The sequence below is a fragment of the Brienomyrus brachyistius genome, chromosome 9 (genome assembly GCF_023856365.1).
Source record: "Brienomyrus brachyistius isolate T26 chromosome 9, BBRACH_0.4, whole genome shotgun sequence".
Taxonomy (NCBI): domain Eukaryota; kingdom Metazoa; phylum Chordata; class Actinopteri; order Osteoglossiformes; family Mormyridae; genus Brienomyrus; species Brienomyrus brachyistius.
Genome location: NC_064541.1, coordinates 18,084,247 through 18,139,469, shown reverse-complemented (window position 1 = coordinate 18,139,469; position 55,223 = coordinate 18,084,247). Strand labels below are relative to the sequence as shown.

General features: G+C 43.1%; 5 protein-coding genes across 8 annotated transcripts; 2 read left to right on the top strand and 3 right to left on the bottom strand.

The window, feature by feature from the left end:
- The first annotated feature begins 1,716 nt into the window (after positions 1-1,716).
- On the top strand, positions 1,717-6,721 carry tspan13a (tetraspanin 13a). Its single transcript, XM_049027024.1, has 6 exons — positions 1,717-1,887; positions 2,981-3,148; positions 3,969-4,049; positions 4,219-4,332; positions 4,550-4,660; positions 5,793-6,721. Exons 1-6 carry the CDS (start codon positions 1,825-1,827, stop codon positions 5,865-5,867), a joined length of 612 nt encoding a protein of 203 aa, XP_048882981.1. The 5' UTR covers positions 1,717-1,824; the 3' UTR covers positions 5,868-6,721.
- A 1,877-nt stretch (positions 6,722-8,598) lies between these two features.
- On the bottom strand, positions 8,599-10,905 carry LOC125749604 (anterior gradient protein 2 homolog). Its single transcript, XM_049027031.1, has 8 exons — positions 10,828-10,905; positions 10,430-10,559; positions 10,220-10,283; positions 10,080-10,132; positions 9,618-9,694; positions 9,343-9,406; positions 9,078-9,161; positions 8,599-8,909 (listed from the first exon to the last, which is right to left on the bottom strand). The coding sequence occupies exons 2-8, from the start codon at positions 10,545-10,547 to the stop codon at positions 8,860-8,862; spliced, it is 510 nt and encodes a 169-aa protein (XP_048882988.1). The 5' UTR covers positions 10,548-10,559; positions 10,828-10,905; the 3' UTR covers positions 8,599-8,859.
- A 3,830-nt stretch (positions 10,906-14,735) lies between these two features.
- Positions 14,736-27,800, bottom strand: LOC125749572 (serine/threonine-protein phosphatase 1 regulatory subunit 10-like). The gene is made up of 19 exons (XM_049026980.1): positions 27,681-27,800; positions 27,167-27,483; positions 23,633-23,735; positions 23,319-23,405; positions 22,193-22,328; positions 21,924-21,975; positions 21,737-21,829; positions 21,458-21,595; positions 21,153-21,258; positions 20,827-20,930; positions 19,980-20,080; positions 19,699-19,855; positions 19,137-19,280; positions 18,702-18,948; positions 17,982-18,057; positions 17,711-17,905; positions 17,382-17,508; positions 16,611-17,093; positions 14,736-16,513 (listed from the first exon to the last, which is right to left on the bottom strand). The coding sequence occupies exons 3-19, from the start codon at positions 23,731-23,733 to the stop codon at positions 16,404-16,406; spliced, it is 2,457 nt and encodes an 818-aa protein (XP_048882937.1). The 5' UTR covers positions 23,734-23,735; positions 27,167-27,483; positions 27,681-27,800; the 3' UTR covers positions 14,736-16,403.
- Positions 27,801-31,426: 3,626 nt separating this feature from the next.
- Positions 31,427-46,510, bottom strand: bag6 (BCL2 associated athanogene 6). Of its 4 annotated transcripts, XM_049026958.1 has the most exons (26): positions 46,335-46,510; positions 43,169-43,256; positions 42,641-42,758; positions 41,496-41,722; positions 41,209-41,280; positions 41,006-41,128; positions 40,670-40,842; positions 40,427-40,556; positions 39,567-39,770; positions 39,202-39,433; positions 39,051-39,107; positions 38,702-38,835; positions 38,543-38,620; positions 37,578-37,623; positions 37,083-37,378; positions 35,940-36,255; positions 35,514-35,683; positions 34,779-34,832; positions 34,562-34,664; positions 33,989-34,113; positions 33,528-33,662; positions 33,341-33,397; positions 33,069-33,263; positions 32,774-32,881; positions 32,545-32,691; positions 31,427-32,465 (listed from the first exon to the last, which is right to left on the bottom strand). In XM_049026958.1, exons 2-26 carry the CDS (start codon positions 43,244-43,246, stop codon positions 32,370-32,372), a joined length of 3,474 nt encoding a protein of 1,157 aa, XP_048882915.1. In that variant the 5' UTR covers positions 43,247-43,256; positions 46,335-46,510; the 3' UTR covers positions 31,427-32,369. The 4 variants fall into 4 exon arrangements, with proteins under 4 accessions (XP_048882915.1, XP_048882914.1, XP_048882916.1 ...); XM_049026957.1 differs by having other exon boundaries at positions 38,543-38,835; XM_049026959.1 differs by lacking the exon at positions 38,543-38,620 and having other exon boundaries at positions 38,660-38,835; positions 46,335-46,509.
- Positions 46,511-48,235: 1,725 nt separating this feature from the next.
- apom (apolipoprotein M) lies at positions 48,236-52,107 on the top strand. The gene is made up of 7 exons (XM_049027030.1): positions 48,236-48,414; positions 49,282-49,424; positions 49,837-49,907; positions 50,377-50,490; positions 51,521-51,619; positions 51,778-51,832; positions 52,008-52,107. The coding sequence occupies exons 1-6, from the start codon at positions 48,301-48,303 to the stop codon at positions 51,804-51,806; spliced, it is 570 nt and encodes a 189-aa protein (XP_048882987.1). The 5' UTR covers positions 48,236-48,300; the 3' UTR covers positions 51,807-51,832; positions 52,008-52,107.
- The last annotated feature ends 3,116 nt before the right edge of the window (positions 52,108-55,223 follow it).

The window sequence follows — 55,223 nt, the reverse complement described above, 5'->3', positions numbered from 1 at the left end:
ATTTTGCTAATTGGAGTTTTACTTACACAAAAATGTTCTGAGGACAGAACAAAAAAATAGAATATTAAAAATATTATAATAATGAATGAATTCAAGTGCAAAGTTCCCACTGGCAGTTCTGCATTCCATGAACATGTAACGTGTGATATGAACATATGATGCAGCCTGAATCAGACCCATGCATGGGAATCTGCCTGGACCTGGACCCGGGCGTTGGACAATATAGATGATTGCAAACTGCAAACCGGCTTTCTGAAGTAAAATTTGTCATCTGCTTGTTGTGGTGTATTGCACATGACATTTATATACTTAAATTCATCCATCCATCCATTTTCCAAACCGCTTATCCTACTGGGTTCGGAGCCGATCCCGGAAGCAATGGGCACGAGGCAGGGAACAACCCAGGATGGGGGGCCAGCCCATCGCAGGGCACACTCACACACCATTCACTCTCACATGCACACCTACGGGCAATTTAGCAATTCCAATTAGCCTCAGCATGTTTTTGGACTGTGGGGGGAAACCAGAGAACCTGGAGGAAACCCCATGACGACATGGGGAGAACATGCAAACTCCACACACATGTGACCCAGGCGGAGACTCGAACCTGGGTCCCAGAGGTGTGAGGCAACAGTGCTAACCACTGCACCACCATACCACCCCTACTTTAATTCAATTATGAAATAATGGTTAATGTCACCCATCAATCTTTCATAGCGTTTCCTCAGTGCTATTCTTGTTGTGGTGGTGCTGAGCCTGGGAGCTTCTCTTGTAACCCCAGGGCACAAAGCTGAGATTACCCTGGGCAATCAGGGCGTACAGTCACACATAAAGGGAAATTACAAAAATAAATTCACCCTTCTGCGTGCTTTTAGACTTTGAGAGGAAACCTGTTCAAAGACAGAATGGATATACAAACTCTGAACCCTGAAGGTATGAGGCTATAATGTTACTGCATGGGCCACCCTGCTGACTAAATATTATTACTTTATAACTGCATGTTAAAATGTCATGAACGACTCTATAGGCACGGAGCTGCGAGTCAACTAGTTTACCGACTGCGCCACTATCCTCCCATTTTCAAATCCAAAATCCTAAATAAGTCTAGAAATTTCTTAGAATTTTGTAAAAAAAAAAAAAAAAATTGCCACTAGAGGTCACCCTCCCGCTAAAAAAATCCATATGGCTTGCCATTAATTTAAGACATACTTTATTATGCCTTGCCGTTGATCATTGTGATGATCATTAATAATGCGATTTGCTATTTTCCATGTGATGTTTAATCGATATTGGTTTGATTGAAATTAGATGTCATTCCTAAAAACCACAACAAACCAAAATGTCCGCAAGTTCTGTTTTACATGTCACATGTCTACAGTTATAAATGGTTGAAAAATGCCAGTACGTTCGTATGGGGACAATGTGGGGCGCTGTGGGTTAGGATTCTGTCCCCGGATTCGGAAGGTATCTGGTTCAAATCCCAGCGGTAGAAATGTGATTTTTAGGGTTGGGTCCCTGAGCGACACCCTTAACCCCAATTGTTCTAGAGACCGTCGGACCCTGTTTATCAAATATGTACGTCATGTGGCTCAAAGCGTCTGCTCAAAAAAAATAAAATGTAAATACTAGTCCTTGAATACCGAGGAGGTGCAGATTTAGCGGACCAATCAGCGGTGCCTCTCAACTTCCCTGCTGGTGTTAAGCGCTCTTCCCGTTTCCTATAGCTGTTCCTAAACCAGTTATCCGGTGGCGAATTGGAGCGTCTTTTTTTCTGAAGTTTGCTGTTGATTTCTAATAATTTGAAAATATTTCCATATTTACGCAATGGTGTGTGGAGGTTTTACTTGTGCTAAAAATGCGCTCTCCGCTCTCAACATTCTTTACGTGGTAAGTATGCTGTGTAAATTACCATATGGAGTGATAAATAATGGAATTCGGTACATATTTCTCTATCGTGAAAGTTGTTCTTTTGCTTACAGGAATACGTGGAGTAAATTGTGCTTTAAAGCCTTGTTTTTGCGATTTCACCTTTTTAAATCTCTCGCACCTGACTGATTAAATATGAAAAATTTACAAAATGCAGCTTTTCTTACAAAGGAGATATGTCTTTTTCTAGATACTGACTTTTGTTCAGTTTTGTTTAAGTGACATCAATATTTACTGTTTTATGAAAATATTTATAAATAAATATTATAATTTTAGTTTCCTTGAAGCTGAACATGAGTAGACGATGTTTGCACGTTGACTCATTGCTCGTGTCAGCGATACTACGATAGGTGTATTTCCTTGAAGCAAGTCCGAATCATGGGTACTTAAAGGAAAAAAAAAAAACGATAATGATGATTTGCACCCTTCCCACTTCAGGCCAGGTCCAGCCATGGGCCTGTAAACCCACTGTTCAGAGTCAGTATATCTAATAAACTAAATATCATACTACATTTATTATCAATCTGCACCTATAATGGGTTCTCGGGCCCTTGGCTGGATTTCTTGTGTATACATTACATTATATGTTGTATAATATTTTATACAACGGTAATTGACAGATATGCTCTTTCAGATTAAACTTCAGTAGTATTCTTAAGCAGGTCATTAAAGTATATAAATTTTTTTTTCCTAACGCAGAAACTCAATGTAGTTTCTGTAAGTTGTTGCTGAATTAATGCAATATTTACTTTTGCATGTATAATTAAATTACCCCTTAAAGTGCAAAAACTTCATCTCTGCTTAAAGGTACTGCTTTAGTCTGTCCACGGTCTCCTATTTCTGCATTTCCTCTCATTCTGTTCCCTCTCTCCTTTCCTTTTTCCATCCACATAATGCCCCCATCCCCCCCCCCCCCCCCCTTGTGTTTTTTTACCTAACCCTTGCCGCCATTCTTGTCACACATTTTTAAACGCAGTAGTTCATTTCCTCGTCAAGTCGCCACGCAGCGATTTTGCAAGGTGAATTACGGGTCCAATGCTGCGTCTGTCCTCAGATGGTGAGCGTCCTCGTGATCGGGGTCGCTGCCTGGGGAAAGTGGTTCGGCCTGGTCTCCAGCTTCCAAGTGGTGGGCGGCATGATCGGAGTGGGCTCCTTCCTCTTCGTCGTGGCGCTGGTCGGGCTCATCGGGGCTGTAAAGCACCATCAGGTCCTGCTCTTCTTCGTATCCTTTGCGCTGGAGCTGAAGACTTTAGCCACAAAGACGTCATTGCCACTCAGATGCATAACAGCAAAAGATACTCAGAGAAGTTATTCTGTACTATAATTTATAAAGATTGGCGCAGTGGTGGTCTCTTCTCAGTTAATTATCTGTTAGAAAAATCAGAAATTCTACTCTGCATTAATGTAATGAGACAATTAATTCTTACCTGGAAAAATATCATTTATTTACTTATTCAGACATCACTAAAGGCCTTTCGTGTCTATCTGAATCATATCAGTGCTTAAAAAATATTTTCTAGTCTTTATTAATATAAATGTATGTTTGAGGTTAATTTCTGACCATCAAGAATGGAACTTTCAGTAATGTTTTCCTGAGATTGTCCAGTCTAACATTTCACTTTCTCGTTAAAGGAAAAGAACTTATTTCTCTTTATATTGTACTTGTAATTCTCCTTGTACGTTTGTGGACTGGGGGCAGAGTTGACATGTTCCCTAGTTGTGGACAAACCTTCATTACATGCATGAGAGGGAACTTCTTTTGCCCTTGTGGGGTAGCTAGTGCTAGATGGAGTTGACCTTAATGCAGCTTCTGATCCCAAAATAAGAACTGTTATTGTACCTTTGAGTACACTAAGCAATTACATTACACCGTTCACACCTACAGGCGATTTCGTAACTCCAGTTCAATTCGGTTCAATCTGAAGCAATTAGAATAGCTTCAGATCTCAATAACATGTTTACTTGGGGCAGCACAGCAATGCTGACTGTATTGTGTGTTTTTCATTATGCTGCCTGTGGAGCTTCCTTGACTCCGGACCCAGTATATGATCGTCCTTTTCCTGGTGTTTGTGGTGCAGATGTCGGTGTCTTGTGCCTGCCTAGCAATCAATAAAGACCAACAGGTACATCTGCAGTGTATTTGACCAGCCTATCTCGGTAAAATGGTACATCTGTGACAAGGAGCTTCCTTACGTACGGGCTCTTCAGGATGATTTATTCCGTATTTCACATTATTTGTTAACTTAACTAGTGCGTTATTAATGTGTGGAAGAACCTCTCCCTGCGTTGTAGGAGCAGCTGCTGGAGGTGGGCTGGAACAACTCTGAAAGCATGCAGAGAGATGTGGAGAAAACTCTCGACTGCTGTGGCTTCTCGTCGGTCGACTACGACGGGACTTGTGACGCGGTAAGAGATATCCGCACCTCTCTGCAACGCGCATAGCACGGTGTGGAGACGAGATGCCATTTGCATGCCGGCTTGCATTTTTAGTCCGTAAATTACGCTGGAGCATCAGCTTGGGAAATGTTCGCTTGCAGCCCCACTTGGCCGAACAGCCTCTTCCGCATTGACGTACGATTTCAGGCTCATGCTTATCTGCCTGCTGCGTGATCCCTCTCCGCAGGCCTGTTCCCACGACTTCCAATGCAGCCCGTGCAAGGCCAAGATCGAAGAGCATGCCGAAGAGGTGCTGCGCTTCGTCGGAGGAGTTGGCCTCTTCTTCAGCTTCACTGAGGTGGGTGTCACTCCCTGCTTCACCAGCTCATATCTTGCTACCAGTAAGAGGGACCCAACAAGTAATACAGTTGTCGCCATATAAGCATCAACATGGATAACTGGTAATCCACAGGAGACTTAATGTATCTTTAATATTTATCCTCTTTTATCACTTAATTGAATGATTTAGCAAATTTGAATTTAATGTAGCAGCGCAGTCATTAGCACTCTGGGACCCGGGTTTGAGTCTTTGCCATGACTGTGTGTAGAGTTAGGGTTAGCGGGTTGCATGTTCTCCCCATGACATTGCAGGGTTTCCTCTAGATACTCTGGTTAAATCCCCATGGTCAGAAAACATGCTGAGGTGAATTGGAGTTACCAGATTGCCCGTGGGTGTGCGTGTGATGGATTGGCACCTCATCCTGGGCTGTTCCCTGCTTTGCGCTTGTGGCTTCTGGGATAGGCTCCAGGCTGCCCCCCCCCCGTGATCCTGAATTAGACAAGCGGCTACAGAACATGGGTGGATGGATTTTAATGAGCCACATGTTAATCATGAATCTATTCAATGAAATCTGAATGAAAATCTATTCAGTTTAATAGTGATAGGAAGTCCAGCCGATGTTGCTGTCAAAATGCAAATGTGTATTATGCTGATTGGAAACATAAATTAGGACAAAACACAAACAAGTTACGTATAGGAAAAAACCTTGGAAGTGCAAGGGTCTCAAGCACCCCCCTATAGCCAAACCCGGCCATGTATATAATATATACTGCATGGCCAACTGCCTATTTGCCTGTGCTTGGATCTGCTGTCTGTGCTAAGAATGAAGTGAAAATGCAGGCCTGCTGTCTGTGCTAAGAACGAAGTGAAAATGCAGGCCTGCTGTCTGCTAAGAATGAAGTGAAAATGCAGCCTTGCTGTCTGTGCTAAGAACGAAGTGAAAATGCAGGCCTGCTGTCTGCTAAGAACGAAGTGAAAATGCAGGCCTGCTGTCTGTGCTAAGAACGAAGTGAAAATGCAGGCCTGCTGTCTGTGTTAAATACGAAGTGAAAATGCAGGCCTACTGTCTGTGCTAAGAACGAAGTGAAAATGCAGACCTGCTGTCTGTGCTAAGAATGAAGTGAAAATGCAGGCCTGCTTTCTGTTTCAGATTTTGGGCGTGTGGCTGACGCACAGGTATCGAAATGAGAGAGACCCTCGAGCAAATCCAAGTGCCTTCCTCTGAATAGACTTTTTACGATTTTAAAAACAACTCTGCCATTCAGGGACCTTTGGGTATTATTTGTGGGAAAAAAAATCTCCTTTGCAGTTGATAGGTCAAATCATATGGAGAAAGTGGACATTTCTCTGCGTTTTGTATTGTATTGACTGAAGCAATTGTAATGCTCCTCATTTGTTTCCAAGTTTTTCCGTCATAGTTAATTATCCAAATTCACTTCTGTATTTTTAATCATTGTGATCTCCATGATGCTGTTTAAGTGCATTACTGACGTTAAGATGTCCTGTGTCGTGGATGTCTATTTTACTCATTTCCCTGATTTTACGCTGCCAGTACACACTCCAGCATACATGCACAGGTCTTGACTGTAGGGTTATATTTTAATGTAGTGACGTTTTTGTGTTACAGCTGCATTTCACCTAGAATTCTATAGCAATACTGAATATACATTTCATTTCCTTTTGAATCTCCTTTGTGTTTAACACTGAATGCTACACTGGAAATTATAGCTCCTTGATGTCCTTAAATATATCACTCCTATGAGTATGCTGCTTGCTCATATGAGTATTAGGGTGTTATAATCTTATGACATTAATTAATGTACTGAAGTACCTGCTGTATATGTGTACTAAAGCGGAAGGTATGTGAGTTCTCCTACTTAAATGACCAGTTAGTCAATTGGTATAGCTGCAGTAACTGGCGAACACTTGCAGTGGCCATGTTTAATATGGGGGAAGGGGGTAATCTCTTCGCTTCACTTTTTTGGAGGGGGTCCTTCTCATGCCTCCCCCCTGCCAAATGCGTGTGCTCATGTCAGCTGTGAACCCTTGTATTTTGGAATAAAACTAACTGGAAACTTTCTTTTGCACGTGTACTGTAGGTTATTACTCCCTCACTGCTCACTGTAGCAGTGAAATTTGCTCTGGATAAATGATTAATTTATTTGTATTTATAAATAATTGTGTCAATTGGTGAATCGTGGTTGATTTTCTTCTCTTCTTAATGACCCAGTTTATGAGGCGTGAAGTGATCGTCCTTTACGGAAACATTCATATCACCGTGACCTCAGATGCAGGTTGCGGCAGAGTAATCAGTCTCCCTGTCCCCGTCGTAAAAGATCGATGCCCAGGTGTTAGGGGTAAAGGCAGCCCTACTCTTAAGTGACGCCATCGTACAGCTCGGCGCACCTTCCTCAAACACAGAACTCCCTGGGCATCACGCCTTGCGGTCACAGAGACCTGAGGTAATGAGCAGTCACCAGACAAAGACCAGGCACCGGTTTGCACAGTATGACAGCCCCATGTTAAATACATTACAATGACCTGCAATTCATGACCCAGATATGGGAATTTGACGCTGACGTTGTCGTGGCGCAGTGGTTAGTGCTGCTGCCTCACAGCAAGAAGGTCCTGGGTTTTATGCACGAGTCAGGCGTAGGTCCTTTCTGTGTGGGGTTTGCGTGGGTTTCCTGCCTCAGTCCGAAAGCGTGTCCTGTAGGTTAATTGGCAAGTTGGCCCTGTAATTGTGTACCCTTGTGGTGTGTTGGCATCTGCCCAGAGTTGATCCCTTAAAATCAGGATGCAATGGGGGCAGCGTGTTGCTCAGTAGGCTAAGCCTGTGTCCTTGTAATCAGAAGGTCACAGGTTCGAACCCAGCCTCAGCACGTCTGCGGGTCCTTGAGCAAGACCCTTAACCCCCAGCTCCCTGGGCGCCGCTACGGGTGGCAGCCCTTCGCGGTCAACTTACTCCACAAAGAGCAAGTTGAGGGAGGCGTAAAGATAATTTCCCTACAGGGGATCAATAAAGTGTCAATTATTATTATGGCATGCCATTTTGTTTTCAATACCATTAATACTACACAGCAAGTGAATTGTGAGAGATTGTGGGAGATTGTACAACAGGTATCCAGTATCTTTAGGTGCTTTTGAAGAGATAGAGGTACGATTAATTAGTTTGTTCTGTTCCGCTGAAGTTAGGGCACAAAAATTCCGTTTGGAAGAGATTGACTCTTAGGCAACTTCGTAAACAAGGAAAATGCCCGCATTCCTCCAGGCGCAACAGGATGTGAAACAGTGCTCCACTCCCTACTGTTTGGAGTCCGTTTATCTAGACCGCTCCGTCAACTGGCTGTCCCACCAGTCAGCCCCACACCGCTTCCTCATAAGCCTCAGATGCAACACAAGGCAGCAGCCTCTAAACTGGACTTAAGGAGGAACCCAGGACACAGGACAAGATTAAACAAGGAACTCTCTCTGCCACAGTGGCTCATGTCCTTTCAGAAACATTAAAAGTTATCACTATCCTGACTCTCCCTTGTAACACATTTGCTTACAGCAGTGTCAATAAAATGAAAGACAAAGCACAGCCATGTACTTCTTAAACGAAGCACAATAATTATATCACTTTAATGCAGTACTTCATTAAACTGGTTCTTTAAAGTCACAGATTACTCAAAGCACAGGACTCTACACTAAAGCAGTGGTCTAGAGCAACGTTTACTGAACCCACTTTTCAGGGACCCCCAGACAATCCGCATTTTTCCTAAAACAGTCTGGCATGGAGCTGGGAGAGAGCTGGGGGGGGGAGCAAAAACGTGGGTCGTCCGGGATCCCCAAGGACCAGGTTGAGAAGCACTGATGAAGCACAAACGGTAGCACAGAACAATCTGATTGTGATCTGCATTCTTCCACCACAGAACATAAAACCCCATAAAAGGCTCATTTAAAAGGACAAGCAGTTTTTCCGAAGAGTATCATTTATTAAACAGACAAAAACAAGAGGAAGAGCTGATTACATAAGACTCTTAACTGAAGAAATAACAATAATAAGATCATCCTTTAATGGAAATATCCTTTGACTCTAAAGAAAGACTTTCAGTGCTTTATTTTACTTCGGTAAACAAACATTTCATACAGTGCAGGACACTGAAGTTCCTTTTCTAAGACACGACAAAGTCAGAGAGGTCATGGGTCAAAGGTCATGAAGAGAACCCCACAAGTCATAGCTCAGACTTCAGCAGTTTCTTGGCCTTCTTCATGTTGCTGAGCACTAATTAAGAAGATGAGAGGAAAACAAAAAAAAAAGCATAAAATATCTGCTACATGTTTCATTTATCTTTTGTTGTCTTTAAATGGCATTAAATGGTGTTTTTACAGTCACGTTCAGAATTGTAGGTCTGTGTATAAACAGAAAGGAAATCATTCTGGTGATACTTACACAGCTCCAAATCAGACGGCTCGTATGCGTACATGCGATTCGAGTATCTGCCGGTGATATCAGCCCTGACGGTAAGGGTTGGGTCTGCACAAGACAGAAATCATTTTAGAAAAGGAATTCTGATATGTCATGGTTATTTGAAATGCATCCTGCCTTTAACAAGTTGGCAAAATCATTTTGCCACCATTTCTCATAACCCAAAATGGTTTACAATACAGGTTCATTGGACATTGTCATGGCGACAAAAGACAGATTTACTGCTTACCCACGAAAAGGACTCTAGGAACATACTGGCCATCAGGAGAGAGGTGCTTGTCGGTAGTTTCATACTGAAATAAGAGTGAAAATCCTTATTAATGAAACCGTTTCATGTATAATTCTATGAACGCTAAAAACAGGAAGCAGTTCATTCCATGTGTGTACTGAATTTGTTATATACGTTTTCATTTTTGAAACACTAAAACTTCCAGTAAGTCTCATTCATAAGTATTTGTTACATATTTTTCATACTTTTCATGAACTGTATGCATTTTAACATACCATGAGGTTCAACAAGATGAAATCCTCGTCGGCTATCTTCTGGATCTCCTGGTTATTCGCAAAGACCTTCTTCAAAGCTACATGCAAATGAACAACATGAAACATTTAATTTAATAACAACATTCAAAAATTCACAGGCTATAAAATGATGAACCTGCGTAAAGTCATAATTTTCATGATGATTTACATCCTGGAAATATTATAACTCCATCCAACAATTTTCTGTTATAAGCAATTAAGCCTGCTGGGGCTTGGATTGCAATGATAATAACACTCTCTGCTTGCTTGCATGTTCAATCAGATTGCTACTGGAAAAACATTTGTTGCTGTATTTGCCTTTTGACAGAAGGGCCCATCTCTGTGGACTATAGACAACACTGACAAGACAATGCTGTACTACATTAGCAAAATAGCTAACGGGACTCATTCAATATGCTATAAGGGTTTGTTAAGGTACCTCACCCTGGCTATGAGGGCAATCTTCTAGATGAAGGATGACCATCAAGGGCTTGTTGCTTCAATGACAAAGGCACGTATGGTTAATTAGAGTATGGTCATAAAAGTGTCTCACATTCCGTTAGCTGTATAAAAAAAACGTTTACCTTGATTTGGCTCTGTACAAGGCCTCCTCATAAGTCTGAGTCCAAATAAGTTCATCACCCCACCCTGGAGAGAAATGAGAGAGAGCACATCACTGCATGGTGGAAGATCAAGCCAGAATTTCAGCTTGCTGGACTCCATTGTGTAATTGGAGTGGCAGCAACCTGGCCGCAGTGTCATTGATGGGGGTCAGTGGTGGGGGAGACTCGTACCCCTGGACAGGGTCTGGGGGACCCGCTTTGGCTTCTTGGTTACGGGCTTCTCTGGTTTTCCCAGTGAGGCGGAGATGGTCACCAGGACCAGGAGCACAGACAGCAGCATCCGAATCATTCTTGCAACTTTCTAAAACAAAGAAACAATCAAATGCATTGATAGCTGTCACATACAGTATATGCATGGCTTCTTAAAGCGGCCCAAGACGTCCTCTGCGATGGGAAGAGTACATGACACGCTGATATCATGAATAACACATACATGAAATCCACACAGAAAGAGTAAATGCAAAATAAATGATGAAAAGGGAAAAATCAGAGAAGGTGAGGAACAGAGAATGAGTGAGACTTGATATTGTATTATGAAAGCTTCCGGATTTCTCTCCTGCGCCAGTTACCTTGTTCTTTATTCAGGTGCTTGCTCCAAGTCGCAGTGAACTCTCCTCCACTACTCATCTTGTGCCTCATTTATACACCTCCTGGCCACACCCCCCTCTCATACTGGAATGTGAGAGTAAAAACCATTCTGCCCCTTTAAATTTCTAAGCACAGACCACCAGAGAAAACAATGGGGCTAAATTTGTGTTTGACCCATGTACATCAACCTATTTACAGTAGTGTCATATTAATAAACTGGAGGATCTGATATCGTCTTTTGAAAATAACTCTTGATAAGATTTAATTTGTGTGCTGTCTTGGCCCCAGTCCAAGGACAGGTAAGCATAAAGCGAGCTTCTGATTCGTCACAAAGGTGATTAGTCTTTTTATCATTGGTTGACCTCAGATCCATAAATTCGATTTTATTTTCCCCATTTGCAGGTGTTTCAAACATGATCGTAGTTCAATATTCAACAAGGAAACAGAATAATGATGTCAGACCAACAAAGAAAAACCTTAAACGAATTAATATAAAAAGACAGAATGAGACATGATCCTTGTTTATTTTTTTACAGTGATCCACAAAGGTACATATAAGTGCAAGCAAATATACTGCCATGAATAATCTCATCACCACATGCATGTCAGAGAATGGGCAGCTCTCTCACTGGGACGGGCGGTCAGTGTAAATGCAGAGGCACGGAGAAAAGGGGCAACCTAGGGGCCGAAGAGCTGCTGTGTGACTCATTGAAGCACAAAAAATGATTCTCACAGTCACACATGTCACGAAACTCACTTCGGTCCCAAGCCGAACAGTGTGGTGATTAGTATGGTTTTGCACAAACTGATTTCCAGTTACTGGCCACCTACTTCTTTTATCATACATCTATTCAAATCAATTAATATTCATTCTAAATCTATTCAAATTCGTTCATATCTGTACAGGCAATTTATGAAGGCCCAGTTCTTGGACATAGTGAATAGCATTCAGTAAAGCAATTTACAAATGTATGAACTTAAAGATAATTTTTAATCACATGTTGATAAAAGCTAAAATATTTGGTCCATTGGAAGCATTTTATTTCTGCTTGTTTAGGTGTGACTTGAGTCAATATGCCGAAAGCTTCTAGCGATCCAAAAAACGGTTATAGCAGCTCACTTAACAGCCAGAGCCCCGCGGGCTTCCTGTCCCGTCACCATGGAGATGTGAGTAAACATTCCGCTAGCTCATTTTCACTTACTTGGGGTGATCTGGTTAGTACATGGGTGGATTTATTTACAGAGCCATGAACAAGGTCAACACCCTTTTTACTATGCTGCTGGCGTCCCTGTTAACCCAGGAAACAATAACACTTGCAATGCAAATGAATGCAGCCTGAACTGGGAGTTTTTCAAAAAAGAAGCTTCTAAAAAAAGGAAAAAAAAAACTATGGTTTTGTATCTCTTAACATAAGTTTAATGAATGTATCCTTTGTTTTTTGACCGGATTACTTTTTGCGCGCTGGATAACAAATGGCAAGATTTGTACCTTTGACAGTTGAATGCAAAGCTACAGCTGAATTTGTATCTTTGGCTCAGAGATACAGTGGGAAGCCATGCGATGGATGAATTTAAGACCATCGAGGAGCTCCTGCAGAAGGGGCACTTGACTCTGTAGCCCACCGTCTGTTTTAACATTGCAGCACATGCTGGATTCTGTGTCCCCCCCCTCCCCCCGACCTGGGAGAAGGAATAATATTGTAATTCAGACCAAACAAAGACCTTGTCAATCCCAAAGTATCAGGCAGAGGGATGGAGAGACCAGAACCGAGTGCTTGTGTTGTTTTGGGCTCAGTAACTGCGTTTTTTTGCATTTGTTGCAAGTTGTAAATTGTATAAATCCATTTAAAAGTTTGCTTTATTATTTTTATTTTTAATAATAATACAAATTTTATTGTTATTATTATTATTATTATTATTATTATTATCTGGGACTCAATAAAGTGCAAGACTCATGTTTTAAATTATTTACAATAAAATCATACACTTCTGACTCCATACTTCTGAAATACTACTTTATCAGAAAAACCGAATAAAATTGCAGCCAAGCTAATACAAATATTCCCAATCACTGGGGTCCCTGGCCGGTGAGATGTATAGGAAGGTGGGGGTGGGGTGTGCAGCCAGATTATTCCCATGGGGGATCATCCATCATATCCTGCTAGAAGTCCCTGGGTTCCTGGGAGGTGACAGTGGAGTCAGCATTGCCGGAACGCTGAGGTGTCCTTGGCATCGGTCTTCATTCTCAGGGTTGAGCTGGCCAAGAACAAGGTCAATATTTGCTTCTGCGGTAAAAAAGACGTCGCGAAGGGCCCCTCCCATTTGTGTGCAAGAGAGGCCACCAGGGTCAGGGCCCCTCCCTGGGCAACAGGATCTTAGGGTGAGGATCCTGTACAGCAGGTTCCTGGGGTTCCAGGAACTTCTGTACATCCACCCACATTATTAACTGGTCATCAAACACTGTGAGGGCTTCCCGATTGGCTGAAAGTTGGATCAGAACTTCAAGAAGGACCTGAAACATAAGCACTTCCCCAAGTTTCCTGTGAAAATCAGACCTCGTTTCGTTTGCACCTGACCAGCGTCCAGCTTTTGAATCCCACTCATACCCTGGTGTGGAGTTTGCATGTTTCCCCCCAGTGTTCTGTCAATTTCCTGCCACAAACCAAACACATGCATTTAGGTAAACAGGTGCCTCTAAGTTGCCCACATTGTGTGATCGTGCGTGGGTTTCTGCATGAGTGTGCGTTCCCCTGTCTTGTATGATAAGCTACCTGGGCTCCAAGCTCCTACACAACCGACAGCAGCTTAAGCATTTGAAAGGCGAATGGATGAGACTCTCTAATATGTAATTCCACCTCAGACATGACAGGGAAACTGCTGGTCCCTGGGGACTCCATACAATCCACATTTTCGCTCCCTCCCAGAACCTGGTGCTGCTGAATAGAGCGAGAACCATGAGGAAAGGAGGCAGACGAAACTACAAGTGTGTTCAACATCATATATATTGGCTCAGATGATATCAGCATTCTTGTACTTTCATTCTTCATCGTGTAAAAGTAACAGTATGACGTGTTTAAGGGAAATGCTTTGAGTAAAATGCCAAGTATAGTACTCAACGTACACTTAGTGGGCTGCTTATAAGGTAGACCTGCTGCTCAAAGAGCCTGCTCTACCAGATAGTGTGGTTACAACTAAATGCATACAGCACTCAGACTGGGTTACTGTTTGGCTAAGCATCAGAATGTCTAATATATGTGATCTAAGTGATTCTGAAAACGGTTTGGGGCCAGATATGATGGCTGCAGCCTCTCAGAAACTGCCGTATTCCTGGGGTTTTCATCACACATTTGCTCACTACCATCACAATATAGTCATGAAAAAGAATCTATGGATATGATATGCGCTTCTCCTCAGTTTGAATTCGTCTATCCCCTTACCAATGCAATGAGCCAACAATATCTTTTCCCCAACAAATTCCAATGTTCCCTCATCTCTGCTCAGTCATCGGCAACAAGAGGTACTGTATATTCTATAGACATATTGAAGTCTTTTAAAAATTCTGTTTGCTGAGAATATGATCTCATTTCAAAACAACATTTGTCATATTATAGTTGAAATTAGTTCTCTAGCTAAAACTCATAAAGCGACAACGTGCAGCTAAGAACAGGACATCCAGAGTATCTCCCACAGGTTGAGCATAACCCTCAATGAGAGTTTAGAGTTCGAAGTAACTAGATTCACATGCACTCAGGTTGTACTGGAGACCTTTCTTGCATTTCTAAAGGAGTAAACTGACATTTCACACGGTGCTTTGGTATTGTTTAACAGTACAGATGGAGAACACGCATCAAAATTGAATTATAATGTAAAAGGACAAACAGATCAGACACAAGATTTAAAAATAGTCTTTAATCGATCAACATTTATTGACATAAAAAACCTGCAGGCCAACAAAGAGTTGCATGTAAATGGGTGTCTATGCTGCAGTGTACAACCCACAACTTGATACAAATCAAACGGCATGTGTGTGACATCAAAATCCTACTAGCAGATACATACAAAAAAAGGAATCTGGGAAAAATTAAATACAGTCCCACATGAGACAGGAATGCTGATGTTTTCACAGAAAACAATTGACTAGTTTCCCAGACAGGCCTGGATACCTGGGCATAACTAGGTAAACACTGCCTGGTTCCACAAAGCCATACTGAAGTGTTACATGCTTGCATCAAAGCTGGCCTATTTAAAAAATAAAATACTAAGCATCATCTGATATACAAAACTGTTAAAACTGACACATATTTACCATTTAAAAACTTTAAGTAGGCAGAACAGTGGTTTCAATACACTATTGGTCTTTCCACCCCATTGCAATACTAGCTTCTTAGCGTTCAGTGTTTTTAGCTTATACTTTGGGTCTATACCTTAAGGACATTATCGCTTATCTCTAACAGAAATGAGAGCTTAATTTGAATCTGTACAGTTTTTTTCTGTTCTGTGCTGATGACAGATTAACACCTAGAATGTTCCATAAAAGGAATTATGGATGGAATGACAGTGGTGTCTTAAATGATGCGCCAACGATCGCATACCGACGGACAGAATTTCCCCTTGTATTTCCCCGCAATTCATTTGGCACATTTACGCATCACCGAACAGAAAAGAACAGATCTTACATATCACCGTCATGTCGGCAAGCTAGCTGAAAACCTCTCGGACCGCACCTCGAAATCCTAAAGCCGCATCAGTGCTGCATGCTGAACTTCAGCGCAGACTGCAGTACTGATGTCCACATTTGAAGTACGCAGCTGACTTTGTCCCAAACTGATCATCCACCTGTCTTGTTCAAATACACGGACAGGATGAGAACGAGATGAGAGTGTGTCTTCTTTAAATACATTGTTTTCAACATGAGGAAGAGCCCCTCAGGTCCAAAGCAGCTTGACACTGAAGCCTGCTCTGCTGGTCCCACACCCTCCCAGCCCCCCTGGCCTTCACAACCCGGAAGGTTTGGTATCACAACCAGGACCTCTCATTTTCTTAACCCCTAGTAAAGAAATAAATCAGAATATTATAGAAATAATGGTCACCATTATACAAACATCTAAAATCGAGGCTGCTGTGCTCGATCAGGATCAAAAATTGTGGGACAGTGACACTTTAAAAATAAGATACAGATGGACATCGCTCCATTCTGCATTAGTGGTTAGCAAGTATAGCAATCTTTAACCAGATATTTTTGCTGTAATCAACTCAAATTTCAGGCTTTAGGTCATTTTTCCTTAGGCAGGGCCTGGAAAAACGACAAAATAAAGATCATGCCACTACACTCCAAGAAATCGGAAGGGAAACCCAGTAAAATGAGACGTTTTTTCCCGATGGTTTGAAATGTTTAAATGCGTCGATTGACGCACGTCTGGAGTGGCGTTTGTCCATCATCTTCTCTCCCGAAAAAAATAAAATGTAAAACAGGAGAAAGGGGCCCGGAACGAGCTAAATAAGTTCTTTCCCCTCGTGGAGATGCCTGCAGCCATGCTGGCTATGTGTGGAGGGACCTTCAGGGCAGCGGTGGGCCGTTCACTCCTGGGTGGTAGAAGGCGCAGTTGCTCTCATATCGACAGCTTCCTTTCATCATGAAGTGCCGGCAGACGGGCCTCTTGGACATGTCTGCCAGAAAGGGTTAGATTAGTATCACACCTGCAGCAATGCAACTTCTCTGAGGGCTGAACAGACCAACATGCATCGTTTTAAAGATTAATAATACCTCCTCCCCGTCCTCCTCGCCCCCGGAAGCCGGAGTCTTGCTGAGGACCACCCCCTCGTCCGCCTTGGCCTCTGAACCCCGAGTCCTGCTGGGGGCCGCCGCCGCGTCCACCTCGCCCGCGGAACCCGGAGTCGCCTCCCCGGCCCCCCCTGCCACGATGGAAATGGCTCCCTCCGCCTCCTCGGTGGGGGCCTCCCCTCATTGGCTCCTCCCCCCAGTAGCCTCCACCATCTCCGCCGCGCCCCTGAGGAGGTGGCGGGCCCATCGACCTGGGGCCCCCACCGCCGGGGGGGAAGGGGGGCCCGTGGCCGTGTGGAGGCGGCGGCGGCGGGTGGGGGAACCGGCCGCCGGCTGGTGGGTTATTTGGGGGGTAGCCTCCGTTCATGGGCGCCGACATATTCCTGTTCATGTTCATGTTGGCATTCATGTTCATGCCCATGTTCATGCCCATGCCAGGGCCATGACCAAGCAAGCCTGTGCTCACTGGCAACGGCGAGGAGCAACACAGACAAAACACATACAGAGGTGGGGGGGGGGGAGAAACATGCATCACATTAATGTACCACAATATACCAGCATTAGATGGTTCTTCCTGAACTTCTATGAAGCATCAATCAAACAGCAATAAAAGCCTCAATATGTTATTTATTCAGAGCAGAAATTTTGCCTCCCTTTAAGAGAAAAAACACTGGCAAAAAATACTGTCAGAGTTGATGAGTCTGATGGGCATTTTTTCAAACATTTTATTAGACAGGGCATGGGGGCGCGTACCTGGGGGGGGCGCAGCGGCAGGGGCCTGGGGCTGGCTCTGCTGCAGGGAGCTGAGAAGCTGCTTTATCTTGTCCGAGAAGTCAGGCTGTTTGATCAGGTCCTCGGCCGACTGGTTGCTTGGCGCGCCCTGAAAGTGGGGAGAGGCACAGTCAGCCAGAGCACGCTGTCAGCCCGACTACACGACCCACAAACTGCATCTCGGGATAAAAGCGTTCACCAAACTGGGCAAAAAAACACACCCAGCCTTCAGTGCATTTGGGTTTAATATCTTGACCATCACAATAAATGACAATAGTGCTTCTCCGATATACAGGAGCCCCCTGCCTCACCATGATGGACGTGAGCAGCTCCTGCACAGCCGATGGCCCCTGCTGTTGGGAGCCCAGCGCCCCGCTCCCCAGGTTGCCCATGAGGTTGGCCAAGACGGGCGGCAGCTTGGCGCCCTCGGCAGCCCCGGCAGCGTAGTTGCCCGACCCTGACGCGTCTGTGGCCTCCAGGAAGGGCTCCTCCACCGAGCCAGAGTCCTGTGTGAAGGGATGCCGGTGAAAAACTGCACTCAGACAAAGGAAGACTACAAGCCAGCGTGGCTTATGCACCAACCTCGTCCAGGGGTATGATGCGGGGGGGCACAGGCTCGTACGGCTCTGGGTCTGGCTCCTGTGGACTGTCTGGGACGCTGGGGACATTGGCAGGGAAACATTTACAATACAGCGACATACTCGATTATACAGCCTTGACACATTGTCATAGACATTTCAGAGTTACTGTCTGCTCACTGCCTACCTATACATACAGGAGGATACAAACCCATTGAGACAGATCAGAGGTATAATTAGCAGCTGATGAAATTTCGGCCAGTATCGATGACCGATATATTTTTGCTTAATATCAGAAGGGAAACTGATGGGGGGGGTGATGATTACCTCGATGATTATGTCGTGAATGTGTGCAACAAACACGTCACATAATTCAGGCAGTGAGACATCAGTAGCGACTTTGGAGACTATAGTGAGTGGTAAATTACCTGACAAAACCCATAGTCCTCAACTTTGGAAAACGACTGACTGCCCAATTATCTCCATCAATTTTTGTGCTGCTACCTCTGAATAAAGACTGAAGTGTAAATATCCAGTAGGAATATCAACCAAGACTGACCGATCGGTCCCATGCTGACGTCTTGATTTTTAGTAAACTCCAGGCAATACTGATACGCTAACCGATATATCACGCGTCCCTAGTATTAACCATCATGTAACGTGGATGTTGTGTGAGTGGTAGCAGGCCGCCTACGGCCAGGCCGCGCAGATCAGATGGGGTTACCTCTCTTTACTCAGGAAGATCTCCTGCAGAATGCCCATCTCACGGTCCTTTTGGGTGTGCCTCTCGCTGCTGCTCGTGCCGGGGGTGACCAGGCAGCCGGAGTAGGTGAGAGGCCTAGGGGGCGTCCACGCTACCATCTCTTCCATGGCGTCGTGCGAGAGGCGCCGGGCGGCTTCGAACGCGTGCCTGTCCATCATCAGCTCCCTCCGCGCCGCCTCTCCGAAGTCCTTCACCTTATTGACGTTCACTGACGGGCACAGGAGAGAGCGGCCGGGCAACAGCTAAGTGTTATGCTTACGCAGACCAATCACAGTGTCCAGAGCAGGTCACCCTAAAGCCCCAGTTACGCAGCCCTCAGGAGAACCAATAAGCAAACTTTAAACATTTTCTTTGACGGCCTCGGACGTTTGCGTTTCCGCCTTCTCTTCTGCTCACCTCTCTCAGTCTCATCAAGGTCAAAGTAGAAGTACTCCTTCAGATGCGGCTCCTCCACCCAGCGGACGCTCTTCCTCTTCTTCCCTTTCTTGGTCAGCACCTCCTCCTCTCCACGAGGCTCAGACAGAGCATTAGGCTTCTCCTCTGCGAAGGTTCAGAAGCTTAAGTGAGCAGAACAATATTCCAGAAAGCGTGCTTGTAGCTACATCATTTCTTTAAGCGAGACAGTCTCTATGAATGAAGATGCAGTGTCTCTCTAAGGGCATGCACAGCTCTTACTAAGCATTTATTCAAACTCCCTGCGGATAAACAACACATACATTTTTTTATTAGGTACATAAATTATCCCTCAATAAAACACCAATTTACTTAAACTGCCAGTCCCTACAGAACTACCAATCTTTTCTTTTAAATGTGCCGGACAGGAGAGCACCTGTTCGGATGACACACGTACAGATGCACAGTGCAGTGACAGATGGCACTCTGAAGTATTAAAATGCGATGTGAGCGCAAAGTCCCGCTGCGAGGACATGCCACAGAGGAGCGATGCTGGCAAGCTCACCGGCGTCCATGACCTCAGTGTCGTCGCAGGGCACCGGCGTTCCTGGCTGCTCCAGGTCCGGAGGCTCATGAGGGGGGGTCTGGGAGGCGGGCCGGTCAGGCGATGACTGCTTGTTCTGGGATGATGGACACAGGGCCTTGCTCTCCAGTGGACAGGACTGTTACACAAACAGAACCCAGAGATATTAGTAGATAGAAAGATGTAGTAGATATTAAGACTTGATCCTGCTACATTTACATTGTACTATGAGGGGGCTGATTCACGGGTGGGGGGGGAGACACCTTGTTAGATGTTGGAGAGAGAACCTTCTTCTTCTTTTTGATCTTAAAACCAGGTACCGGGGCAGAGTTGAGAGCGTCCAGGAAGCCTGTACACTCCATAGCTGAAGAAAGATGATTGTAATACACATTTAATGAGTTACACAATAAAGTGCAAACCTGATCAAACTCAACTAATCTCATCTACATATATCTACAGCAAAACACACGGTAATATTTAATCGCTGGCCAATGAGAAAGAAGTACCTCCAAAAATCAGTTATTTTAGGAGGGTGAAACAAATGCATTTTCTCAGAAACCTCTTACAAAATAACCCAAAACAACATAATGAGACACCCGTAGCACCATAAAAACAAACCTGTCTTTACACAGCCGTCGGTGAATGGCTTTTGGTTTTAAACGAATATACATATTACTTAAATAGATGACTTCATAAAAATTCTTTTCATTTGTCAAACACTATCAGTAGACTGAAGACAATGGGCAAATTCCAACTCATGTAAAAAATCACAGTCATCAAACAGTGGACATACGCAAAGATATAAACAAGCACATTTGAAAGATCAGTACCACACATTCATAATGCCTTTATAATGCATTTGTAGAGTGCATGTAAGTATAGCTCAACATCCTAACATACCATAAGTAATACCAAACATTACATGATTATACAATTATAATGGTCGTTATTAATGTATATTACAGCTGTCCTGTCTTGTTCATTGAAAATATGAATGCAATAATTACATGTTGCTTATGAATGTTCTGTGAATGCATAATAAATGCATTATGAAGGCACAGTTAAGCATTACCAAAGGATCAGTGAATTTGAGTAACACATGATTCTCACGTTGTGCTGGGATGATCTTGACTTTGATCTCTTTAGTGGAGTTGGGCATAGTGTTGAGCGGTTTGTACTTCTTCTCCGCTAGGGGGACATCTGCCTGTGAGGTGCTGCGGACGACAGATTTTGAAAGTCACTAATGCTGCATGGCCACTAGGTGGCACCTAAAACTGAATTACAGTGAAATACAAACGCTTAGAGAAGAGCTCCATAACTGGAAGTCTATACTGATGTAAGAATTTCATACACATATCTTTCTTAAGCAGATTTTTATTCTTGTTTATTGCCAATAACATTTTTCCAGGCGATTATACAAATAAGAGGCTACTTACCTAGGCCTCTTGAGCACAACAGGTTTAATGCTGTACTTGTCTCCTAGCTGGAGCACAGGTGGGGGTTTTTTGGCCGGTAATGGGCCTGGGGTGTCAACTTCCAAGCCTGATGGTAACAGACAGAGATTATAGCCAGCGCCCCCAGAACAGCAGAGCAATGGAAGAGAAAACTTCTATTTCTGACACAACAAAATCTAAAAACATTAACTATGATAATTTGAAAACTACTCCTTGTGCATTTCTATTGGTTGTGAGATCCTGGATAGGTGTATTTGTGAGGGACTTGGCAGAAGCCCAGCACAGACCTGTAGATCGGAACTTGGCATGACTGGGGGCGTGCGCTTTGGGCTTCTCCCTCTTCTTCTCTTCTTCTGGAACCTTCCCTGTATCAGCCTTCGCCTCTCCCCCTCGGGATTTCCCCTCCTCTTTCTTCTTCTTTTTATCTAAGAGCAGTAAAGCTTCCGTTATTCACCATCACCCACACAGCGCCACCTTAAAACGAGACCTCAAGCCGCAAGCAGCCCATGACCAAAAAAATATAGTAGGATGACTCGGAGGGTGAGAGGTCGAGATACTGTATGTACCTGATGGGGAAGTTCCACTGGAAGCTCCCACACTCTGGGAGCGGATTACTGCCATCCATCCGTCCACCAAAACCGTGGCCAGCTTCCTGAGCTCTGAAGGAGATGAGTCACTCACCATTAGTGCACTCTGCCCACACTGTCGCACCTCGCTTAATCGGAGGAGGCTTCACACACGCGCCTGACTCACCTTCCGTTTCGCCGGTCTTGCTCAGCTGCTTGACCAGTTTCGCTGTGTTGTTCTGTAAGAGACGCCGGAAACCGCACGCCTTAACAGTGGTGCGGGCGAACTGGGCGGCTTATAGAAACCCAATTTGCGTGCCATCTGGGACATTTTTACTTTTCTTAATCACGGCCTTCTGCTCTTAGCGCGAAAATGAAAAACTATGTGAGCTGTACCGAAGGGCCGGGATCGCTCTGTAAGCGCCCAAGGTCACGTTTGGGTCACGAGGAGAGTACCTGTTTGAGATGGTCGACTGTGAGAGGCAGCTTTTGTAAAGTAAGCAGGATCGACTGCAGCAAGGGGGTGTTGGTAGTTGATTTCGAGTAGGTCAGCCACCCATTCAGAAGCTTGTACCCCCCCACTCGGATAAACCTGAGATGACATGAAGGAAATGCAAGTGTGTAACGGGTACGAGGGGCAATGCAAACACCACAAAGCTCGTGCAAAACAAATCAGATCACTTTGTATATTGTTTGACACCTAGTACACACAAATGAACAAAAAACTTGTGTGCAAAGTCTCGCAATAGCAGTGATTAAGTAAACATAACAAAGATGAGACAACAGTGTATACAGAAAGCGGAAATACACAGCACTGGATTCATAAAGTGAATACAACAAACAACCCTATGACTGTGAGTATGGATGGTGGATAAGAATGGCAGGTTCATTGAACCTAATCAAATCTCACTATGCCTGGAGAGCTATGTGTAATCTACATTAGGTTACACGGATGTTCTAGGACTTTATGAAAACCGACAGAACAATCTATACAAATCTGTAGCTGATCTAACCTGTGTTTGAAAATGTACTTAAATATAATGTACGACCGGGAACAAGGGCATTAAGTCACCCATGAGCTGCCCCTGACCTAAAGCCCATAGCGCTGGATCGGATCAAAAAGCCAGAGCAAGGCAGTCCGGAGCTTGTGGAAACTCCTTCAGGACTGTGGGAGAAGCATCCCAGGAAAGCTGGGTGGGAAAAACACTAAGGATCTGCAACGGTGTCGTAAAACCAAATGGGGGCTATTGTGAAGAGTCTAAAATGAGACGATTTTGAGATGCTGAACACTTCCCTTGGTTGTCGCACCATTTGATATGCATTACTTCATTGCTTCAAGGCAAATTCAATAAAAGCAGGTGTGTCCAGGCTTTTGTTTGGTACTGTATATGTCTCATAGGAGAACAATAATGGGATTTCTGAAAACTAAAGAATTCCTATGTACTTGTACTCATATTGTTATACAAAGGACAAATAAAGTATCATGTCATCATTTCTTTTCACTATAACACGTACAACATGTTTGCTTAGATAATAAAGACACTTTCAATGAGAGAGAAGACAGAGGAAAATGTTAACTCACCTGTTAAGGATATCATGAGATTTAGTCTGCAGTAAGATATTTAGGTACATACATCGACAGACCATCTTCTGGGATGCCTTCATCAAGCTGCAAATGAATAATTTCAATACTCTTACATATGCATGTTTTATGTAGACAAAGGCAGAATCACACCTGAAAAATAATCCCTTAATTTCTTTGGGCCTTTCTATAACTCTCATTGGCTTTGCTGTGTACTACACTACCCAGAAGCCATCGCAGCACAGCTGTCAGGGTTACCCACAGGAAAGTAAAACAACTACGGGGTGGCGGGGGAGTTCAGAGGCCTGCCCTACCCAAATATCTTGGCGACTCCTTCCAGGCTGCGTAACTCCCCATCTTTCCCCAAGAAATTCTCCACCTCCTTTAATACTTCTCTGGGATCCACAGGGGCCATTCCTGAGAAACATGGAGACAGGGGAAGAATTACACAACAGCTACAAAATTGATACTCTCAGTATTGATACTGTGATGTAAAAGCACCTTATAGAACAGGGCATCAGCTCTGGACAATTACACAAAATCTCAGAATAGTCAGTGTTTGACTTATGCGGGTTAGTATTCATACCATGAAATTACACGGAATTTCAGAGGATTATCAAAAATAAATGGGCACAGCCAGAAATGTTTGTCGTGGCTTCCTAGCTAGCAGTTATCACATGATACACGGTAATTTCTCTTTTGATCTTTAGGTTCCTTCTATCGACCTTCATGTGTTCCATGACTGAGCAGAACCGTATTATATATATCAAAAGAACTTAGTTAGTTAGATAGTGGAATCCAACTTAAAAGCAAACGCCAGAATAAGTTTTATGTACTTTACGAGACACATTTTTCTTTATTTTTCAGGACACTTTCAGTTACAGAGATGATTCTGAATTAGTGCTCCAGGATAACAGCATCTATTTTGCACCATAATTTTAACAACCATTATCTTTTTCTGGAGATGTCACACTTCATATAATTTCCATTTAGATTTCACTTGCATCAGTTTCTTCACCAACTGGGTTAGATGCAAGGAAAAATATGTTACTCTGAAAACATCCAGTACTTGGCTACGGAAAATAAAGCGGGCTAATATCAATAATTAGCTCGTGTTTGGAAAGTAGATGAATATCTACAACGGGATGAATTGGAATTAACCAGTTTCCATACATATTATACATATAAATGCTATTTCAAAAAGAGTTATGGTACTGAACACGTGAAAATCTTACTTGTGAAAAGCTGCAAAAAAGAAAGCAAGTTATATATGTATTATATATGTATATATAACTTGCATACAGATTTAATTTTCTCCAATTAGCAATGGAAATGAAGTAAACTGCATTCCAAAAAGGATGAAATATCTCTGACATCCTGCTGACAAGTATGCTATACATACCTGTATAATGAAAACAATTTAAAACACCCCAGTAACTACTTCAAGAGAATCACAAATCAATAAATTAACGGAAGTAGCTTAAATAAACAAACGTGTAATTTGTCTTGATATTGCAAATAGTTTCATAAATTTTATTTGTACAAAGGCGCTGCAATGTTCTTAAACTCGATACTGCCCTCTACAGGAACAGACCACATTTCAGAAATGAAAGCGTTTTTTGTCATCTTGTTCAGTTCAGTGAAATGTACGATTAATTCTAGGATTTTGTTGAAGCTTTTTCTATTACATTGAAATTAAGTGGAACATTTTTTCTTAATTATTCACATCCTCATCTAAATTACATGGCAATAGCAAATCGCATATATATTGTGGATACTTACAGTGGATTTGACTGATCTAAGAGAATTGGGTTAACTGTAATGATTTAATTATTGGTGTACTCACTACTATAAGTGAAACTCATTATTTGCTTCTTTGTATACACCACTAATATTGATTTCTGAAGACAGGGCATATTTGATTTCAACAGAGGCATTCATTGGCCACCATCATAGAAAAAAAAGGTAATTAACCACAGATATGTAACAACATTCTTGTCAAGAATCTGTAATTCATCTTTGACTGTGTATCTATTTATCACTTATTCTTTCAAATTAATCATAAAATTTTAACTAATAAAAAAGATTTACTAAAGAATCGTGTATACAAACTGTCACTCCCAATGTTTATCACATTACACTTATATCAGTATATACTCTAGATACTTTATTTTTCATTATATTTTTTTACCAGTAAAGTAATGAAACTTGCATAACATGTCCAAAAAACAACAATGTCAAAAAGGGAGCATTAACCATTCTGACTCTTAAGGTGGTTCCCATTCTCCCAGAATGACATTTTAACCACAATACAGTACAAAATTAAATTATTAATCATGTTCAAACTGAGATATTTATAGTGTGAGACAATGAACAATACTGTACAGATCTATCAATAGATTATTTCCATTTACACACATAGGCAAAACTATGTCTGCAAATTTTTACCCAGCCGCCAGAATGCCTATAAAGCTGAATGTATACATTCAACCTTTCTGGGTTGTCTGTCATGACCTTTAGTCGTGGATGTCTGGTAGTCTGATGTATAAACTACCTTATAAATTATTTCTAAAGCTTTGTTAAGTTTTACTTCACTAATAAGCGCACTGCACAACTTTTTGTGTAATACACATTATTTTTGTCAAGTTCTAACCTAAAGCTTCACATTAATGCGCACAATCGCGATTCCTCTGGAAAAAAAACGTGCCTGGGTAAAGTAGTTTAAAACGAGGGGGAAAAGTCTGTAGACCAAAAAAAAAAAAAAAAAAAAAGAAAAACATCAGCGTAAATCTGCTGATTATAACCGAGGCGCAATGGCCTCATTTGGTTTCCTGAGTGAGAAGGAAAGTCTTCGCCATTGTCACCGAAGCGCCTTGGTAAACATTCATAAATATTAGCTACGCTGCTTGCTAATATCCAGCGTTATATAATCACAAGTGCGTAAATCTTAATCTTCTTTTTTGCAAATCGGCCGATTTTCAGAGTTTTCTCTTCAGCGCCGAGCACAGATGGTGCCGCTATCCGCTCGTCATCTTTGTCTCCGCGCGGCCTCCTCCTTCTCTCTCGCCCGAGATAAAACAACAGCTCGGCCGCCATCTTGTCTCCGTCTCACGCTTCCGAACAAATAAAACTACCGTCCCGTAATGAAAATCCCACATTTTATCCGCGGCGCTACGAGTTTGCAATCTTTATCACCAGATTGCAATTCCTGCCGTACGGCTAAGCTTTAAGTTTATTCGCTTTCGGCTGGCGACGACACGGCTAACGCCGGCTAGCCGGCGGGACTGCGTGCAGATAAATAATAGCTGGCATTCCACCCCCACTTCTCTATTCGCTATAGAGGAATCCATAGGCTCGTCGGTAAAAGTAGCATTTTATATTTATATTGTACTGTCCATGGATCTGGCGGGGGAAAGATTCAGAGATTTGACGAAAAAATATATATTATGCCAAGTCCTACCTTAATGTGAGGCAATCTTTATGGGGAGATTGCTTATATTTTTTATATATTCACACACTCAGACACACATATATATAGCCAGGATGCTAGTTAATGCCTATTTACTGTTTGGTAACTCGTCTCACACACAAAGACGCCGAGGTTTTTTACATGCCAAGCGACTAGCCCCCCGACGTCTTTATCGTGTGAGCTCATAAATAACTTTAACCGATGGCCACAATAGCCCTTATTAATCGAGACTGCAAAATGCACAGCGACTGGCTAGCTAGCTACACTTATCAAAACCAATTTTGCAGGTTAGCTAGCTCGCTATGTTTCATAGCAATTCCATTTTAAACAAACTGTGGCCGGTGCATAATTTAAATGTCTTTGAAAAATCGACACTTACTATCAGTATCTCCTTTCAGCGCCTCTGGTAAAATGGTTTGTGCTTAAAAGCAACAAATCAGTTGATACAACAGCCTAATTAAATAAGCTCATGATTAGTTAACCAGCTAGCTCAAATATATAGGACTTCAAATTGGCGTTTTGGCCATTTATGGGCGGGCTTTTGATAGAGGCAAAGCTTTTCCCCTCGGGAACAAAAGGTGGAGACAAAAAAACATCAATCGTCCATTAATTGATAGAGCAAAAAAAAAATCAGGTCGTTTTTGGCATTTCTCTTCAAAATCCTCGACGATCAATCTTCACAGGAAGGGATGAGACCTGCAATCGAGTGGGGAAAGATAAGTACAAATTAGCGACTAATGCACTGATAATACATACAAACCGGCAGAATGTCATGTGGGTATGTTTCTTTGATGGGTAGGATTATTATTTTCAAATGCGCAATGATGTTTTTTTTTTTTTTTTTTTTTTTTTTTTCCTGCAGTACTGAGGATGGACTCCAGCACCATACTCACCTCTACACAAATCCTGGAATGAGGCTGCGAAGGAGGGTGACCTGCTTATATAGTCCGTGACGCGTTTGACGTCCCTCACGTGGGATTTCTGGGACTTGCGGAGTAACTGTTCCTGCTGCGCTCCTATTTAATGGCGCCCGGAACTAATGGCGTCCTCTTTGTATTCACAGTCGTTCATTTTTCACAGTCTGTCGTAGGGTCCACGTTATTGTTATATACACTATTTATATTTTACTTTAATATATTCACCCATCCACCAGCCTTCTCACCATTTATACTGGATAGGATCACGAGTCAATGTATTTATTACTTCAATAAACGTTAAACTAATGCTTATCATCAGTGGCATAATGTATGCGAATAGTAATTAGTATGTTTTTGTCACGGTTTGTTGTACCATTGGGTGTGTTCTACTGTTAATTCGTATCTCGAGCCATCTTCATTAAATTTACTACTTCGGCGTTGGTCAGTTGAGTCCACCTTAAATGCGGTTGTTAATTACGCGTGTTGCATGACATGATTGGTCAAAAGCAGTGCATTCGCGCTGTTCTGAAAAAATCCAATAAGACTAATGCAAACTTTACATATGACTGAGAACAGAATTCAAGAAAATAAAACCACTGCAATGCAGGAGGCATTGGAGTGTCAATTTCTGAACATCATAAATGTTCACCTGGTTGGAAGATACCTGGAAAAATTATTGTACCATAATTATACCCCTATTGTTAATTGCTGAAGGTCGAACTTTCGGAAACGAATATGAAACTGACATATTTGAAGTTGTTGTCATAGTCAGAACTGTCAATAATTTGTTGAAGGTGCTTTTAATTATTATATATTTTTTTTTGAAGTTGTTGATGTTGTTGAAAAAGCCCTGAATCCTTACCACATTTTCATTTCTCAAAATATAAGAAAAGTGAAAACAGCTGAGGTGCAGTCTATTATAAATGTTACTGTCTGTAGGAGTTCTTTGTTTTTGTGGTCGAAATAACCCATGGTTTCCCCCTGCCTTAAATTATTTTGCGTATGTCCCCCTGAGGTGAACTAATGGCTATCTAAAATGAAAAGTGAAGTCAGCATTAACTCAAACAGGGTGTGTGGTTTTAGACCAGTGTAATCTCGATTAAACAACTCTGAATTAATTCAAAATGAGTTCAAGCATACAAGTATGGTTTTGTTCCCTTGGTTTGAGTGGGTTATAAATAGAGATGCAATTAAAAAAGTCAATGATACTACACAATAAAGTACATTTTCATTATCTGAGCAACAGTGAATTTGATTTTTTAATTATTGTTACATAATACTCTAGTTGGGAAGGCACAGTCATGAAGTGGATAACATCATCGCTTCTCATCTTTCTGGGTAAGAGCTCATATCTTGTACTGAATGTATATTAAATTTGCATGTTCTTGTGCATATGTTGGTTGCACAGAGGTGAACATACTGTATGAACTGGTGAATCTAGATTGTCCAAAACTTGAGAGTGGGGACTAACATCCCACCCAGGGTGTCCCCTACCTTGTGTTTTTCTTGGGAAACCCCAAAACTCACTATGGCCCTGTTCTAAATAAGAGCAATATGGACAACATGAAGAGTAAGTAATAGCCTAGTACTTTTCCTATATTTCCACACTGAATGTTGTATATACAAAAAATCATTGTGAATATACACTCACTGGCCACTTTATTAGGTACACCTTGCTAGCCCCTTTGTTGCATCCAGAACTGCCTTATTTATCCATGGCATAGCTTCAGCAAGTAGTTTGGAGTATTCCTTAGAAAACTCTGGTCCATGCTGACATAACAGCATCACACAGGTGCTTCAGATTTGTCAGCTGCTCCTTCATGATGCAAATCTCCTGCTCCACCACATCCCATAGATGCTCTATTGAATTGAGATCTGGTGACTGTGGAGGCCTTTTGAGTACAGTGAACTCATTGTCATGTTCAAGAAACCAGTTTGACATGAGTGTTGTGCGTAATCCTGCTGGGAGTAGCCACTAGAAGCTGGTCATAAAGGGATGGACATGGCCGGAAACAATTTTAGCAAACATCCATCCATCCATCCATCCATTTTCCAAACCACTTATCCTACTGGGTTGCGGGGGGTCCGGAGCCTATCCCGGAAGCAATGGGCACGTGGCAGGGAACAATCCAGGATGGGGGGCCAGTCCATCGCAGGGCACACTCACACAACATTCACGCACACATGCACACCTACGGGCAATTTAGGAACTCCAATTAGCCTCAGCATGTTTTTGGACTGTGGGGTTTAGCAAACATCCATCCATCCATCCATTTTCCAAACCGCTTATCCTATTGGGTCGCGGGGGGTCCGGAGCCTATCCCGGAAGCAATGGGCACGAGGCAGGGAACAACCCAGGATGGGGGGCCAGCCCATCGCAGGGCACACTCACACACCATTCACTCACACACCATTCACTCACACATGCACACCTACGGGCAATTTAGGAACTCCAATTAGCCTCAGCATGTTTTTGGACTGTGGGGTTTAGCAAACATATTTTAGCAAAATTAAGTTATAACTGTCTCTCTTAGGCTCCGTTTTATCTTGTGAAAAATGTGTTAGTTCAGCTATGCTCAGTTTTGAAGAGAACACTATCCTTTACCTAAGTACTACCCCTACTGTAAACAAAATTGAAGCCCTTTTTCTCAGCATGAGCATAGTTACTCTGTTTAGCCTTTGTGGGGCAGTATAGTCACAGGCAGTATTCTCATTACATAATAGAATCTACATCAAGTTTGAAAATATTACTCTATCATCGTATTTATGTCTATGATTATTGTGTATTTTTGATCATGAATAAACTTTACACATTCTACTAGCATGTTTAAAAATCGTTAACACTTTTAAAACTTGTAATCGTTGTTAACCTAGTATAGAGTATACTACCTTATCCATACCCATAATTTTGAACTGTTTGAAATGTATTTATTAAGGCTATTTTCAGTAATACTTCATGAATAATTCTATAAGGACTGCATATATTATGGTTTGAATATTTCATGAATTTGTTGGTCATCATGAAACCAGCTCAACACAATATTATTTATAAAATTAATAATAAACAAAACCAGCGTTCAGGATCATTTTTTACTGGTATGAATAACAATCAACTGTTTTTGGTATAAATACGGATGGTGGGAAATCCATAGCCAATTCTTGAAAGCAGTGTAATAAAGCCACTCATCGATTTGATTTCCTCTCAGTATAATGTTTTCAGATTTTTCGGTTCCACTCCTTTGTGGGGCGAGACCACCTGCCCTCAAACCCTGAACACTTGCATATAGTTTTTCCCTAGTCTCCTGTAAACTGGTTTACTTGCCACTTTCACTTATGTGTAAGTCCTGTAATCCACCCACATGCATCACGGAAATGTCTTGACAATTGTTTGCTTACAACATACGGACAGAAGACATTCTGCGATAAGAGCCTTCATTTTTAAAACCTGTTCAAAACTTGCTTACTTCATGAATAAGCCTTACTTCTAGCATGTTAGATTCTTCACGTTGTACTGCAGTATGACAAGCACCAAGGTGTATTTAGGTTAGCTAGTAATGCCGATACATTCAATACATACTCCAATCCCTGAATTCTGTCTCCATTTACAAATTATATTATATATTGTTAACAAGGTACTTGAAAGAAATCACAAGAATAGATTTATACTGCACTTGATTCATGTAGGTTTCATGTATTTCCATGGATAAGCAGCAAGGGCAGAATAAATGCTAAATATATTTATTTACCTTACAACACAACTTTCTTAAGGCGCCTTTTAGTTATAAGCTCTAGGTAACTTATTTGGACATGCTGCTGGGATACATCTAAACGGTTACTGACATAGTACTCTGCAAGTAAGGGTGCATATATAATCTGTTAAATGGGACTTAATAATCAAATTTCAGTGCATTCATTGGCAAACGTTTTAATTTTAAACAACCACTGGACAAAAACACAAAGGATGATTTGGGATGTAAATGTTTCTAAATCAAAATCGTTCAACACCATATAGCTGCATAATCACTCTAACCTCAACAAAAAATAAATACTTAACACAGCTTGTCATTTCACCAACCCCGATATCCGAGTTAGGACACATAAAAGGCTTACAGCCAGAAAGCCAAGGTGACAGGGCAAGAATGTGATATCATTACTGGTGTTGTCTCCATGTGTATCACTATTGCCATTGCCACAACCTTTTATTGCCTCGTCGCTCTTCGAATGTTCATACAAACATAAAATAAATCACAAAATAGAGCATTTGCGAAGAAGCTGAAAGCATACAGAAATGCCTAGAAAGAATGGGTCATTTGCAGATCAAGCATGATGTCTTAGGAAGGTAACTTTTCAAGGTTCCTGTATTCAGTTAATAAAAGAAGAAGGGACCGTGGATGGACTTTTCAATATATCCACAGGTTCATGGAAAAGCTAAAGCTTATCAGTTTAACTGGGATCATTGGGTCAAACTGCAGGGCTTGTAGGCTTCATTTCCTGCCAACCAAAAATGCTGCATGGATAACTGACAGCATTCTCCATATAACCTGGGTTTAGTTTCTCATACTTCAAATCCAATGAAAGCAGGAGGAAAAAACTTGCAAGGTACGTTTGCTCAACAGCAAAATGTCATTGTTCAAGCACCACTCCCATGTGTGCCAACCAATGACATTAAGAGTCCAGTGAAAAAGCCCTTTGTGTGTTGGGGAATCGCTGCGCGCTGTACTCTGGGTCCTCCCTTACTCGTTTATTCATATCACGTTTCACCTGAGAGAGAAGCAAAAGTCTATTAGGAAAATTCCACAGCATAATATTGGAAAACCTGGACACTGTCATCGGACATTACCTGTTCCATATATATGTCTTGAAGGTCAGAACTTTCTAGGTCTTCCTGAAGGCTCTCTGGGGCAGTGACTGGCTTGGCTCCCACTGACTTTGCTGCCTGACTTACGGCCTCAGTGAGAGAGACGTGGACACCGTCGCCCTGTGCCGTCTCGGAAAAAAGGAGCGCCAGCTATCAAACGACCCAGTACGACACCTTGGAAACACTAACTTCTTTGACAAGCGAGTGTTACCTTCCTACGTTTGGCTGGCATCCCGTGTAAATAGGCATCTGAGAGGGGGGGCTGGGCTTTTATCTTCCTCTGGGACACTATGTCCTGTCGGATAATGGGCACCCACTCCTAAAAGAGCCGGCAAGAGACAGAGGTATACCAGGTGTGGCGGGGTGACATGGTATGGAAAAGGGGCGTCTCGGTGAAAGGGAGGAGAAGCTGGAAGGAGGATTGTGAACTTGCAGAGCAGAGACGCTGCCAGACGGTCAGCGGACAGGGAGGAGTCGTACGACGACAGCAAAGCTCCGGTCCTTACAGGAGGAACCGCTGTAGCCCAGGCCTCTCCCTCTTCTGTCATCTCGCTGACCTCTCCACCAGCCACTCCCGGAAAAGCACCTTCCATCCCAATGGCCCCCCCGGGCCGGACGGGCGCCTCGGTCCTGCAGTCCCGCGGGGACGCCATGGCTTCCTCAGCAGTGGTGGCTGGGGTGGGGGAGCGACCCTCCTCCATCTAGTCCGATGGAAGTTGCATAAGCTACAGAGGGGAATTTACACCTAAAGCAGACGCAGCGGAAGGCGTGCACTCACTTCCACAGGCCTGGATGCTTGCTGCATCTCGGATTCTTCCCTGTCCTCTGACATATCCTGTGGAGAAGAACAAATCAGCGTGACTCGCTCGAACGGCGAGTCTAACAGGTATTACCTGTCCGCAGCCGTGCATGCTGGGAAATACCCAGACTTGCATGTGCATGCCTGTCCGAGGTGAAACAAAAACCTGCGTGCGGATGACATAATGCAGGATCTGCTCTTCTGTGACTGGAATGTGCTCCAGGATGACCTGCAGCCTCATGGACATCATGCTGGTCAGCCAGTTGACCAAACTGGGGTTCACCTCTGTGGACATACTTCTCTGCATGAAGAGCAAAGAGAGAGAAGAGTCAAACAGGCTGGAGAATGACGTCATCAACACCAGAGAGAGAGAGAAAATGTTCTCAGAGCAAGACTTTATCCACATACTATGGCCTATTTCATGACCCCAAAATTGGGTCATTTCATGACCCCCATTTGATCATAACCACCTCTATATGACTGACTCAATAAATGTACCCAATAAAAGCACCATTATAAAACCAGGTATAGCAGCATTTAGCAGCATTTACCCAACAGCCAGAAGGACTAAAGTCAAGAAAAAGGACAAAGGTAGACGGCAGAGTGGCCAATATTTTTTCCACTAACTATGCGATGGTTGATGACGTCAGTGAGTGCCATCTGCTCCCCCCGCAGGCAGTAAAGGTTGAGGGCCAGACACTCGAACAGAACCTGGTTGCACATCAACAGCAAGCGGCTCCCAAAGGAATCGTCTGCAGGGACGAGAGGGTCGACGGCAGATGGAGCGGTGAACTGGAGGGGCTATCGCACAATCCACCGCGACGAAGACAGCATTCATGCGGCGATATTCCTTCGTGCATAATAGAAAATGACTCCAAGATCTGACTCAGGAACTTAGGCATGCACCAGGAATTCCCAAGATACAGAAAACCAGCAATATGATGCAAGTTTCGATTCCCGTGGTTAGCTAGACGACGGGCAAGGTGCCTTAAAATAGAACGCTGACGAGCACGCTGAAATTTCCCCATTAATCATTAACACTTGACTTCTACCTGAAGCACCTAAGTTTGGGTCCTTTTTAAATGACTTCACTACAGAGATTAAAAGCTAAGAGCACAAGTGAGATGGGGCTGCTAATTGTAATACGGTGACGATAAATAAACGCACCACAGGGGCCCAGACAGAATATTCCACACTCACCACAGCAGCGCAACACGTGCGTGGCGATTTGCGTGAGCTGCCGTGTGAGGAAGGATAAGTTGGTCTGGGTGATGTCCACGCCTTCTAGCACCGTCGCCGAGGACTGGCGAAGAAACGGGGCTGGTTAAAGCCTGACTGGTGAAAGTTTAGCTGGTGCTGACTGGTGAAACTGGAGAGTTTCGCATGTGCTGCAGAGGGAGTCGGCAGCGGCACTTACAAAGGTCTCTGTGATGTACTCATCAAGCCCACTGATGAGCTCCTCGGCTGCTGCCTGCATGCGTAAAATAAGAAAATCAGTCTGTGTCTATCTTCATATTCAGTACCAGTGAAAAGTCTGGACACACCTACTGTAATTCACTTCCTTTGGTAACCATTAGCACACCTTGAGATTATGCAGTAGGTATCTTGTGAACAAGGAATGAGATGGAGGGCTGTGACAGATGAGCTGGACCCCCACATTTCTCCCCCCCCCCCGTCCTAAACAGTATACAGCTGGTTTGGGTTGAGTTGGATCGAAGAGTAAGAGCAAGGTAGCAAACTCGTGCCCAGAAGTTATGGAAAACCCCTCAGGACTGTTGGAGAAGCATTCTAGGTGGCTACATCATCAAAGCAAAAGGGGGTTATTTTGAAGAATCTAAAATTTTATAAAACACTTCTCCTGGTCATTGCAATATATACAGATTACTTAATTGCCGAAACCCTTTACTATAAGGTGAATAACATAGCTAAAATAGAGACAAACGCATTAAAGCAAGTGTCTCCAGACTTTTGACTGGTGCTGTGCACTAATGGTAAACAGTCCGTTTCTAATGCTGCGTGCACAACAGAGTACAGGTGAAATTTAAGAGTGGACCATGTTGTGTTATGAAAATTGCTGGGTGTGTGCAAGATCAGAGTAGCACTACAAAAGTTTCTCTGCTCATGTCCCGAGCGTCACAGGAGTGCAGCTCACAGAGATGTTGGCGTCGGTGGGCTCCCTCCTGCGTAGGTAGTGCTCTGTGAAGAACTGGGCAAGCTGGGGCTGAAGGCGGCTCAGGGGCTGGTGCTGGCCGTGCAACAGCAGCACCATGTCCATCATAGTGAAGTTCTGCCAGACCAGGGACAGCAGATCTACAAAGAAGCCTACAGAGGCGTGGGGGGATAAGTCACACGCCCAATGACATCACAGACAAGGGATGGAACTGGAGATAGAGACTAAAGAAAATAGCATGTTTTTTCCCGCCTATTGACAGTGGTTTCAGTCTTTTTAAAGGAGCTGTGACTCAGTACCATGTGGAATACACAGAATGAGGTAGATGGACACTCGATCTGATAAACAGGTTACGTCGAACAACGGAAACAAGGGAGAAATTGTACGGAGCGCTCTCTCAAAGAATACCTGTGGCATCCCCTGTGCTGGCTGCAAATAAGTTTTCTGTCTGGGACACCCTCTGGATAAACTGGGCGATGGTTTCGGTATTGTTCTGGGAAGCCCCGAGAGAGCCCATCATGGTGGACAGCACTCCCTGAACAATGCCGGTGAAGAGCTCTGGGTTCAACGTCTCTCCTGGGGCTCCCAGGGTGGCGCCAGGGACAGAGCTGAGGGTAGAATCAGAGGGGGGAGCTGGGGTAGTGCCGGGAGGGGATGCTGGGGCGGTGCTGGCAGAAGGGGCTTGTTGACCACTGTGGGGCGGGGGGAAGACTGGCTGGCTGGCCTGGGAAAAAGAAGGGAGAAGTCAAAGGTGTGATGAAATAGTATTCAACGGCAGTCAAAAATTTGGACGCACTAAACCAAGTGTCTCATCACATGACCTGGCCACCTGACCTAACTACATGAGAAATGGTTTTGGAGGAGACTGACCAGGAAGCGAAGGAAAAGCCTCATACTCCTACTCAGTATACATGTGGGGGCTCCTTCAGGACAGCTGTTAGCATCCCATGGAGCAACTGGAGTTAAGAACCTTGCTCAATGGATGTCTCTGCTGACCCAGCGGTTAGAACCAGCAACCTTCTGAGTCCCAACCCACTGAGCTGCCCCAACTCCCCAAAATTATTATTTTTTATTTTTTTGTCAGTGCATAATCCACATACGCTACTTTATAATTTTGATGTCTTTATAATAATTCTAAAATGTAGAAAATACTAAAAACAAACCTTTCCATGCGGAGATGTCTCCAAACTTTTAACTAATGCTGTACTATATGGAAAAAATTGGAAACTGACTCACTGATACGAAGCTTGTTCATGGTCTGAGAGACTTATCCTGACAATCGATATACAAGTGTCACATCCATAATTCTGGGATGCCCCCGGCTTTATTTCAACATTGTATTTCCTGTTTCAGGCCTTTCATTCTCATACCAAGACGTTTAGTGTCTCAGTTTGTTTGTCTGAGGATCATTGGGTAATTTGGCTGTGAATTTCCACCTAAAACTATCCTTTCTGATTTCAGAATCACCCTTTCAGCAAAGCACTTGTTAGAAAAAGGCCGTGACACTTGGGCCATCTTCAGCGTAATGCAGGAAACAGGATCCACACTGACCTGAATGAAGTCTGTGACTCCCTGTATGAAGGAAGGGATCCCAGGCATGGTGACAGTAATGGAGGGTGGCAACCCCGAGCCTCCGGAGCCGGCCGCTGTCGCCCCACCCAACACAGACCCCAGCAGCTGGGCCAGGTTACCCTCGGCGGTCGCTGCCTGGGGCGGGGCCGCGCCGTCTGGGGCTGGGCTGGGGGCGGCCGCGCTGGCCGGCGCTTGGTGCAAAGTGTCAGAGGAATTCGTTGGAGGGGGAGCAGAGGAGGAGGACTGGGATGAGGAGGTGGTGGAGGCGTGACTCGCTGGAAGGAAACAAACACGACCGGATTTCAGTTTGACATCCTGAATATAATCACACGGTACAAAGTGAAAGTGCCATATCCTTTAGATGCCTAAAGATAACATGAAATATGTTATGTTAAGCCAGGCACCACATTTACCGCGCTGAATCCAGCAAAGGAGAAGAGAAAAGCATAAATAGCACTACGGAGGTATACCTACCAATGTGAACAGGCATCAGCAGCTGGCCCACCAGGCCATTGATCATCTGGAGAGAGATGAAGAAGGTGACACTGCAGCACAGTTAGGGAGGAAGACTAGGCTGCGCTATGCAGCACTCACCAGCAGATGGCGCAAGTGCACACGAGAGGCTGTGATCTTCAATATTAAATAACTTCCTGCAAGTCCGGATGGCTGTGTCTTACTAGATCAGAAAGCCGGCTTATCTTGGTAACACAGCTTTAATGCGTGTTAAAGGCGAGTCAGTCGCCGCAATCATTTTTAAGGACAGTGATGAAATAGGGCTGAGTCTGTTACAGTGGCATTACGAAATACATGAGATCACCGAGTGACTAATCCGTTTCGAGTGTCATATGTGTACAGGATCACTGCATGAAAATTCCCAAAATGATGTGTTACTATTATCAGTATTACATGGCTGCTTATATCAGTACAGTACAATTTTCAGCCACTGATAAGAGGAATCAGACCACTACAGGAGATGGCATTGCTGTCCCTATAGGGTCACTAATCAATGCAACAGCATTTAATAAGACTATATTAACCACATCAGCAAGATACGTTCAGCAAAGCCGACTGGAAGCACAGTTAGCCTCAAACAGTCTCAAAAGTCCACTTCCTAAAGCATCAGCAACTTTAAGACAGACTTTAAACCAGCGGTGTGTGTGATCACAGCGTTTTAGTCAGGGAAGGGAGCTGCAATCCCCTTCCGGTGACCAGGGGACACTCGTATGACTCATCATTCAAGCAAAATCCACAAATACGAAAAGACCATGACCAAAAAAAAACTATTACTGATTTAAATGAAATATGCGAGGTAGACAAATTTATTTTAATCCGGATTTATCTTAGAAACCAGACGAGACCAACGATACCAGTGGTACCGAAGATGGTACCAGTATGGCAGCTGACGCAAAGGCATGCTTGGACAGTAAAGTGCACTACACCTGTACAGGCTGCTGGCCCCCAGTGGGGGGAACCGTTGCCCTTATATTGATAGTGGCTCCTCTGCCTCCGACGTTGGACTGCGTGTTCATGGGGGAGAAGGGGTGGGTTATTACTACCCTGGCTTGGGGTGTGTTCGGGGCAGTCCCTCCAGCACTCACACTGGAGCCCTGGGTCGCCTGCTGCCCCCCGGAGGCAGCAGTCGCCATTGCCACGGCCTGCTGCGTGACCTGGTTCACGATCGCCTGCATGAACTCGGGCGGGAGGCCGGGGATGAGAGGAGGGGTCGTGGTCCCTGGAGAGAAGGCAAACGATGCGGACTCACAAATGACATTAATGACGGGTCACGCAGCCGCCCAAGCAGGCAGCACGGACCTTTAACCAGCTGCACACAAAGCACACAACCTTCAAGGAACAAAATTCATAGTGACCTGGTTATGAGGACTTGCAATTTGCAATGCTGTGCAATAAACCACAGGGGCAGCGATGCAAAAGCCGATCCAGACTCACCAGTCTGCCCAGTTCCAGCAGCCGTCTGCTGTCCTGAAGCCTGAGGTGCAGCAGAGTCTATGTACATACACGTAAAAAAAAAAAAAAACTGAGTAAAATGTCAAAAGCATAAGAACACTGACAAGACACACAGGTCAGAGAGCATACGCACCATCCAGGTTCATTTGCATCACCACCACCGGCTCCCTTGTCTGATGACTGATTCGAATAACCCTCGGCCCTGTCTGTCCTTGTGCCGGCTGATTGGCAGAAGCGGGCTGCGGTGGCGGGACCTGTCCATTTTCAGCTTGCTCTGATTGGCCAGTGGCTGTAGTGGGCGGGGCCTGGGCTTCAGGTGCCTGCCTGCCATTGGTGGTCATAGTCACTGTCGCTCCCATGTTCATCTGCCGGCAGATTTAACAGCACACCTGAACCTACAATGAAAGTCTCTCTACTGAGATGAATGCATTTAATGAGAACTCTCGGGTTATAGATTAATTTCTATAATGCTATTAAATAAACTGAAAGATGACGCACCGGAATGGGGATGTGGTGAACGCCACCAGGCAGCATCACAGGGGAGGTGTAGTGGGATATGGGCCGGATCACGTGCAGGTGACGAGGAGGGGGGGCCAGCAGGTTGCAGCGTAGGTCGCTGAGGGCGACGAGCGCGTTACCTAGGGGACGGAGTGCCTCCCCCACCAGGTTCAAAACACGCTGGTCGTCTTCTCTCTCCTGTACCTGAGAAACGATCGCCCTGAGATTAATGAACACCGCTGCTAAAAGGAAATCGTTACTTCCCAAGAAAAACACTTATTTCCTAAAAACCATTATTCCAGGAGCATGGAAAAAAAAAAACACGTTTTCTCAGAAACTACAAAATAACCCTAAAACACCATGAGACGCCATTACATCACAAATAGAAACCTTTTGTTACGCAGCCGTCAGTGAACGGTTTAATGTATCAACGGATCATTATCAGCGAGGCAAATGTGTCAGTGTTAACAAGATACAAACTAATCTTGCTTTATATTCATGTTAACCTTAATGTTAGTTAGCTAACTATCTATCAACGTTAACATTAAAATTAGTGATCCATACAAAACAACCATCATGAGCAGAAATTAGTAATGCGTCAATAAGGAAATTTCTGGATGATTTTGATAGTGAATTATTTTAACTCATGGCATGGAACTGGCCGATACAATCGGTGCATCTTTAAGAGAAATGGTAACTAGTACAACCATAACTATTAGTTTTATGAAGTCATCTACGTAACATCTTTTCATTGGTCAATTAGATGTCAATCATCCTAAAATGGACTTAAGTTTGCATCAGACAGCGATGTGCCAAGTATGTAATTAAGACAAATCAGAGATGCAAAGCCTGCAGCTTACATTGTTATTGTAGTCGGCGGAGGTAGCGGCCCCCAGGATGGAGTGAGCTCTCTGAACGAAGGGCTGCAGCCTGTCCTCCACCCTCCTCAGCTCCACCAGTATATCCAACAGCTCCAAGGGGCTGGGGTGGCTGTATGGTGAAAGGGAGGAGTCACACGTGGCCCCGTGTTTTCGGAATGAGCTCAGCATCCATAATGCACCGCGCACAAAACAAGCTTTATAATGAGCAAGTAAAAGTTTTACTTGGGTCCCGAGGAGGGGGGTCCATCAGTCTGAGTGGATGTAGAGGAAGAAGAGGGTGGAGGTGGAGTGGGGGAGGCATCTACAGGCTGTGCCTCGGGTGCGGTGGCGGCAGCGGAGGAGGAAGAGGCAGGAGGAGCGGAATCTTGTGGAGATGATGTTCCGCCGGCCTGGCCCTGCGTCACGCGTCAGAGGAGAAACACACAACGCAGAACAGCTGGTGACTGTCTGTAACATGATCCCAGCCTTCATACACAAAAGCAGAGGCAGAAGGCTTTACTTCAGACTGGAACCACTGATGTTACACCTATCACCATATGGCATCTTCTTCAACGGTACCTCCAGCCTGAGGATGACAGAGTCCATGTCCCTCAGCAGGTTCTCCGCCAGCAGCAGCCGCAGCCTGGGCTCGCTCTGCATCGCCTGGTCCACGTTGATGTGCACGTCCACAGACCCGTTGCCCTGAGATAGACGGAGAGGAGGCCGTCACCGGCTACTGTTGCTGCACGGGAGACAGCCTGCCCAGACCCCCGCATGCTTACAGTTGTGTTGGTGATGACGCGAGCATTTCTCCCGCTCTCTCCCAGGCCTGACAGCACCTGCTGGACTGACATCTAAGAGAGAGACACAGATGGAGGGAGAGAGAGTCTGCTATCATTGGTCATATTTACTGACTGTTGGAACAGAACGCATGGCGGTACGTTGGCACAATTAGCCCCAAGAACCCAATTAAGTCTATTTGCTTTCGCCCTTCTGGTAAGACGCGCAATAATAAGCATGGAGAGGAAAACTGACCAACGGCAGGAATGCGAGACGAGAAAGACCCCACCTGGATCTGCTGGGGGTCCACGACGTTCACAGGCAAGTTGAAAGTCCCCAGCATGACATAGCTGTTGGCGTTACGGTCGTGTGGCGGCACATGTGGTGCACCCTGGGAAGTGGCGGAGGCGGAATGGGGAGGCGGGACCGACCCCTCCGTGCCCCCGGTTCCTGTCCCCGGCTGCGTCGTCTGCGGAGGGGCCCTCTCCACCAAATGGATGACTTTGCCTTCCACATCTGAGAGGAAAATGAAGAGGAGGGTGGACATATGAAGATGAGGGGAGCTTCAGTCTGCATGCTGCCTGGTCACCTTGTCATAGTGTCAGTGTAGCAGTAGGAGAATAAAATGATGAGTAGCCATTTGTGACTGTCAGCTCCTGCATGGCCTTGAGGAAACAATCATGGCAGGAATGAGTTGTGCCGGGCCCGTGCCCACTCTCTGGACGAAAGGAAGAGAAGAACTTCTCACAAGATAGCACCACCCAAACAGCCAAAATCCAAGTAAAACTACCATAACAATCAAAAGTACGAAAAAGCACAGCACTATTCCATGGAACACAAAGTAGGAAGCTAGAAGTGTGTCATTTTCAAATTTATATCTGACATCAAAATTTTTTTTCCCCCCCAAGTTTTGACTTTGTGCAACAACAATAGGAAAAGCCTTTTATGTCTGAGACTGGCAACATGCTTTAAGGCAAGTCGTTTCCTTCCACAGCTACATATAAGTACAGTAGGTGTATTTAAATGTCGACGCCGTGATGAGTTTAAAAAAGGAAAGAGAACAATAGGTGTTTCTTTCGCCACGGTGATCCAGGTTGAGGGTGTTTGTGTGCTAATCTCGAGTCAGTTTTTCCTATCGCGTCGATTCACACATCAGAAGGGGGGGAAAATGCTAAACGCAAAGCAAAGCATCCCTCCGTAATGTTAAAGTGAGACGCTGCAGCCCATAAGGCTGGAATGCACGCCCACTGACAGTGACAGAGGCGATTAATAAAACATACAGCGTTTGCATTCTGCCTAAAACAACGCGGGGAAATGAAAAAAAAAAAGTTTAATTACACATTAAAAAATTGCAGTTTGTCAACCACCTACAGAAACACTCTTGTTTAACCAGAGGCGATACGATGATAACGGGAGAGGAGCCATGACACTCACTGTAGTCTGTCAGCGTCTTCTCATCCTGCAATACTCTGCCCTGATAGATGAGCCTCTGCTTGTCCACAGGAATCCCAACAGACTCAGAGATGTGTTCCTTAAACTGCTTCACCGTCAGCTGGCAGGAGGAAATCAATCAGTACAATGCATCATGGGAGTTTCAGTAGCAAAGCCCCGGACAAAGTAAACATCTGTATAGAACCAATGAACTGGCATCTAGCCAAACATTACACCCATCACCTAAAGTCCTGTAATCAAGTGGTATTTGTTCACCCTGACTTTTGTCTGTTGACATAACTCACAGCAACACCACCAACTTATTTGACACACTCTGTTGGTGGATAAGTTCCGTTTGGCTTTAGTTTATTTCGGGTAAATATTTTTTGTTTTTTGTCCATGTGGTACAATACAGGAAAAGGAAATGTTTGCTTCTGTAAGATATGCTGTGGGTCTGTGCCATCGATGCCCATGTCACGCTAAACGATCTGAACAAGATTCGGCAAAATGAGAAGTCACAGAAACACCTACTTCTCTTCTGACCGAGTAACTTCGGCTCTGCGAGTCCAGAGTCTTCACAGTTACCTCGATATCACCAGGCTCACCCATGCCTATCCACCTAAACAGAGAAGGTGAAACTGATGTAGATATCTGTGTAATGCCATGGAGTCACGCATCACACCATTCTATAGAAGACACTCCTCATGACTTCAAAGAAGTCTTTAAATACAATTTTATTGCAGCTCATAGTCTGGTATCATCACACTAAAAAGCACTAGTTCCTTTGCAAGTTACAGTCCCAGTTACAGTCAAAGAAAATGATGTTTAAATGATCAAGTGTAAAACTATGACACTTTAGCTTAGACATTTCAAAGCTTCTAAAATCACCCCAGTGCTACACCTTCTTCGGCTAAGTTAATTAGTTGAGCTGGTGCTGAAATTTAACAAAATTAGTATCACTGTTTATTTGCATACATGTTGAATTGGAGCCGTAAACATTTTCTTTGACTACACAACACCGTTAAAGTGCAACCTGATACAAAGCCTGGGCATTAATAAAAAAAAAATGGAGAATTTAGTTTATAGTACTAGTCAAAAGTGTGGACACACCAGCTTTACATTTGTTTGTCTCTATTTTAGGTGTGTTATTCGCCTTATACTTGAAGGCATCGAGGCAATGATTACACATCATACTGCAAAGTCCAAGAGGAGTGTTCAACATCTCAAAATGTTTTCAAATTTAAGACTCTTTAAAAAGCCCCCTTTTGCTTTGATGACAGCACTGCAGATTCTTGGTATCCTTTCAACCAGCTTCCAGATGGTGACTCCTGGAATGCTTCTCCAACAGTCCTGAAGGAGTTTCCATAACTTGCTTACTCTGCAATTGAATCTACCTCTATGGGCTTTGGGTTGGGGGGGGGGGGTAGCTCATCCACCACAGCACTGCATACCTTTCCTTGTTCACAAGATAGTACTTACTGCGTAACCTCAAGGTGTGCTTAAGATCGTTTTATTATTCAAAAACAAATTATCTTTTTGTAGGCGTGTCCAGACTTTTTACTAGTGCTGTATATCACTCTGCTATAAATGCAGTTATGTGTATTCTTAAAAAGCACCAACGGGAACTGAACAAATTTTCTGGACTTTTGTGATCTCAGTTACAGAATATGACTGAAATACTGAGTAACACGTCTCATGGCCGGAAAACACTACGAAGATCCTGATTTAGGTATCATGTGATCTTGACATAAGATACCTCAACAGACTACAATAGGTTGTATAGTCATATCAAGGTTTCAGTCCGACTGAACATTTGGAAGGAACAAACGTTGGTAACCATTGTGTTTTCCTTTTAAGTACAGCGGCATCCATGCCTTGTTAATTGCCCACCAGAGCCCACACATGATGAGGCACAATGGGTTCTTTCAAAAGTTAATCTTCTGGCAACCTTGAGATAAATTTATCCCCATCAGTAAAGCACAGGGCTGTACCTCATGCTATGTCACTGATGTTTATAACTGGTAATTCAACAACAAAACGGATACAGCGGTAATTGTGTCCACTTTAATTTCGTCCTTGAGGGCTACGATATTAAGTTTAAATATGAGAACTGAGATGTGTGGAGCCCACCAGACATTATTACAGATGTTGAATCATAATCATTTGTGTTGCATGAATTTACCGGACAGAAAAGTACCCACATTAAACGTATTACAGCAAATTCCACTGTGGTTAAAAAGGGACATATGCAGAAAATCTAGGGAAATAATACAATTTATATTTTGCACCCTCCTAAAGCTCATAGAAAACCCCACATTTAATTGAACGGCAATTTACCTAAAATTGTGCCCGTGTTCATATATTTAACTCAAGTGTTATCGATAAAGATTTGAGACACGTGTTAAAATTTGTGTTCATGTAACATATATCTACCCATCTTCCAACCACTGATCATGGCCAGGCCTGCAAAGATGCTTATAGTGTATACCAGGCAGCACAGGGTATAAGGCTAGAACACACCCAATCCACTGCATGGTACATACACACATTACATACTATGGGTATAACATTGCATCCTGTGAGAAGCCAGTTAGTCAAACTGTGTGTCTTTGGACTGTATGAGGAAACTACACAACACAGGGTGAACATGCAAACTCTATGTAAACAGAGTGGATATAGGATTCAAAACATTTAGGTGTAAGACCGCTGACCATTAAGCCCACTGCTGTCCTTATATAAAACTTTAAACAGGATGAAATTCTATATAGTAGGCCTACATGTATATTCTACTTCCAAATTACCACGTGCATTGCCTGCAACTTCAGAGGTCTGTATAAAAAGTGTGAAACTACGGATCAACAATAACCACAAATGCGCAGAGCACTATTATAATACGAGAATAACAAAGGAATTTTGAATCCTATATTTTGTGGAGGGAGGGGTTAATGTACTCTGCTCTCAAAATAATCAATTATGCATATATAAAGGAAATTACTAGAACTACTGACTATCTGTTAATTTTAAAACCATTTAACAATCACGACGTTGAGTGTGATTTTATTTATGGACGATAAAATCTTATAATAAAAGTAAGATCTTAAAAGAACGCCTTAAGGGATTTTAAACAAAAGCACCATCTTTTATTACGTTCTTCTAACCACATACCCAAATATTTAAAAACAGACAAAGCTCAACCTAAAGTGACACAAAGGGCCTTTATTAGCTAGAAACAGTCAAATAATTTCTGAGACGGGTCTTATGTAGGCAGTGTTCACACAATACAGGATTTGTTATGATTTATTACTGCAGATGGCTTTGTCAATTCGAGAACACCCAAGACAAACCAGTACCCGCAACTATTAACGAGTGACAAGTTATTTTTTCCCCTTTCAGTAATTCTTAGCTCATATTAACTGTAGTTAACCTGCATACGCATTTTGCAAATTTAATAGAACAAAATAAAACGAAGTAACCAAAAAATATAGTGAACGGCCTGTTTGGTAGACATTACTATTAATGTGTCGATTCGAGTCACTGAAATGAATTTTAGGGCGCAAGAAATCATCCTACCGCTTGTCAGTTCTACTTCAGTAACTTAAGAGTTAGCCGACTAGTGCAACTTAACCTGCTAGCTAGCCGCATTAGCAACACGGCCCAGATGAACACTGTAAACGACCACTTCGGAATACCGAATTACCTTCAAACGAGCTCTTTTCGGGATAAAATTCTCACTCCGTCCGAGTCTTGGTTGGTTATATAGCTGACAGATGTTTAAGTTTAAGTTTTAAAACAGCTGTAATTGAACCTCCTTGGCGATTTGTTATTCAGTTTTTTCCCGATGCGACAAGGACCCATGTGACGTAGCGTCTCGAATGAGCCTGTCCGTCTTAAACGCCTAGAATTTTCTGATTCGGTTATGACAATCGTAATTTAACACATCATTAACAGCGTGAATACATGTTTTTTTTATCAGTTCATCCCACTGTGGTCATTGCTCCCTGATCTGTTTCTTTGGGGGGGGAAAACACAACTGCATTGCACGAAGTTCTGTCTCCAATATGTCTGAATTTGCATGCAGTTTTTAGGATGAGACTTTACTTACAATTCTCCTGTATAACAGTTGTTAACAGAAATAAAGTAGTTCTAGTATCAAGTTAGCTTATAAAATGCAGCATTTAAATGAAGTGTAATTTCATCTTTATTTGGAATTTCGTTTCATGTAAATAGGCTGACATTGTCAGATGCGCCTTAATTATTATTTACTATATATTTTAATTAGTAAATCCACTTGCAGGGTGTTTCCTGATTCCCGTTTTCATTGTTCATTTGGTTTTTGGCTATGGTTCTGGTATATTGCATTGTTGTTAAATATTTTCATTTACTGATATCAAGTTCAAAACATCAGTATAAATTTTAAATAATTTATTGATGATGAAATTGTTGCAGTGATATTAAATATGACACCCAAGCACAAGTTCGGGGCAATTTTATGATCCAGTATCATCTTCATCCCACTTCTCCTAGAGAGCAAGCTGAGCAGGTCAGACCACACATCTCTTTCCGAAGCCACAGACTCTCACTTGTTCTAAGGGATCCCCAGATGTTCTCAAACCAGCCGGGAGCTATAATCCCTCCAGTGTGTGCTTGGTCTGCCTCGGCACAGTGGGTATCGTCCGGAACAGCTCCCTTCAGTACCCAGTAAGAAGCCCATACCACCTCAGCTGACTTCTCTCATTCTGAAAGAGTAGCAGATCTGTTTCAAGGTCCTTTTGGATATTTGAGGTGATCACGCTGCTCTGGAGAGTGAGCTGGATGTAACCTTGTTCTTTCAGTCTTCACCCCCAGTTCATGGCCATAGGTGAGAATAGGGAGATAAACAGGAAACTGAGAGCTGCATCTGAAGTAACTCCTGCTTCCCCTCTATTATCCGGGTCAGTGCTTGCAGAACTATAACCACAGACACAGTCTGCCTATCGATCTCACACTCTTTCTTGCTGTCGCTAATGAACAGGATCTTGAGGAAATTAGAACCCTTCGATGAGCCTGTAGTGGATAAAGGATCGCAAGATAGAGGGATTAATCTTTATGCCAGATGTCCTGCAATGGTATTTATTTTCATGTCAGTAAAATTGCTTAAACTGTCCAAATTATCTAATTTATTGGCATTCCTGCAGGCAATCACCTGCTACATTTACCTCGATTTACAATAACTAAACGGACACCACATTTAAAATTGGCTTTTGAATATTTCATGATGCAAAAAAGTCTTTAAATTGTATTGACTGAAGAGGTACGCGTACAGTATGAATGTGTTATAAAAAGTGTATCAAGCCAAGCATATTCAATGTTTAGTTTGCTCTCGGTGTATTTCAGAATTAAATCTTGGACTATAGTACATAATGCATATTATTAAAATATTAGTTATACTTTTAATATTAAGGAGACATGGGACGTGGGACACTATGAAAGAACCCCAGAGGTGAAAGGAGGGTTAAATTTCACTACGTTGGGAAAATGAGAGTTACATCTGTGGGTGGACATCAGTTAAACAAACTAGTTAATAATTATGAGTCTTGCCAGGCAGCTAGAGGAGAAAGTCAAACGAAGTGATAGGCTGCTCATTCGATGCTGTTCATTTTGCGCACAGGTACTCCTGGTTCATTATGATCACTGAAGCATGGACATTCCTTTTACACGTAGTTGGGCTATTGTTACATTCACTCACACCCTGCACCCCTCCTGAGATCCTGTCCATGGGCAACATCAATACCAAGCAGGTGAGGCTTTGTCACATTGTATCGTTTTGGGAGTTTTTTTTTCTTCTTTTTTTGAATCTTTTTATTTTTGAGTTTTTCGGGATTTGTTTTAAGATCTAATTTTTTGCATCTCAAAATATAAATTTGGAAAATGAATCACATTTTATTTCATATGGAAATGGTGGGTTTTTTTGATATGGGAATAAGTGGCCCAAAAAAAGCCACTTTTTGTGGATGACACATGAAAAGCCCACTGTTTGTACAGTGTGTTACAGAAGCTCCCCTTTCCTTGTTTTAATGATGATACACACACACACACACACACACACACACACACACACAAATAGTACTGTCTTGGGCAAAGAAAATAACGATCTTCATGTTGCTGTAAAACTATAATATCATGTCTGTCAAAGTCTGTCAGCTTAGCAGCTTCAGAACCTCCCCAAGTCACCCCAGCATTTGTAGGAACCATCCAATACATTCATGTATCACCAACTAGGGCTCTATGTTTAATTAATTAATCAATACCTCAATGACTTTAACTAATGAAGTTAATGAATTGAGTGAGCTTGTGAAATTAGTGGCTGAGCTGCCCCTGAGGTGAGGTTTGGGAATGAAGTGGTGTTCATCTAGCATCCAACTAGACATCAGCAACCTTTTGAAGAACAAAAGTAATTGTTAGTGTTTATTGTTTTACTCTTCATATGCACATATTCTGATGTTAAATTCTGTTTTTTTTTTCTGAGCAAATATACACTTCCTACCCAGATAAAGAGCTTTAAACATTTTCTTTGACTGCCTAAGACTTTTGCACAGTATTGTAATTATTGAGATACATATGGCATTCCAGTGAAATTTCTTAATGCAGTGCTCCCTTCTCTGCAGTATCTAGGCAGCTGGTATTTCATTGCAGTGGCTGGAGAGAGGGACTCAGATGTAAACAAATTCAGAGCAGTAGACAGTACCATCATTGTCCTCCAGGAGGCCACCAGTGCAAACACACTCCTTTTCATTGGATCCATTCGAGTGTAAGTGAGGGGGAAGGGCATTCGAAAGACTGCACATTGTTTGCCAGTTTGGAGTCCTAATATGCAGTTTTTAAAATCGTGTTATTTTAATGCAGTATTTCATTGACCATAATGACAGATTAACAATGAATGCAATGAACACTGATCAACTTAAAAATCTCCACAGGAAGGGAAACGGTAGTCTTTGTTTAATGTGTAATGGATAACTATTTGTGTACATAGTGATAAAGCTGGCCTTTGAATTAAAGTTCTAGGTTACTGGGGGGAAGAATCCCATAGTGTATTTATAGTAGATTGCTGGGTATTCCACCACTTTCTCTTCTTATCCATGTTTAGAATATGATCTAGTGAGAGCGTGTTAAAAAAAGTAACATTCTGAAAATGAAACTGATTATCTCTTGTCCCATTTCAGTGGAAATCACTGCATAAAGGAAGTCTGGCCCTATCACATATGCCCCGGCAGAGATGACTTGGAGCGAGATGGTATGTCACATGTTCTCTCTCTGTCTCTCTCTCTCTCTGTCTCTGCATGTGCATCTGTTTCTCTTTTTTTTGTTTCACTCTCACAAATTCATGCATATACAACAGAAGGGCACAGACCACTCCACAGTTATACAGGCCACTCCACAGTGATACAGACCATTCCACAGTGATACAGGCCATTCCACAGTTATACAGACCATTCCACAGTATATATTTTAAAAAGTGCTTGGGGTCACATTGATTCCACTCTGTACAAGGGTTAGAATGCATCATTCCAGCAGCCTGACTTTCTGAAGTCCCTCTCACTTAATAAATGACAGTAGGGGTTTTTCACATACAGTTGCGTTTCAACCACTTTGTCACTTTTTTGTTTTCAGCTTGCACCTCCCGCCTCCCCCCCCCCACAACATTCAGCTTGTAGTTACCATTAGCATCCACAACTGACTAATCGGCGGTGTTCTGTATACAGGCATCCCAGGGAGACTCAGCCCGCTGTGGAGTGGCCAGCTGCTAAACTGCTCCGAGTGCATTTTCCTGCAGGAGGTGGAGCAGCAAACCCCGCTGAACAGAGTCCTGTTCTATGGTCAGACAAAGTCTCTGCCATTGTCATTACTACTGTTTGCGAATGATGATAGTAACAGCAACAACAACCATGACGACGATGATGATGGTGATGATGGTGATGATGATGGTGATGATGGTGATGATGGTGATGATGATGGTGATGATGGTGATGATGGTGATGATGGTGATGATGATGGTGATGATGTGATGATGGTGATGATGATGGTGATGATGTGATGATGGTGGTGATGATGATGGTGATGATGGTGATGATGATGGTGATGATGTGATGATGGTGGTGATGATGATGATGGTGATGATGATGATGGTGATGATGATGGTGATGATGATGATGGTGATGATGTGATGATGGTGGTGATGATGATGGTGATGATGGTGATGATGATGGTGATGATGATGATGATGATGATGGTGATGATGATGGTGATAATGGTGATGATGATGATGGTGATGATGTGATGATGGTGGTGATGATGATGATGATGATGGTGATGATGGTGATGATGGTGATGATGATGATGATGATGGTGATGATGATGGTGATGATGATGGTGATGATGATGGTGATGATGTGATGATGGTGGTGATGATGATGATGATGGTGATGATGATGATGGTGATGATGGTGATGATGATGGTGATGATGATGGTGATGATGTGATGATGGTGATGATGATGATCATGGTGATGATGGTGATGATGATGGTGATGATAATGTGATGATGATGGTGATGATGATGATGATGATGATGATGATGGTGATGATGGTGATGATGATGATGATGATGATGATGATGTTGATGGTGATGATGATGATGATGATGATGGTGATGATGGTGATGATGGTGATGAGCTCCTGGTGTGCTGGCTGACCCTAAGGTCTCCTCACTAGTGCATTACTTTGGACAAGAGCATCTGCTAAATAATTCAATGTAAATGTGAATTCCTTCAACAACGGTGTGAAACCAAACTGCGTGGTAGTATCTGCCTCCGTTCCTCCACCTGATATGTCTGTCTTATGTCTCCAGCTCGCAGTGCTTCCGTCAGCCCGGAAATGATCAAGGAATTTCAACTGAAGGTGTCCTGCCTTGGAATGAGGGAAGTATTTGTCCTGCCACAAGAAAAAGGTTAGTTCCTCTAACATCCTATAGCAGAACCTGTCAAAAGCAGGTGCAGGTGAAAGGTTCATACATGGCTTACTTCTGCGACAGCTGCTCACATAGATCCATATGTCCGTCACCAAACGGTGAAGGAGGAAATGACCCAGAAGTGTTTTTTTTTTCAGAATATTGTCAACTTGACGAAGTGGCATAAATCTTACTTTCCGATCCTGGAGTATGGTAAGATGGACCAAGCCATTACTCGTATGATAACACTGCTTAGTCTCTCATTGGTCTTCCCTCTTGTGACCTCTTGGTCTCCTCCACATTCCCCTCATTATTATACCTAGTCGATTGATCAATGATGTTTAATTACTGTAAATGTAAAATTTTTTTACCTGTACATTTTTTCCAGATGTGTCACAAACAAGGAGCCAAAGGGAAGATCTGTAATAAGGCAGAATTTTTAAAAACTCAATGCAAAGTCTTTAAAAAAAAATAAATGATCAATAGTTCAAATAGAATGGCTGAATAACACTTTTGTATCTCTGAATCTTAATACAGACACCAAGTGTTGTCTAATATTGTGCCCCCCCCCCCCAGTTCACCACAGCATGGACTCCACAAGGTGTGTTGAGAATGGATGTTTTTCTGTCCGTTCTCCCTCAAGTTCAAAGTTCAAAGTTCAAATTTCAAGTTTCAATAGTCACATGCACAGTTATACTCAATACACCGTGCAATGAAATGCAGTATTGCCTATTGAGCAGGGGACATAAGTATGAGAGACACACATAAATATAAAAGGGAGCCACATATAAAGAGGTAAGACACAGGACATAAGAAAACAAGTAATAATCATGCATATCCATAGTGTGCAATTCGCATAATTCTACGAATGAATAAGCATTTACTGATGTAAATTGTACATGTCTACGTTGAGTAGGCAGTAATGTCGGTTGCTCAGGTGCTAAACACTGCCTTCATTAAGGATCCATATCGCCTGGGAAAAAAAGCACTTCCTCTTCTTTTCTATGCTGACCTTTTGGCCAGTGGGAGCGTTTCCCCGACCGCAGCACAGAGCAGGGGCCGTTGTTGGGATCCCTAATGATCTCACACACGCAATCCATCTCTCAGCTGTCTCAAGTCCTTTATTAACCTGCCTCTTCCCCTCATTTACAGCCATTCAGGCAAAATCAAGCAATGGTTCATCTTGGTTTCAGTGAATGATTAGGTATCCCTAATGTCCCACAAGAAACAAAATGCAAAAGATAAACAATTCTACACTGTCTGTCCAGTACAGGGTCACAGGGAAGGGGCACGGGCCTGTCCCAGGAGGCACGGGGGGGGCGGGGGGGAGACCCTGTTCAAGATATCAGTGTGTCACAGGCCCCACACCTGGATACACAACGTGGGCAGTTCCGAGACCCAAATTCACTTAACTGCTAATGGGAGGAGATTAGCATACCTGGTGGAATCCTGCAAGGCAACACATTATTAATATTATTATTATTATTTCCTTACCTGACAGAGATGGAATATTATTACTAGTAGTAACAGTAGTAGCAGGATAAAGAAGAAAAATGGTACAATATGATGAAAGAGAATTCATACGCGTTGCTTTTTTTTGTCTTGAGCTATGCTGAATGTATATGGTACAAATATAAACAGCATGTGGCCGTGGGGGTGGGGGCGCCCACACCAGGCAAAATCCCGCTCGCTGGGGGAAAGCCCCTCTGCTTAACGCCGGCAAACCCGGGAATCTAAAAACAGATCTTCCACAGTCGCGGCTCTCACCTCGTCAGCCTGCGAGTCGCGGCGCCATGGGGAAAGGGGGCTGGCGGAAGGTGGAAGGCGCGCGTCTCGCGTAGCTGGGGCAGCGGCCGGGTCAGAGCGAACGACACCAGAGATGGGCGAAAATGCAGAGAGGGGACTGTAGCCTGCAGTCGGGCGAGTTGTGTCATGTTTAAGTACTCACTCCTGCACACCAGGAGGAATTTTTAGCATTACACACTCTAATTCTCCCTGTCGAGATTCATTTTAAGCCATCACAGCTTATTGACTAAATGCATTACAAATGGTTTCTTAAGCACATACCCATATATATACAAACAAACATCCATCCATCCATCCATTTACGCTACCCGCTTTTCCTATTCAGGGTCACAGGAGTCTGGAGCCTATCCGAGAAGCTACAGGTGCAAGGCAGGGAATTACCCAGGATGGGACGCCAACCCAGCACAGAATTACCAAAATATAAGCAAACTTACAACTTAGATCATATTTTATATACTTTATTTGTAGATTTAAAGCATATAATAGCTTAGCGTTGATTAACTGACTCTGGGGCCATTGCTACAGTCATAGCCCAGAGATCTAATCTGACTGAGGACTCTGAGAGCATGTTTGATAAATCATCAGAGCTAAAAAAAATAATAATCTTGTTCACATTCTGTTACCAACACCTATGAGCAACTGTGGTATTATTGTAGGGCAAAGGTTATGAGAATCATCAGCTTCAGATAAATGTAGGCTATTCTTCAGCTAGCTAGTCTATGACTATGGAACTCTTAATTAGCTTGACTGCATTTTCTATAGCTGCGACGGCATTCCTGAGCCGTTTGTTTAGGCGCATGGAGGCAGGCATGCGACTTCCTGCATTGCAACGTTCCCAGTGACTTGTCCTGACTGGCTGTTCATTTTCTAACATTCCCATCACTGCATGTCTGGCACTGTGAGGAATTGTCTCTTCAGGTTGACGTAGTATCCCCTGAAAAAGATGTGCTTTTTTATTTGTACACCAGAAAAACCAGGCAAGATATCAATTGTTACTGCATATTAACCAGACAAAAATTGGTGTCATCTCCACCCTCCTCTCAAAACTCATATGTTAAAAATTAATGCAAAGTAAAGGATTTCACTTTACCTCCTTTGTTTAGCTATGTGACCATACTGAGAATTCCTAGCAAGTTCAGGGTGACCAAAATCTAAATTTTCCATTTGGGTTAACCTCTGGCACCATGTGTCATCTTATACCGAGGCAACCGGTTTAAAAAATAGTTATTCTTAGTAAGTATTTGTATTTTTGGCATGAAAGACTCTAAATGAACAATCGGTGCACTTTCTGGGAATCATTTACAGTCACTTAAGGTTTAGTGTATATAAATACATTTGTACTCATCTTTGGATTAGTTACAGTACAGGCTAATCTGCAAATGTCAAAGGGATTTTCCTATATACAACTTGAAAATTGATAAACTTGGAAGTAAATTAATATAAGTCACCACATCAGGCTGTCCCCCCCTGCCCCTTTGTACCATGGGAAGTGTACAAAGCCCACGCCGTCCCCACACAGAGACCCAGAAAGGTTAGGAATCAAAGCCCCTAGAGGTGCGAGTCAATGGTATTAACTCTATGAGCCATCACATAGCCCCTCAGCACAATGAAGTTAATCCATATTCATTTTCCTTAAATAGAAATTTAATTAATAGTTGTCATAGCTCACCATATCTTGGTTGTGTTCATATTGTTCCAGAATATTAATCCAGATTTAAATAAAGGTCACATCATATCCATATGAAGTTATATTTCAAAACAAAAAATTATTCAAATAATATGAATACATATTTTTTTC

Coding starts and splice junctions, on each gene's coding strand:
- tspan13a (XM_049027024.1), top strand. CDS start 1,825: ATGGTGTGTGGAGGTTTTACTTGTGCTAAAAATGCGCTCTCCGCTCTC. Junction 4,050..4,218: donor CAATCAATAAAGACCAACAG/GTACATCTGCAG, acceptor CCTGCGTTGTAG/GAGCAGCTGCTGGAGGTGGG. Junction 4,333..4,549: donor ACGACGGGACTTGTGACGCG/GTAAGAGATATC, acceptor CCCTCTCCGCAG/GCCTGTTCCCACGACTTCCA.
- LOC125749604 (XM_049027031.1), bottom strand. CDS start 10,547: ATGATTCGGATGCTGCTGTCTGTGCTCCTGGTCCTGGTGACCATCTCC. Junction 9,407..9,617: donor TCATCTTGTTGAACCTCATG/GTATGTTAAAAT, acceptor CTCTTATTTCAG/TATGAAACTACCGACAAGCA. Junction 8,910..9,077: donor GCCGTCTGATTTGGAGCTGT/GTAAGTATCACC, acceptor CTTCTTAATTAG/TGCTCAGCAACATGAAGAAG.
- LOC125749572 (XM_049026980.1), bottom strand. CDS start 23,733: ATGGCCCCTGTGGATCCCAGAGAAGTATTAAAGGAGGTGGAGAATTTC. Junction 20,081..20,826: donor CAAGATCATCCCAGCACAAC/GTGAGAATCATG, acceptor ATCTTTCTTCAG/CTATGGAGTGTACAGGCTTC. Junction 18,949..19,136: donor CCTTGATGAGACTGAGAGAG/GTGAGCAGAAGA, acceptor TGTGCCCGTCAG/TGAACGTCAATAAGGTGAAG.
- bag6 (XM_049026957.1), bottom strand. CDS start 43,246: ATGGGTGAGCCTGGTGATATCGAGGTAACTGTGAAGACTCTGGACTCG. Junction 41,281..41,495: donor TGGACCCCCAGCAGATCCAG/GTGGGGTCTTTC, acceptor TCTCTCTCTTAG/ATGTCAGTCCAGCAGGTGCT. Junction 35,684..35,939: donor CAGCACAGGGGATGCCACAG/GTATTCTTTGAG, acceptor ACGCCTCTGTAG/GCTTCTTTGTAGATCTGCTG.
- apom (XM_049027030.1), top strand. CDS start 48,301: ATGATCACTGAAGCATGGACATTCCTTTTACACGTAGTTGGGCTATTG. Junction 48,415..49,281: donor GCAACATCAATACCAAGCAG/GTGAGGCTTTGT, acceptor CCTTCTCTGCAG/TATCTAGGCAGCTGGTATTT. Junction 49,425..49,836: donor TTCATTGGATCCATTCGAGT/GTAAGTGAGGGG, acceptor GTCCCATTTCAG/TGGAAATCACTGCATAAAGG.